At 34.5% G+C, this 57,519-nt stretch overlaps 9 protein-coding genes across 10 annotated transcripts; 6 read left to right on the plus strand and 3 right to left on the minus strand.

Annotated features, from left to right (window-relative positions):
• Positions 1–8,882: 8,882 nt before the first annotated feature.
• On the plus strand, positions 8,883–11,458 carry LOC107641676 (protein FLX-like 4). Its single transcript, XM_016345153.3, has 4 exons — positions 8,883–9,117; positions 9,516–10,122; positions 10,744–10,883; positions 10,978–11,458. Exons 2-4 carry the CDS (start codon positions 9,581–9,583, stop codon positions 11,073–11,075), a joined length of 780 nt encoding a protein of 259 aa, XP_016200639.1. The 5' UTR covers positions 8,883–9,117; positions 9,516–9,580; the 3' UTR covers positions 11,076–11,458.
• Positions 11,459–12,881: 1,423 nt separating this feature from the next.
• LOC107641687 (cytochrome c oxidase subunit 6b-3) lies at positions 12,882–15,988 on the plus strand. Its single transcript, XM_016345163.3, has 4 exons — positions 12,882–12,961; positions 13,800–13,888; positions 13,973–14,054; positions 15,783–15,988. Exons 1-4 carry the CDS (start codon positions 12,953–12,955, stop codon positions 15,834–15,836), a joined length of 234 nt encoding a protein of 77 aa, XP_016200649.1. The 5' UTR covers positions 12,882–12,952; the 3' UTR covers positions 15,837–15,988.
• A 796-nt stretch (positions 15,989–16,784) lies between these two features.
• On the plus strand, positions 16,785–18,225 carry LOC107615568 (tetraspanin-8-like). The gene is made up of 2 exons (XM_016317623.3): positions 16,785–17,419; positions 17,883–18,225. Exons 1-2 carry the CDS (start codon positions 16,907–16,909, stop codon positions 18,183–18,185), a joined length of 816 nt encoding a protein of 271 aa, XP_016173109.1. The 5' UTR covers positions 16,785–16,906; the 3' UTR covers positions 18,186–18,225.
• A 975-nt stretch (positions 18,226–19,200) lies between these two features.
• Positions 19,201–21,331, plus strand: LOC107641696 (tetraspanin-8). The gene is made up of 2 exons (XM_016345171.3): positions 19,201–20,029; positions 20,769–21,331. The coding sequence occupies exons 1-2, from the start codon at positions 19,523–19,525 to the stop codon at positions 21,063–21,065; spliced, it is 804 nt and encodes a 267-aa protein (XP_016200657.1). The 5' UTR covers positions 19,201–19,522; the 3' UTR covers positions 21,066–21,331.
• Positions 21,332–23,694: 2,363 nt separating this feature from the next.
• On the minus strand, positions 23,695–26,572 carry LOC107641706 (WAT1-related protein At4g28040). The gene is made up of 7 exons (XM_088502257.1): positions 25,999–26,572; positions 25,848–25,919; positions 25,484–25,600; positions 25,153–25,393; positions 24,906–25,064; positions 24,294–24,442; positions 23,695–24,202 (listed from the first exon to the last, which is right to left on the minus strand). Exons 1-7 carry the CDS (start codon positions 26,178–26,180, stop codon positions 23,995–23,997), a joined length of 1,128 nt encoding a protein of 375 aa, XP_088358383.1. The 5' UTR covers positions 26,181–26,572; the 3' UTR covers positions 23,695–23,994.
• Positions 26,573–34,779: 8,207 nt separating this feature from the next.
• Positions 34,780–36,509, minus strand: LOC148578880 (uncharacterized). The gene is made up of 2 exons (XM_088503248.1): positions 35,774–36,509; positions 34,780–35,705 (listed from the first exon to the last, which is right to left on the minus strand). The coding sequence occupies exons 1-2, from the start codon at positions 36,507–36,509 to the stop codon at positions 34,780–34,782; spliced, it is 1,662 nt and encodes a 553-aa protein (XP_088359374.1).
• A 1,482-nt stretch (positions 36,510–37,991) lies between these two features.
• LOC148578881 (uncharacterized) lies at positions 37,992–38,591 on the minus strand. Its single transcript, XM_088503249.1, has one exon. It carries the CDS (start codon positions 38,589–38,591, stop codon positions 37,992–37,994), a length of 600 nt encoding a protein of 199 aa, XP_088359375.1.
• Positions 38,592–49,010: 10,419 nt separating this feature from the next.
• On the plus strand, positions 49,011–53,902 carry CER3 (Fatty acid hydroxylase superfamily). 2 transcript variants are annotated; one of them, XM_088502258.1, is made up of 12 exons: positions 49,011–49,262; positions 49,655–49,850; positions 49,948–50,177; positions 50,285–50,520; positions 50,595–50,814; positions 51,593–51,720; positions 51,877–52,133; positions 52,213–52,320; positions 52,580–52,786; positions 52,869–52,979; positions 53,228–53,401; positions 53,493–53,902. In XM_088502258.1, exons 2-12 carry the CDS (start codon positions 49,791–49,793, stop codon positions 53,655–53,657), a joined length of 1,896 nt encoding a protein of 631 aa, XP_088358384.1. In that variant the 5' UTR covers positions 49,011–49,262; positions 49,655–49,790; the 3' UTR covers positions 53,658–53,902. The 2 variants fall into 2 exon arrangements, with proteins under 2 accessions (XP_088358384.1, XP_016200676.1); XM_016345190.3 differs by lacking the exon at positions 49,011–49,262 and having other exon boundaries at positions 49,471–49,850.
• Positions 53,903–54,487: 585 nt separating this feature from the next.
• LOC107620394 (uncharacterized) lies at positions 54,488–55,837 on the plus strand. The gene is made up of 4 exons (XM_016322562.3): positions 54,488–54,814; positions 54,888–55,004; positions 55,084–55,227; positions 55,577–55,837. The coding sequence occupies exons 1-4, from the start codon at positions 54,616–54,618 to the stop codon at positions 55,615–55,617; spliced, it is 501 nt and encodes a 166-aa protein (XP_016178048.1). The 5' UTR covers positions 54,488–54,615; the 3' UTR covers positions 55,618–55,837.
• The last annotated feature ends 1,682 nt before the right edge of the window (positions 55,838–57,519 follow it).

Here is a 57,519-nt window from a genome sequence, read left to right on the forward strand (position 1 = left end):
AATTTAAATTGTTGTCTCAATTTATATATTACGGCTATTTTTTTTGAATATGTTATTTTTAAATGTTTTAATATAAATTTTTTTTATATATTTACGTTTATTTTTTTCTTGAATATATGTATCACTTTTTTTTTTTTTTATATTTTAGATTAGTGATGCAATTCTTAATAAAAGTGTACTTAAAACAAAAAAGAAAAAAAAATTAAAATATCATTATTTAAAGAAAAAAGAAAATATACGTGAAAGAAAATAAAATAAAAAATTAAAATTGTTCTATTAAAAAAAATTGTATACAATTTACGTATGAATGGGGTTGAGATTGGAGGCTATATCTGGATATCAAAAATAAAAGCTTATTGCATATATTGTGGAATAATATTATATATATATATATATATATATATATATATATAAGAAACTAATTATAACAAAAATATTTAATATATGTGATTTAAATATTTTTATGTATAATTAATATATATGTATGTATAAATAAGGAAATATTTAAAATTATTTAACAAAATTAATATATACGTATACATAAATAAAGAAATTACTGTAATTTATGAAGATTACACATAAATTTTTTTTCTTTCAAATGAATTTATTCTAATTATATTATAATTAGTTCATGAATAATGTATAATTATATTATTTTAAAAAAATATTTTTATTATAATTATATCAAATCAATATTTAATGCATTATTAAACTAATTATCAATCATTAATATTTTTATTCATTCTAATTATATTAATTGATATAGTTCTAATTCTCATTCATGTGCAATAATTTTATTAGTAGATAGTTGTATTCACAATAATTCATGCTATAATTCTCACCCATAATAATAATAATAATAATATTGTATGGACACAAGATTAATTAGTTAATAAAATAAATTTTAATTATTATGTTTTATTTTTTACTCATATTTTTATTCATTAGTTATTTTACTTTTTATATTTACAGTAAATATTTAATGTAAAAAAAATAATATTGATTGTTATCTATTTTATTTATTTAGATTTATAATTAAATTTGATATAATTATAGCAAGTATTTATAATTAATAGTAACATGATACTATAACTTTAAGTTGTATAATATAATAAAAAAGAACGTAGCAATTTATATTTGTTTCCTACATAGCAATAATATTATATATATTTATATATCTCTTCTTTTAGCTCTTTCCTAACAATATTGGTACATAATTAATGTAGATATATAACATATATACCGAACAATTATCTCCATTGAATTAATCATAAAGATTAATAAAAGATAATAACATAATTTTTATTTAATTATAGCAAGTATCTCTATTAAAAATTAAAATCGCTCTATTAAAAAAAATTATATACAGTTTACGTATGAATGGGGCTAGGATTGGAGACTATATATATATATATATATATATATATATCGATATCAAACATAAAAATTTATTGCACGCATTGTAAAATAAAATATATATATATATAAAATAATTATAACAAAAAAACATTTAATATATGTGATTTAAATATTTTTATGTATAATTAATATATATGTATGTATAAATAAGAAAATATTTAGAATTATTTAAAAAAATTAATACATACGTATACATAAATAAAGAAATTACTGTAATTTATGAAGATTACACATGAATTTTTTTTAAAATGAATTTATTTTAATTATATTACAATTAGCTCATGAATAATGTATAATTATATTATTTTATGAATCAATATCTTTATTATAATTATATCAAATCAATATTTAATGTATTATTACAATTAGCTCATTCTAATAATGGTTCGTTAATTATATAGTTCTTTATCTTCTACTTTAATTAGTGGATGATAATAATAATAATAATAATAATAATAATAATAATAATAATAATAATAATAATAATAATAATAATAATAATAATAATAATAATAATAATAATATATGGACACAAGATTAATTAGTTAAAAATTAAATTTTAATTATTATGTTTTATTTTTTACTCATATTTTTATTCATTAGTTATTTTATTTTTTATATTTACAGTAAATATTGAATATAAAAAAACATAATATTGATTGTTATCTATTTTATTTATTTAGAGTTATAATTAATTTTGATATAATTGTAGCAAGTATCTATAATTAATAATAACATGATACTATAACTTTAAGTTATATAATATAATAAAAAAGAACGTAGCAATTTATATCTGTTTCTTATAGAGCAACAATATTATATATATTTATATATCTCTTTTTTTAGTTCTTTCTTAAAAATATTAGCACATAATTAATGTAGATAACATATATACTGAGCAAATATCTCCATTGAATTAATCATAAAGGTTAATAAAAGATAATGGCATAATTTTTACCTAATTGTAGCAAGTATCTCCATTAAAAATATTGGCTAATTATTACCGTGTACAATAAGTGTGTGTATATATATATATAAGGAGTAATAGTGAATTGTAACAATTATTTATCATCTAAAAAATTTGTACCTCAAACATAGTTCTTTTTCTGTTTATTATTTTTCATACTTAATGGCCTACGATTCTATCAACAGTATTACCTATGGTAGATTATGTAATGAAAAAGTTTGGAAAATAAAGGCAAGAGTAATATAACGAGTAAAGATGGTCTGCGAGTGCTGTTGCAAAATCACAGACACTTGAAAGTAGGGGTGTGCATGGTCCGGGCCAGCCCGGGCCCGTACACTTTAGGGGCTAATTTGGTGTGATTTCACCATATCTAGGGCCGGGTAAGGGTCTCAAAAATAGACTCGGTCATTATTTCGGGTCGAGTCCGGGCCATGCTCGGATCATCCGAACTCGGCCCAGTGGCCCGGTCATCATTCACAATTAATATTTTGTGTTATTAGTGATGGATGATGGCTATTCTTATGTGAAATTTAAGTATTGTAAACCTTAATATTTTGTGTTATTAGTTATTATAAGACTATAAGTTAATATTTTATATTTAAAATGCATAAGATTTTAGACTAATATATAATATTGTGTTATTTGTATTGATTTAAATATTTGGTGTTATTAGACAATATTAGTATTGATTATGGTTATGCTTTAATTTTAGAGAAGAGTTGGTTCTTGTTATATTTTTCTAAGTGAATTTTACTATGTCAAATAATGGTTGGAGTCTTGAAAATTTGGATATTTTCACATGCTAACTTATAAGAAGGTATCAAAGTAATGTAATGTTAACGGCCCGGTTTTCACCCGGTTTTCACCCGGTATAATAGTGGCCCGAAAGTGTATAGGTTTCATTGGGTTTAGGGTCGGGTTCGGGTCTAATAAATATATCCGGTATATATTTCGGGTTGGGTCTGTGTCACATCAAACTCGATTTATCCAACCCATGCACATCCCTACTTGAAAGATAACTGCATGATGAATGTGATATATAGAGAAGTTTTTTAGAGCTTATAATTAAAAGGTAATAACGAAATCTCTTAATTAATTTTATTAATTTATTAAAATTTATTATTATCAATTTAAAAAATTAACAAATTCTAGGTGCTAATGGGTAATGGATTCTTATTGTACATTTATAGTTTGAGAATATTAGAATTATCATAAAAATCCGTATTATTTTATTCTCCTGATAAACAATTTTATAATTACGTTAATCATATAATTTTGTATACTAATATTGATACAGTATTATTTCAGGTATATATTTTGTAGGCATCAAATAATAGTGTTGAATTGTTATTTAATAGGTTTAAATTATTTATTGTTTATTGGAGAACTTTTTGCATTAGAATTCTCTAATAATTTATTGTTCATTTTCACGCTGATTTTAATATGTTCTTACACATATAACAATTTATTGGTAAATTTAGGTATTACTAAATTATTTATGGTCACATTCAATATATATGTCTGATTTATTTAAAAAAATAAATTACTAAAATCGGTTAATAACTATTTTAGACTTAATATAATTAACACTAAATTAAAAAAAAATAATGCATAACTCATTACTTTTTTATTAGTCAAATTATTATAATTCAAATTAATTTTAACAAAACAACTTAAAATTATAATTTCAATTTTATCACGTACATGACACAAGTAATTACACTTGTTATCCATTAATAAAAACACACAGGTAATATATATAAACTGAAAATGTATTTTTTGAGGTTAATTAGTCAAATTTCTTCTTTAACTAGATTTATAAAGAAAGTGGCTTCCATTTGGTTTGGTTTATATCTAGCATTTTAACTTATATACTTACATGCATATCTTTATACTGGACATTTTGAATTCCATCTTAATACAACAGTTCTCTTTACACAAATTTTTACTAAAAATATATTATATGTATTATGTTTGTGTGCATTTTTTACTTTTTGTGAAATGTATACAATAAAAATATTACAGTAGAAAAATAATATAATCATTATTTATCTACTTTTATTATTATCCAACTTATCTTTATATATATATATATAGGCTCAAATATGTTTTGTGTAGCCTCCACCTTATTTAATCGATTTATTAGTCCATCACGGAATCTTATAATAGGCGAGGCCTCCTAGTGATATAGATTCTTATAAAAATCTCTGATACCAATCTTTATCCTGATTTGATTTCTCACTAATCTCCCATGAATCATTAAGGCGGCGTCAATCCAATTGCTTCTCCTTCTAGCCAAGGCTAAATTATGAAAATATATAATGTTTTTGTCCATTTTCTTTACATGTCGAATCGTAACATCTGCTTCCAATGTAACTCTTTTCTGACATACCATTTTTCACAAAAGCTTACTAGAATATTTTTTTTTTCTCGCTTCCATAATTCCATCATATACCCCATTGCTAACTATATCATCTACTTTCTTTATCTCCTCCTCAAACTTCTTAATCCTCATGTCCATGTCGCCAAAATTCTTCTTATGCCATTTATCCAATTGAATCGTCATACCCTTCAACTTGTCAGTGAATTGTACATCTCATAATCTCCTCTATTCCTCCTTTACCATCCTCAAGAAGCCCTCATGAGTGAACCAAGAATTCCAACTCCGAAATGATCTCGGCCCCTTCCCATCGTTGTGATATCTACAATCATTGGACAATGGTCTGACAATCCTCTTGGCCCTTCTCTTAGCCTTGTCTCTGAAACTTTTCTATCCACTCTAAGCTAACAAGAACTTCATCAATGCGACTACATAATTAGCCCCTGAACCATGTGAACATACGATTATTTAGTGCTAGGTTCACTAGATCTATATTCTGAATCCATGTTTTAAACTTTGTTGCAGACGCTGTCATTATAGTAGCTCATTTCCTTTCTTTCACTTGAATAACCTTGCTAACATCCCCCAGATAACAAAAAGGTACTTGACATACTCTAGATAAGAAGCTCAGTTCTTCCCACACAATAAACTTTTCTTCCCTTACATGTGCACCATACAGCAAATAGAAAGCACAACTAAATTTTTTTTATCAACACTCCATCAATGCACGATCATCTCTCCCTTTTATAAAGTTTCTCATCCTAAACATTGTTTCATCCCACATCAATAACAAACTACCAGAAACACCTTCTAATCCCACAAATTCCCAGCTTGCTGCTTTATTCCTCCAAAATTTACGCTACATCAAATTTAGTCACTACTTCCTTAAGGTTTCTATCAATTCTAACTTATTTAATTTATATTTTCTCATAAAATTATTCATCATACTCAATTTTCCAACTCCCCCCAATCCCCTAACATTCCAAGACCTACAAATCGTTTTAAATCATTATCACACACTTTTTTTTTTTCGATTTTTCGGTCAACTTCTTCTTGCCTTCTCCTTCTGTTTTACTTGACTTTTTTTTGTGCAATTTTTTCATTTTGTGCTTGAAGTATAACCATAATGTCATCTTTCTCGTTATATTGAATAGCTCCAGATTCCATTGCTAAATCCTAAGCCTCCCTATTTTCCTTCATGTCTTCATCATGTTTATTTTCCAAAGCTTCAGTTTTAGCTTCACTCACCTCATCTGTTCTTGCATCCCCACAGCTTCACCATGCTCCAACTTCGATGCTTCCAATAGCATTGGTACACCATTTGCATTTGAAACCTCTTCTTTTATTTCCTTTTCCATAGCACTTTTTCTCTTACAAAGCAACCTTCACAGGTTGCAGGTTGCTTTTGCATATCCATCAATCTTCATTGTATTGTTACTATCTCCTATACTAGTCCATTTTCAATTTAATCAAATTCTTATTTTGAATACCCATGCTTATTTCATCCTCCATCATGCCACCACCCCATTCTCCCACATTGCTAGCAACATCATCATCGTGGCCATCATACCCAGCAACATATCCTGCTCCATGTAGTTCTGCCACCATCACTCTGCCTACCCGCTTTGTTTGCGTCGCTCCAGAACAGCTTCCAAAACTCGCTCCTCCATCAGGTCTTTGTCCACAACACCACAGGAACGCACACGAGAACCAGTGTCCCTCGTTGTGTACGCTGCTATTCTTCCATTAGTGAGCACTGCAACGATCGATAATGAGCTTCGATAGCTGCCCATCGCCAACAGTGTCGTGGCTCGCATCATCTCCCTCACCCTTCTCAGTCGCATGTGCGTGCAGCCTCCATTCTTTATCGTTTGTATGTTGAAACCATCCCCCTCTCCGAGGTGTGGCTTCCTTTACTCGATCGGCCTCTACTATCAATAGTTATGCTTTCGCCGCCGTGGAGTTGCGCTCATCACTGCAAGTCCTCTCCCTTATCGCACAGCTTTGTGGTCTCACCATGTGATTCTGCCGCCCCATGGGTTTCCCAACATGCTCCACTTCAAGTCCAACATTAATTTCAGCATTTGAGCCTTTTGTTGTTGACCCAATAGACTCTCCTTAACTTTATTTATTTTAATATATATGACCATCAATACTATTGTTTTGCACAACTTCATTCGGCTACATAGCACCCAAACTCCTTTTATTGTTGCTTGTTACTTCTAACTCAGCTACCACATGATTTCTATCATAATTCCATGATAATGTTCTATCCAAATTAGCATTTGCGCTATTAGTAGGAGATCCCACTAAATCAGCCTTCTTTATAATTGAATTGATTGTCTAAATTGTCGTGTGTGCCGTTTTCTGATTTGAAAATTCTTTCCTCCATTCATTCAAATTTTCATGGTGAATTATAACTCTATCTTTCCATTGTTCTTCCTTCATAGCCGTCTGCACCACTATCTCAATCACTACATCCATCCCAATAACATCGGTTTGCTTCCATTATCACCATCTTCACTTTTATCTTGCCTAGTCGCATATCCTCCTCTTATCATGACCCCACTATTTCTTTCCATATCATCCATAATCACATAACACACTGAGCCATATACCTCGCTTCCAGCTTCTCACTATAGTGATGTGTATCCATTCGTTAATGATATTAAATACACATGTCTTTGTCCAACACTAAATAACATACATGATTTTGTTGTTTCGTCACACTTCACCACCTCACTTCACTGTCCACCAATCGTTCGAAATGTATATTCTGAAGTAAAACTCTAAGGTAACGTTTGTTTTGAGGTATTGAGACAGAGACTGAGAGATTGAGATTCAGTATCATGTTTGTTGGTTCAGAGACTGGTATTAAAATTTCTGTCTTTGTCCCCAAAATTTCAGTATTTCAGTACCGTCAAAAAGTGGAGACACAGGGGACTAAAATTTTTAAAGATAGATACTAAAACTTTAATAACATTTTATATCTAAAATACTTTTATTTCAATTAATTAATTTCAATTTTACCCTTTGTACAAGTTAAATTAGGATTTCATTCTTGTTTCAATTTCTGTTTCCTACTTTACACCAAATAGAATATTAAGATTTATTTCAATCTCTGTCTCTTAGTCTCTGTCTCTCCGTCTCAGTCTTTTTGTTTCTGTCTCTCCAACAAACACTACATAAATATCTTTGTTTTCTTAAAATGAAGAACACCAAAATATATTAATTTAATATTTTAAAATATAATATTTCTGTTAATATCTCAATTCTATTTTTTATAAAAAAAATTCTAATTTTTATATACAATCTCATGTATTAGATATTAATTTATTTGAATCCCCTAAAAAGTTTAGGAAATATTTGCTCTTGACTTAACTTGAAAAACTAAATTGAAATATTCATTTCCAATATAATGTACATAAAAAAGTAATCTTTAGAGTAAAAAAAAGATTAATTGAAAGGTAGCTTTTTCTCAATTATTTTAATCAAGATTTTATGGATTTTTTTAAAAATATTGTAAGAGTAAATGCCCTTTTCGATCCCTAACTATTTGTTCAATGGATTTTTCATCCCCTAAGAAATCTAAACACCCAAATCGGTCCCTATCTACTTTGATATATGTACGTTCTAGTCTCTGGTTAGGCATTTACTCAAAGTAGAAAGGAACTGGAACATACATATATCAAAGTAGATAGAGACCGATTTAGGTGTTGAAATTTCTTAGGAAATGGATCCTCTCCAGTTTTTTCAACACTTGACAAAATACAGTGTAATCTCTCACCTTTGATTTTAATAGTGGGACCAGAAATAAATAAGAGAGAGAATGTGGTGAATGGTTAGATTAAACACTGCACACCATCCAGTTTTTTATTCACCGGAGAGGATCCACTCCCAATTTCTTAGGGGTGAGAAGTCCATTGGATAAATGGTTAGAGACCGAAAAAGATATTTACTCATATTGTAATTATAATATTTATTTTATTTATTTAAAAAAATCCAGATTTTATCAACTTTAATTGGTTAATAAATAGAGAAAGAAAAGAGTATTTACTTACGGAAAACGGAAAAAATGAAGAGCATTTAATTAATAGTAATACTACATTGGTCTTTGCCAAAACGAAAATCTTATTGTATGAAATTCTGTGAATTGGGCGGAGACTTTTTTTTTTTTTTTTTTTTTTCACTTGTCGTGGTCGTCGCGGTCGCCGCCGTCGTTGCGGTCGCCGCCGTGTGAATGAATGAGATCTGAGAAGGGTCGCCGTTCGCCGCTACTGTTCCGCCTGATTGTTTTATTTGGCTTCATACATACTTCTCTCCTCCGCCCCCTAAGTTCCTCATATTATCGGTTTGTGTCTCTGATTCTCACATTCAATTTTCATTGCTAATTATTATTTATTATTATTCTGATGTGAAATTAAGCTCCACTTTATTTAATTCTGATATGTTTCTTCTATTAATTGAGGTCGTACTCCTATCTCACCATGAACCTTTCAGTATGATGCAAACTATTTGAAACATGTGATTTTTTACTTTTAAATGCTTAGCTTCAATAATATACTCTATCACTTGCACTTTGCCACTTGTTAAGCGATATCCATTATACCTTTTGATGTAATGCTTGCTCTGACATTTTCGGAAGTTGTCTCATTTGTGGGATTCATTCCTGGCTTTGGCAGTTTTGTTGTTAACAAGGATCATGACTTTTTGCATCTGTGTTAATTGGAGTCATGCATTTGATTGCAGGTATATTAGAGGTTTTTGTATTGATGTTTACTTGCTCAACAAGAAGTTTGTGATGTGTCTGATGAATGGCTGCTAGGGGCAAAAATCTGCCTGCGTTAGAGGGTGCGGTTCAGGCTTCTGGGATGATGCGGCACCGTCCATTTCCTGGTTTGAGTTTTGCTGCCGGCAGTGAGTCCCTGCCTTCTCCTCAATTGTTGGAGAATAAAATTGCTGCTCAGGAAGTAGAAATAGAGCGACTCATTGGGGACAACCGGAAATTGGCAAATACTCATTTGGCCTTAAGGGAGGCACTTGTGGCTGCTACTCAGGATCTGCAAAAGGTGAAGTCACATGTTAGAAGCATCCAGACGGAAAGTGACATACAGATCAGAGTTTTACTGGATAAGATTGCTAAAATGGAGGTAGATATTAGAGCTGGTGACAGCATAAAGAAGGAACTGCAGCAGGCCCATATTGATGCACAGAGCTTGGCAACTTCTAGGCAGGAATTGAGTGCCCGAATTCAACGCGCCACTGAGGAACTGAAGGAGGCTTGTAGCGATGTTCAGAGTACTTCAGATTTGCAGGCTGAACTGGACAGTTTAGTGCAAGAGCACCAAAGATTACGGTGAGTCTTGAAGTCTGTTAACTCTGTTGCATGCCTGTTTTCATATGTATGTAGATCGGAATTGATGCTTGATTCTTAAGGGTACTCAATTCATTGTTACACTGTGATTGAAAAGGCTTTCCTAAAACTTAGTTTTTAACAGAATACTTGGATGTCATTTGGTCGATGTAATTGACCACACTTAGTGGGTGGGAAGGGGAATGTTTTTTTCGTCTCTCCCCACTCAAATAAAAGAAGAGTTGAAAAGTTAAGGAATAATAAAATAAATTATTCATGTTGATGCTGGAGACAATGACTAAGCCCTTAAAGAAAACCATCTATCTTAAAAGATCCAACTGCATTCAAGACATGACATCTCATGTTAGAAGTGTGTATTGCGAGTGACAGGTTGATTCTCTTATCGATATTAAGATATACTACATGTATTATTGCCATTGGATTCAAGAATCATATAAATCGTTAAACGTTTGAAAAAGTGGTTTTATAATATCTATTAAATAATACATGCTTAATATCTTAAATAATTCTTTCTCGTCATGTTGCATACTTCCTTTTTTTTCTCTTCATTATTTATCTTTTTTCTGTTTAACTTCCCTGTTGATTCTGTAAATGTGTTAATAGTGCCACATTTGAGTATGAAAAGAACAACAACATAGAGCTAGTGGAGGAAATGAAAGCCAAGGAGAACAATCTAATATCAATGGCCAAAGAAGTTGAAGTGTTACGAGCTGAGATTTTGAATGTTGAGAAAAGAGTAAAAGGTAACTCTTTGGCTTTTGTATGTCATAGTGCTTTACTTTGATGTGGCCTTTCTATACAAATATTTTATCTGATGCACTCTTACTATGTAAATAGCTCCAAACCAGTTTGGAGCTGCTACGCCTATAGACAACAGTAGTGGTCCCTTTCTTGATGCTTATGGGAGAGATCATGGTCAGACGGCGTTTGCCTAAGTAGGAGAAAACGTTGTACCATGTGGAGATAACAATGGCATAGCATCTGGCAATAGTGCTGGTTGTGGCGGGGTGGTGCTGTATGGACAGGCTCAGTTGCTCGGAGATCAAGTTTAGTTAGTAATAGTCAATTAAATATTGCTCTGAGCTTATCCCATCTTGTTAATTAGCATGGCTGAATTGGTAACATTCTTTTTAATGAAAATTCATTATAGATAACGCGATCTCCTTTCCTGTTTTAATTGTAACTTAAAGCCGCAAATTCGAGCAAGGACTTCATTGTATAGATTTTGAAGAAGATAGAAATATTTTTCTCAAACTTTGTAACAGAATGAGTTGAATGTCTTTGCAAGAGTGGCCTATGTAATGAATCATGTTGCTTGTATGGTATTGTTGTTATTGCTTTTGGTTGTTTTGTATGTTCATAAACAACCACAATGATTTTAAAATATCACTGCTCTTAAGTTCAATCCTTGGAGATAATCATTAACCTATCAAAAATTGAATTCGGATAAGTAACAGAAAAGTATCTTTTGAATGATCTTATCAAAATTTGTTGAATGATACATGGATGTATGGTAGTTTATTATTAACCATATGCATGTCTTCTGGCTTTTATCCATTTCTAAAGTATTATTTTCAATAAGCAGTTATTAACTAAATTTATTATAGTGTACTCATTTAGAGAATGTTAAACCTTAAACTATGATTTTTTTTTTTTTCGGTGAAAATTTACATACAATTGTCTTTATACGAAATTGATAGTTGAAAATCATTAAATGACAATTTAGTTAAATATATTATATCATTTCACTTCTTTTAGACGTGAGGTTTGTATAGTTTTAACCATGTGATTTTAGACAGAATGATCCTATTTTTTAGGACACACAATACTAAAATTATCCAACATAAATTGATTGAAACCAGCAAAGTCAACTTAAATCTTCTATTCGAACTTCTAATATTGACAGTAAAAGACACAAATTTATTTTGTTTGGTGTTGTAGTTGCTCTTAAATATTAACACTTGGTCAAAACTCATCGCCGCTAAGTTCAATCCTCCAAGATTATCACTAACCTATCCAAAAAAATAAAATAAATAAAGAAAAATACATGGTAAACAATCTTGACAAAATTTTCAGGTTCATTATTCCTTTTAAGTTGTACATGTGAATGATTTTAATCTTAAAATTTAAGAATTAATCTTTTCTTTTTGCAAATTACAAACCTGAATCACATTAATCCTTGATTTCTTTTTTATTATTGTTTCATCAAGTTTTCATTAATAAGACATTCTAAATTATAGAAAAAAATATTTTTTAAATTGAAAAGCTTGCTAAGGTAAGAAATTGAAAGTCTATTTACCTTCGGATTTATATAGGTGTGTTGGCATGGATAAAAAGTGTTCAAATTAATTTCTAAACCCGAACCCAATATTCACCAATTTAAAAATTTTAGAAATATAAATATTTAATTTGTTAAAAAAAACTGAACTATATATAGTGGTACTCATTTATTTTTTTTAATTTAATTTGGTTTTTTTTTTTGTCAAGTACATGAATACACTATTAATATGGATTCTATATTCCTCACTGAGGATTCGAACCCGAGTGCAGCTCCTAGCGAGGCAGGTGATGCTGCCATTGAACCAAGGCCTCGGCTGCAATTTAATTTGGTTGGTACTCTACATCTAGATCAGGAATTTTTTTGAGAGCAAGCTATAGCGGAAATTATTTTCGCTGTGCAAAAATGTATAATTGGGCTTCATGTTGGCCCATAAAGTCTATTATTTATTAATTTAGTTGCGCTTTTTTCTTTCGTCATTTCTGAAAAACACAGAATTCTTCCAAAGCCATTGTTTTGATCCTAGTCTCACTCATGGCGGAGGTGTGCTTCTTCCTTCTTCCTCTCTGACTCTCTCTCATTCTCACGTTCCTACCAATTGTTCCTTTTCCCTATAATCTTACGCTATTTATTTCATTTGCTCATTAATGCGATTTATTTAAAATCTGTAACATTCCCCTAATGTTTGCAGATTCGTCTGTTATTAGAATTATATTCTTTTATTGATCTGTTGAATTGTTTAAACATTCGGTATTTCACCTTTCTGTAACAAAAAACATTGAGTTGCATTTTTTGTTTCTTTCAAAAACGTGAAGCGGGTAGGAAAATTTCGAAATTTTTTTATATCAACATTGTTGCTGGTTAAATTTGATCCGGTTCAACGATCCAAGGTGGTTGTTTTTGCCGAATGATTGATTTTTGTCAGGGAAAAAGTGAAAAGTGGGTGAGTGAGAGTGAGAAGAGAAAAATATTCAGAGTATATCGCTTTAATTGTGCTTCTTTGAATTCAAATAATGACATTTCGGATTTTCGGGTTAACTTTGTAAAGTTGGTTTCTATGAAATTGCACCATGCGTATCCATTGCCATATGATTGCTAATCAAGATGTGCTTTATTTCGTTTTAGAAATTCATACATATCATAATTCATTTGTGGTTGACGAGGATATGGACAATATGTTTTTAAGGCATGCTTGTATTCGTGTTTGAAGCTACAGAGCCTGATAGAATGTTTAACTCTAGCATTTAGTTGATGCATATGTTGTCATGTTTTGCATTTGAACTTTGATGTGACAGGTTCAGTATCATTCTGTCTGTGTTTTTTTGGTATTTCTTCTGATGTTTTTATTTTTGTTTTTTTTGGTTCTTTTGGTTACTGCTAGATTGAGCTAAAAACTGCACCTGCTGATTTTCGTTTCCCAACAACAAATCAAACCAGACACTGTTTCACTCGTTATGTAGAGTTCCATAGGTGGATTTTCTGACATTGCCTATCTTGTTCAGCAAAATTTTGTTTCTCTAGAATATTTTATTGAACCTGGACTCTTGATTACAGGTGCTTGGCAGCAAAGGGTGATGATTCAGCTGAATGTGAGAGATTTGCTAAATATTACCGCTCCCTTTGCCCTGGAGAATGGGTAAGCAACCTATTGCTTGTTTGCTTACATTTAAATTGTCTGCAAAATTACTTCAATTTAAACAATGTCATTTGTGAAGGAATGTGATCTGTGGTTTAGTCCTTAATATCAGGTTTCTTTACACAATTAGGAGTTAGAGCCTTATTTATGGTCATGGGTGGTAGTGGGTAGGAGTAGGGGTGTGCATGGCCCGGCCCGACCCGAAGACCCGGCCCGGTCCCGAACACTTTAGGGACTAATTTGGTGTGATTTCATCGGGTCTAGGGCCGGGTATGGGTCTCAAAAATAGACCCGGTCATAATTTCGGGTCGGGTCCGGGCCATAGCTCGGGTCACCCGAAATCGGCCCGGTGGCCCGGTCATCATATATAATTAATATTTTGTGTTATTAGTGATGGATGATGGCTATTATTATGTGAAATTTAAGTGTTGTAAACCTTAATATTTTGTGTTATTAGTCATTATATATAAGACTATAAGTTAATATTTTATATTTAAAATGCATAAGACTTTAGACTAATGCATAATCTTGTGTTATTTGTATTGATTTAAATATTTGGTGTTATTAGGCAATATTAGTATTGATTATGGTTATGCTTTAATTTTAGAGAAGAGTTGGTTCTTAGTATATATTTCTAAGTGAATTTTACCATGTCAAATAATGATTGGAGTCTTGGAAATTTGGATATTTTTACATGCTAATTTACAAGAAGGTATCAAGGTAATATAATGTTAACGGCCCGGTTTTCACCCGATTTTTACCCGGTATAATCGTGGCCCGAAAGTGTATAGGTTTCATTGGGTCTAGGGTCGGGTTCGGGTCTTAAAAATAGGCCCGGTATATATTTCGGGTCGGGTCTGGGTCACACCAAACCCGGTTTCACCCGGCCCATGCACACCCCTAGGTAGGAGCTTGTGGTGTTGAGTGAGGGCATGGTGAGTTTTTGACATAAGAAGATAATTGTGGAATTTTAGAACAACAAGAACAACAAAGCCTTATCTCACCGAATTTTAGAAAATAGTTTTCCCTAAAATCTATGATGGTTGTACTTGTCTCCTATAAAAGATTATGCTTTCCCCTTTAGATAATCTGCATTTGCACTCTACTTCCCTTACCGAATGTGTCACTGGAGACTAACAAGATAGTATGTGGATTCTTTCTTATATAGTCAAATAGACACTCTTTGTAGTTCACATGCTTGGAGGAAAGAGACAATCGTTGAAACGAGTTTAATGCATTATGAAGTCTGATGAACCAAATGTCATTTCAGAAATAATGAATATTATTTTGGTTAGAAGACATCATGAATATTAAGACATTCACAAATGCACAAGGGCAAAGGAAAAATGTTGTCTTACTGGTGTTATAACTGGGTAACATTCTATATAGCCATTGCATGAGCCAGGTTTATGCATCCATGCTTCTGAGGTATGATAAGCTTTGGCGGATCCGAAATGCTTTTTCTATATCTCTAGAATTCTCGTTTTCTACTTTCCTTCTCTCTTCAGTGGCCCTTTTCTTTAACATGTTAGATCTACTGAGTCAGTTAATTGACTTGTATTAGCATGATGATTTAGTTACTAGACAGAGATATTTTTCGACCACTTAGATCATCGCGAAGTCAAAGTATCAAACCATAAACATAAATTGCATTGATACATTATTTCTGACTCGCAAAACTTAGCATTTCTGTGTTTGAAAGCTTTTTGTTTGCTAAATTTGTGGCAGGTTGAAAAGTGGAATGAGCAGAGGGAGAATGGGACTTTCCCAGGACCTCTTTGAAATCATGTCTGTGCCTTGGACAACCTTTTGAGGCTTGAAAACACTTGAACTTTCTGTTGGTTTAATTTCTTCTGTTAATTTGATGATCTTTACCAAATCATGTTGGATCAATAAGGCAGTTTATGGGATATTCATTATTCAAAGTTCACAAATTGTTGCACCCTTTTTTTTTTTTGGTAACAGAATTTTGCCTTTTAAGTTGAAGTGGCGATTCTGACAATTATATTCTCTTCAATCAGAACTTTGTTTTAGATAAGCAATGCTACTAAAAAGTATAGTTTCTAAATCGAATTAAAAATACATAAACAGAGAAAATAAAATTAGTACTATAGAAAAAGCCAAAGAAAAAAAAAATTGCGTTTTTATTTGAGTGTACATATACATTTCAATATTTCATAGCTTACACAACTCGTATATTATTGCCAACAAAAAATTGTACGGGATGTTCTCAATGTAGTTATATGCAATTATGCAGAGTGTCCAAAATACACACATCCTAGCCCCTACACTCTACAGGAACTATATAATAGATATAAAAAAATTCTCAAAGTAATAAACAAATTATCTATATGAAGACCATTTTTTGAAGACCAGTTTTTAAAGTGGGAGTGAAATATGAAAGATATTGAACAGCTATTTCAATTAACAAATTTTGATATAAGAGAAACGGCGTTAAAGAGTGACGATATAAATGAAAATTTTACATCAGTTTACATTTTAACAACTTGGTAATATAAGAAAGGTGGATACTCTGGAACTCACCTCGTCCACAACAAAATAAACCGCTATAAATGTCTTTATTTAGAAAAACAGGTATAACTAACTAATTAACGTTTAATCCTCTAATATCAAAGTAACATTATACCGTGCAAAAATAAAAATCAATTGTATATTTTAAGGTGTTTATCTTCTTTGCAGTTTCTAATCTGTATTTGTTAAACAGTTTAAGCGAAAAAACAAAATCCACCCTTGTATATAGGCTATGAAAAACAAATATATAAACCTCAATAACATGATTCTTTGCTCTTCAATTAATCAATTACCAAATTAATTAAACTCTCCTTTACAAGATGGTTCGGTGCAGCAATATCGTGATCGGAATTCTAAACCTCTTCACCTTGATCCTCTCGATCCCAATCCTGCTGGCCGGCGTGGCCATGCAGAAGCAGGCGGCGACGGAGTGCGAGCGGTGGCTAGACTTTCCCTTCATGGTGGTTGGCATATTTCTGCTGGTTGTGTCACTTGCCGGACTCATTGGAGCATGTTGTCGCTCTACGTGCCTCTTATGGCTCTACCTCTTCGTCATGTTCCTCTTCATCATCTCCCTCTTCGTCTTCACCGTCTTCGCCTTCGTCGTCACCCATAAGAATGTCAGTGAAGCCATCTCCAATAAAGGGATCGATGACTATAAGCTCGGAGATTATTCCAAATGGCTCCAAAGGAAGGTCAACGACACAAAGACATGGAACAAAATTAAGAGCTGTTTGCAAACTGGGAAAGTTTGCTCAAATAATAACCGTCACAAGTTTCTTGACAACGCTTTCAAATCTGTCGTCGATGAAAAACACACATCAGCAGTTGAGGTAACATATTCATTAATCACATACAATCTCTTTAATTTCTTCTCTAGGGTTTTTCTCAAAGTTTCATCTTCCATTTTCTTCTTGTTACGTTGCATGCATGTGTTAATTAATTAATTAGGAAGTTGTGCACCTTATTATTTACTTGATTTTACTAAAATGTCCCTCATTAAAATTTGATTAGTATTTCGTGTACGCACTATTTTTGCACTTTTGAAATCAAACTATGGTAAAAACTTAGGTGAAGTTGGGTTCACGTGAAGTTGATACCTGAGGACCATTAGAGTCGTTAGATGAAAATTTAGTCAAATCAGTTAAATCATTCAACGATCCTCAGGTATCAACTTCACGTGAAGTCGACTGCACCTGAGTTTTTACCTCAAACTAATCCACCACAAGTTTTTATTCCTAGACACCAGCACTAGTATTGTGTAACTAATTTTAGATGATTGTTTATTTGTTGTAGCGTGGATGTTGTAAGCCACCAAATGAGTGTAATTTTGTGAGTGAAAGTCCGAATGTTTGGACGAAGCCAGAAAATGCAACTTATAACAATCCTGACTGTGATCGATGGAGTAATGAGGAAAACACTTTATGCTACGATTGTCAATCTTGCAAGGTTGGATTACTAGAAGATCTTAAATATGACTGGAAGAGATTAGCCATTGCCAACATGATACTCGTCCTCATCTTAACCTTTATCTACTCAATTGGTTGCTGTGCATTTAGAAATAACCGAAGAAACAATTATTATAGAAAATATCGCTAAATTTCCTATTACCATCAACCAAATCATGCATCTATATATAACATGCTTGAGGTAATATCCTTTTATGACGGTGTATTTGGTTGTAAGACAATATTACTTATATTCTATATAAGATTCTTCTTTCGTTATTTTTCTTTTTTCCTTTGCCCTAAAATTTTGGTTTAACTTGTATACATCTTTGCTTTGTATACTTATCTCCCCGTTAAATTATTTTATATGATTGATTTTTGAACTTTTATATGTCATGGGACTATTAAACTTTAAAGTCATAAGAAATACCATATTATTGTGCATGCATGTGTATTTTCCTAAAGCTTTGATTGCAAAATATTTATTTCTTTACTATATCATGCTCTTTATCTCTATTTAAATTTGATTTTAAACAATCCTAATAGTAAAATAGTCTATAAAAATTAAAAAGCATTTTTTAATTAGTATGTGGTACTTTAATTTTGTACTCTATCATTGCTATTGTCTTTGTTGCCTTTCCTGAATGATGCCGTGGTGAGGCATAGGAGTTGCTCACCTATTCTTACCATAAAGAACTTTCTAGGTCTTTGGGGTATTCAGAACTTTCCATTTCTACTACTCATTTCGATACAATAGTCAATAGGGAAGTAAAAACGCACAAAAGTTGAAAGCTATTGCCAAAAAGTCGTGGTCACTTATCACCTACGCAAGTTAAATAATTTGTACCCTTGTGATGATGAATTGATGATCATTGTTGAAAGCTAGTTGAATTTTAGAGGAGCAGACTCCTTGAAAACGTGTACGTAGATATAATTATTAATAGCTAATTAGCTAAATTTGTCCCAAACCTTACATGAAAACGCTAATTAATAGTCCAAACACCACCAAAACCAGACGCCTCAACCCCTTTGGCATTTTCAACAGCCGTGACCACCGCCAAATGCCATAATAGCTACTAGTTTTTTTTTTTTTTTTTTTTTTATGATATTTCTTAGACCGATATATCAATAGCTAATTCCTCACATATCTAAATTTTATTTAAAAATTTATTATTAATGAATAAATTATTACATACAAAAAAACAAAATTCGAACTAATCACATAAAAATCGTGCCGTCTCGTTATTACTCATCAACAAACGCGTATGGTACTCCACGTGTAACGTAAATGGCGTTTCAGAGTGTGAAAGAAAAATTGAAATGAAATTAAGCTAAGTTTTTGCCTTCTTGGCAATTTCCTCCATCTCATTGATTCAAAGAAAACCACTCTTTGTAATTCTATTTCTATATAAACAAAATAACGTTATTCTTATCACTATCCAGTATCCAGTATCCAGTATCCAGTTCTTGATATATCATCAGAAGAAGATGGTTCGGTTAAGCAACAACTTGATCGGCATTCTGAATTTCCTGACCCTGCTTCTCTCCATCCCAATCCTCGTCACGGGGGTCTGGCTCAGCAAGCAGGCAAACACCGACTGCGAGCGCTGGTTGGAACGCCCCGTCATCGCCCTCGGCGTCTTCCTCCTCCTCGTCTCCCTCGCGGGACTCATCGGTGCCTGTTGCCGCGTCACATGGCTCTTATGGCTCTACCTGCTCGTCATGTTCGTCCTCATTGTGCTCGTCTTCGCCTTCACCATCTTCGCCTTTGTGGTCACCAACAAGGGTGCCGGTCAGGTCGTTTCTGGAAGGGGCTATAAGGAGTACAAGCTCGGAGATTACTCCAATTGGTTGCAGAAGAGGGTTAACAACACTAAGACTTGGAACAAAATCAAGAGCTGCTTGCAATCTGGCAAACTCTGCTCTGATTTCAAATCACGCTTCTTGAACGACACTCTTCAACAGTTCTACTCTGAAAAGTTAACGGCGCTTCAGGTCAATTCTCTCTTTCATTTTTTCATTTCTCAATTTTAATTAGGGTTTGTCATGCATGTTGATTGTAGATCTGGTTTGGAATTACAATTCTATTCGCTTCAATTTCAATTTTAATTTATGGTTAAAGCTGAGTTTGGGGTTTGACTAGTATAATCCTAAGAGAGTCAAGGCGGAAGTGTCATGGATGAGAGTTCCTAAGTAGTCAAAGTTTCTTTTTCCAAAAAGATGCTCTCTTAACTCTTTATCTCCAATTGGCTTTCCTCTTCTGAAATGGAAAGGCTGTGTTATGCTCATTTTTCGATGCTTTTTGTGTCAGAACTTTTCAGGTCTCTTTTCTACTAATTTTTTTTGTGGGTAATGGATGCCAAAAAGTTAATTAACTTTTCTGTTTCTGCTGCCCATAAATCAATAAATAAACTTTGATTCAGAGTAGCATTGCTCATGTCTACTCCTCTTTTAATTTTCCTTTCCTTTTTTTTTTCATAGTATATATAGTTAGTAAATTGTAATTGAAATTTTTAATAAATTGGATTATGTTCTAAGATGAGTGATGAGTTCATAGTGAGATGAGATGGTTGCATGCCCCACTCCCACTTGATCTGAAAAGCATTATCACTTGATCAGTTCCTATCATGCATCCCCTTGAAAAATTCAATTATTTTCTTCTCAAATGAATGCAGCTTAACTCAATGCATAGATATCTTTAAGACTTTAATCTTATTATTATTACTATTTGCAGTCTGGATGTTGCAAGCCATCAGATGCATGCAACTTCACCTATCAAAGTCCTACTGAATGGAACAAACCACAAAATGCAACTTACACCGATCCTGACTGTGATGCTTGGAATAATGATCCAAGCGTTTTGTGCTTCAATTGCAATTCATGTAAAGCTGGATTATTGCAAAACATTAAGACTGATTGGAAGACAGTAGCTGTTGTCAACATTATATTCCTAATCATTCTCATCATTGTCTACTCCATTGGATGTTGTGCATTCAGGAACAACCGAAGGGATAATTGGAAGTCATATTAACCTCATCACTATATTCATTCTTATTAACTAATGCAGAGATGATGATCAAGTTGGACATTATTTGGTTTATGGTCTGGCTTTTATGCAGTTAAGTACAGTACAGTTTCATTGTAAATTGCCCTGCTCTTTATTGCACTTATTGCTTAGTACTCTACCTTTAGCTTCCTTTAATTTTGTAATTATCTGGATATTATTTTCATCTTGTTTTTCTATTCTCAGTTTGATCACTTGTGATTTAATGGATGTTTATCTATTAGATTAGATTATCTCTGGTTACAATTCTTTTTATCCTTCGTATATAACTTGCATCAACAGTCAGATCTACTTAAAGAATAATCATGAAATGGGCGACTATATGTATAGAGTCAATTATCAATTAATGGATACTCAAATAATTTCTTGTGAATTATTGATGCGCCTAGTCTAATGGCAATTGGTCAATAGTTAGATAAGGGAATAAGTAATGAGTGAGGTATGACTCGGTGATTGTCTCCTTCAACACCAGTTTTTACTTTAGAAGTAACTACAAACTCGGTGGCAAAAGAGTCAATTATCAATTAATGGATATATCAAATAATTTCTTCTTAATTATTGATGGTTAACAATTAACATCACTGTAACTGATCAATCTTTTAGATAAGAAAATAGTAGAGAGTTTGTGTATAGGGATACAAAGATATTTTAAGTTTTTAACCAAACCAAACCAAAGATATAAAAACGTGGGTTAACTCACTTTTTCTTTTTCCTTTATATATATATATATATATATATATATATATATATATATATAATGTGAATACCAAAAATATATATATAGTAATGCTAAAACCACCCTTATATAAGTTCACCACCAAATCACCAATCACTCTTCACAAATCACAGTTAGATAAGAGAAATCTATAATGAGCTAGTGTCCAGCCGTTAATGAGTGAAGCTAGGCTTAGTGGTTGTCTAACTTGTCATGGTCCTACAACATTTTCTTTTGTCTGCACATGCTCATTTGAAAGAGACATACATTACCCATCTTTTTTTAATTATTTATCTGTATGGCTTTTTGTTTTCTTCTTAGAAGAAATAATTAAGTAACCATTTTTAAAAAAAATATTATGTATATAGTAAAAAACAGTGATTAAATCAGTTATTATGTATTTATTATTATATATTTATGTTATCTCATATATTTTTAATCTATATTTTGTATTTAAATATATATATTTAAAGAGTGACTAATTTATATGTATAATCATAATTTTTTACATACTAAGGGACATGAATTTTGGATTAAATTTGAATAGGTAGGGGAACTATTGAGTGTATAAAGTCTGAAATCAAGAATCAAGAACAGTGCAATCAAAACTAGTCAGCGTAGTTAGAGTTGCTTTATGTCAAGTTAGTTAAAAGTGGTTACTGCTGAGTAGTAGCGCAGCATGACTTCAGCATTGTATAAATAGATTGGAGCTGCTACTCTTCATTTCAATTCGAACGTTCAATTCTATACACAATTACATTTTCTTCACATTGGTTCCTCTTCGTTTTCAGATTCACTTTAGGAACAATATGCACTCTTTTGTTTTGGAAAAAAGAACTCCTAAAGGTAGAAAGCATTTTACAAAAAATGTTAAGAACAAAGTAAAGTTAAAATAAAATTTGACACGAAATGTAGGATTAGAAAATTTTCTTATCTGTACATATAGCCCTTTGATAAAACAAAAACATTAAAATAAAAATTCCGTATACCTTATGTTCGTATCTTGGCCTAGAACAAAGTCAGGCCCAAAAAGAATAGGATTTCATCTGGTAAAGGAGGCATCTTCTACACCTACCCGACTTTTATGAGGTCGGGCATGACGAAGGAAGTCCAACCCTACTTATCTAAATAAATAGTTAACTCTCAAAAGATATCTCCCATATATCTATGTTAGAATATAATTAGGATCAATTAAGATCAATCAGCATTATTTAGTATATCTGAATATTTATTATAGGAGATTACGTCTTTATTATTACGATTCTCTTAGTATCTATAAATACCCTTTTATATTGTATCATTCTAGACAACTTGCATAGACAACTTGAATAGACAACTAGAATACACTCAATAATACACAAATCCTTTCTCCAGTTTAGTCTCTTGTTTCTAACAATCTAGAAAGGATATCTTGACAACTTCTCTATGACAAGCCTAGAAACCTGCTTAAATCTATTTAAGAGTTTGTTGTTGGCTAATGGATTGCTACATACACAAGGCGAGATTCAAACCTCTAACACTTACTTAAACGAATTAGTAAGCTAACTACTAGACTAACCCAACTTAATTAACTGGCACGATGTTACTGGGAAAAAAAAATAAAAATAAAAAACACCCTCTTCGGATCAGAGTGCAAGGTGTACACACATTCTAAGTTCTAATGGTTCGAAAAAAATTGACCAAAAATATAGCCCAAGCCCAAATCGGCGAAAACTAGATAGGCTTTTCTCTTTCCTAGTTCATTATTATGATAATAATTATTATTATCACAATCTCTTTTGGTGCTGACTCATTATTCATCATCACATTTTAATTAAAAATGTTCAAGTGATAATCTTGAATTTGTTTTCCGACCAAAATAATAATAATAAAATCTTGAATTTGTTTATCAAAGAAAATAGCTATTATTTCTATTATAAACCAAATAAATCATTGTTTATTTTTGCAAAAATTCCGATTTCTAAGAAGAAAAGAAGAATAGCTTTTATCTAATAATACATTACTGCTACTAATCTATAATATATAATAGTTACCATTTTTCAGGTAATAATCTTGATTTTTCTTTGGTGTCCAGATTCTCTCTGCCTTGGAAAATTTGATGAAAGGAAGTAGTTTCTGTTTAAGCTTCTCCAGATCAAAATTCATCATCAAAACTGTTACTGGATTAATCTTATATCATAATCACGGTTCTATCTTGCTTTCTGATTTATCTGACAGAAGTGGTTCTTCCAGATCTATCTTACTACTACAACTTCTTCTTATTACATTATCATCATCACCTTCCTCCAAACTTGAATCTGGTGTCTTCTGCTTCACCCTTTCATACTCTTTGGCTTTGCCCCATAACACAATATATAAACCAACAATCACTCCAATTGCTCCTATCAAGCTGAAACTCAAGTTTACCTTAGCTTCAATTATTGTGTTCTTAGAGAAATTTTATTCAAACAATAAGAGTTTTTAATGATATTAATACATACCTTCCAACATAAAGCTGTTCCTGTAAGAATGTAGTAGAAATGAAAGCTGTGATGACTGTTGCTAGAGGGTTGAACATTGCACAGTACAGAGGACCTCTTTCTGATATACACCATGTTTGAACCAAGAAGCTAACAGCTATTCCAATTCCCTACACATAAAAAATAATTTAGTTTGATTTAATTGGTAACGCATAAAGATGTTAGGTACCGTTTGTTTTGAGGTACTGAGAAAGAGACTGAGAGACTGAAACTCAGTATTATGTTTGTTGGTTCAGAGACTAGTACTAAAATTTCTGTCACTGTCCCTAAAATTTTAGTATTTCAGTACCTCCAAAAAGTAAGGACACATGGGACTAAAGTTTTTAAAGATGGAGACTGAAACTTTAATAACATTTTATACCTAAAATATCCTCGTTTCAACTAATTAATTCTAATTTTATTTTTTGTACAAATTAAATTAGAGTTTCATTCTTGTTTCAATTTCTGTCTCCCACTTTACACCAAACAGAATACTGAGATTTATTTCAATTTCTGTCTCTTAGTCTCTGTCTCTTAGTCTCAATTTTTCCGTTTCTGTCTCTTCACAAAACGCTACCTTAGGGTGTGACTTACCGCATATAGACAGCATGAAAATTCTAGGCCAGAATGCAAACTCCATGGTCTTAGATCATGTTCATAGACTAGTGCAAATATGGCTGATTGAACCGCCGCAAATAAACACATCCAAAAGGTTGATAACAAATGGTCTGGGCAGCTTGAAGAAATTGGTACCTGTTTGTTTGTGTTGGTTTCAAGCTATAATAATAAGTCCAATTTTCATTCATGTACAGTAATTAATAATGATTAGAGATTTTATTACCTGCATGATAATCCAAGAAGACCAGAAAACACTACTTGCTAAGAGCAATAGGCAGCCAAGAAGCCACGTGTCATCATCAGCAGCAGTGAGGATGTGTTTGGCAGCATTATGAGGAAAGTAGTCCATGTTTAAGAGCTTATGTCCTTTCACCAGAGCCATGGTTAATGCTCCACTCACGCAGCAAACTGTTCCTATTATTTTTGCACTACTTCTCATGCTTTTCAGATCAATTTTCTCAAATCTGACTCATCAATAAACAAAATATGCTCTTTGTTATTGCACTGAAGTGGTGCATGGTGGATAATAACTAGAGAAGATAAAGCAGTTATACCCAACAATTGTTGCTATGACAAAAGTTAAAGCAGGTATGAGATTACTCATTGCAGTTGCTGCTGTAGAAGAAGCATAGAATAGACCTTGAAAATATGCATTCTGATTAGCTGTTACTCTGCAAGTGCAAAAATCAACCTTTAAGACTTAAAGAGTTTATTATATATCATTATTCAATTAAGGTGGAAACTCAGGTGTAGTGGACTTCACGTGAAGTTGATAGTTGAAAACCGTTAGATTATTTGACTGATTTAACTAAATTTTCATCTAACACCTCTCAATTATCAACTTCACGTGAAGTCGACTGCACCTGAGTTTTCACCTTCAATTAAATAACCTAAACCAACAACATGATATATATATACCCAACAAGAGAGGTAGCAAACATCAAGAAGAAGCTCTTTGGTGATCTCAGTGAAGTTTTGAAAGATTGTATCCTGATACAAAGAACATGAGAAGAAGAGATCTAGCAATTAAGCTGAATATATATAATTATGAGTAGTTGTTACTTGTTACCGCTTAGGGGAGAAGATCATAGGAGCCAAAGCTAAGGTAGCAATGGCTTGTCTATAAACAACAAAGACGGTTGGACTCAAACCTTCTAACAGAGCAGCTCTGGTGAAAATTGCAAGCGCTGCATAATGAAACTGCAACCCCATCATAGCCAGTGCAGGAAGATTCTCATCCAAAACACCCATTTTTCTTTCAACACAGATTGTTCAGTTAGCACTTATAATGATTAATATATAAAGACGCTGAATTAGCTAGCTACACGGTAGGTGAATGAAAGATAAGGTAGGTTCTATGGTTCAAAGATATGCATGCGGAGATTCGAAATCATTGCCAGGACAAAACACCACCAATCAAGTTAAGAGTGTATGTAGAGGAAGGTTCTAGTGAGAAAGATAGGATCGTTACCTTAACTAAAAAATATTAGTAAAAAATGGCTAAAATTTATTACTTTTGACTTTATTTAATACACTTTATATCGGAATCATTATTATGTTCTTCATGCTGAATCATGTGTTTTCTATGGGCAAGTGACAAAACTTTATTAATGAGATATAGTACAAAAAAATGATAGGTGAATATTGCCAAAGAAAACCAATAAAAGTTTTAAATTTTTCATCAAGAAGACAGGATCTGCACGTCTGTGTCCACGTCATCATGGAGCCACAGGGTTAGGACACAACTCAACGATATAATCCAACCTCGTCATCTGTTACTTGGCATGTTGGAGGGTGTTATTAATTAATTAATTAGTATTATGTATTATGTATAAGCTAATGTCACTATATATACGGTGGCAGTTCTTAGCGTACAACAAAATGATTATTACTTCTATTTCATCTTTTCCTCAAGAAAGAAACAAAACAGGTAGGGTGCACCGTGACCACAAGGGTGACCATGAATGAACGCCACTTGGGTTAGTCTTGTCATTAATATTTTAGGATTTAGATTCTCTAAAATTTGAATTTTACTTTAAAGAATAAAATATGATCTCTCATTATTTATTTATATGTGAGACTAAAAATAAATATAAAAAAAAAATTATTTAAAAATAAAAGATTATACTTTATCCTTTAAAATACAAATTTAAAATTTAGAGAATTCAAATTTAATATTTTAAGACTATATAACTTCACCAACAATTAACGGAAGCAAAATTTTTCATTGGAAGATAGAGATCCAAACTTTTAGATCACTATGCATAAATTTTGGAATATCTATTTATTGAAAGTTAATTAACAATTAAAAAAATATAAGTAGACAATAATTTTTATAAATTATTTAAATAATAGATATATTAGATGTTTAATTTACTAGATGTGTAGATAATTATGTTAATATAAAAATTTAGGTAAATAATTTAAAAGTGTAATATATTTTTATTTTATTAAATTAATTTTAAAATTTATTATTCATATCATTCACAAAAATCATTATCTATCTAATAAATTCCTTACCAATTAACTTTTATTACCTGTTTGAATTTATTTTTCGGTGAGTAAAAAACTAGTGGTGCATACACGCCATTCTTAATTAAGGAAATAAGGATTACAAATCCATATATCTTTAGTATTTATTCAAATTTTGAATATAAAAAAAATTATTTTATTTTTGAGTAATTTTATTATTATTATAAAAACATGAAATTTCACCTTAACAACAAGACTTATTATTATTTGTCATATGTCTTCAGAAATTTAGAGTTATTTTATTCAATTTTATCAATTAATACAATATTTAAATTTTCAATTTGAATATAAGATTTTTTAATATAGTATTCATTATATTATAATAATAGATTTCTTTTGTATAATACTAATTGATAGGATCTTATTGGTAAGTGTTTGTCTTGTTCAAATTTTATCTTTTCGCTTTCTCTATAAAAAAAAATATACTTAACAAGTTAGGACAAAAAAAAAAAAAAAGAAAGAGAGGGATGAAATTTTTTTCGCTTTTGGTATAGGGGTCTTAGCGAGAAGTCCAAATGACGGGTTATTAATTTAGTCACTCTACATAGTCACTAATAATTTAGAAATTAAAGAAAAAATATTTTTATCATGTATTTACCTAAATCATTAGAATATTACAAACTTTTATAGTACTCATAACATCTTTTAAGCCATTTTTTAAAATTATTTTGTATAGAATAAAATATATTTTTTAATTATTTTGTATGGAATAAAATATTTTCTTTCATTTCTAAATTATTATTGACTATGTAGAGTATTTTATTTAAAATTTGAGTACATGCATGTATTTACCTAAGTTATTATAACATTATAAATTTTTATAGTATTCCTAACATTTTTTAAGCCATTTTTTTAAATTGTTTTGCATAGGATAAAATATTTTTTGTAGTATAATTTAAAAAAATTTATTAAAAAATATTCATGAACTATTAAAAATTGACAGAAAAGTATTGTATGTAATTCGAATTGATAGCTCATTAATATTTTAAAGAAGTCTCGTAATTAAATATTTTGTTAGCTTTTTTTTAACGAATTAAATAAAAATATATATTTTTTTAATTTTTAAATTATTAATTTTTTAACAGCATAATTCAAATTATACCATGAATTACTGTGTGTAATTCGAACCAAGCTGGTTCGAATTAGTGTGTGCGTGTGTTTGTGTGTAATTCGAACCAAGCGGGTTCGAATTATGTGTGTGCATGTGTTTGTGTATAATTCGAACTAAGCTGGTTCGAATTATGTAGAAATAGAATTCAAACTAAGCTGGTTCGAACTACATATAAATATGCATTAATAAATTCATAAAGCAATTTTTATTTTGACTTATTCACGTAAATTATTTTCTCCCTTAACTTATTTCTATTTTTTGCCCACGTTAATATGGATGGAAAGTGGGGCGAGATCATTGAAGATGTGTGGTCATGTTCATTTCACATTACATGTCAGACAAAGACAACTGGACCAGTGTGTATTTAGTTCACGAGCCACCTTTATCTTATTAGCATACCCTGTCTAAATACAATATTGCACATGCCTACAGCGTTAAATTGTATATATACTAGTACTAGAAGTTTCTACTCATAACAAGTGTTTGTGTTTTGATTAGTTATCCACATTTTTTAATTTGTCTTTGCTATTTCTAATTCATTGGATGTTATCTATCTATCTTGTACGTATTTTTTATTTGAAAGGTGAACAATAGATTATGAAGAAGATCATGATTTAGCACGAGCTAACAGAGATGTCTGGTTTAAACCGAAAAATATTAAAAAATTATTAAAATTTATTATTTTTAGTTATTATTTAATCATTAATTTGTTTGTTTCTTTTAATAATTTAATAATATTTTATTTTATATTTTTAAATATTAATAATAAAAAAATAATAATTCTGATTAGTCTCTAACATTTTTCGATTTAAATCAAACATGACTTTTTGCCTACCTGTCACAACTTGCACAATTTTAAAGAGGTTTAGGCATCTCCGCAGGTAAACCATTTCACACACTTAATTTTCTTATTAATTAAATACATGCATGAGATCATGTTTATATATAAAAAAAATATAAGTAGACAATGAAAATACTAAATAATGTGAATAATGAATATGTTGGATGTTTAATTTAATAGATATGTAGATAATTATGTTCATTATTTTTAATTAAATTGTTATTTTTTTTATCCGATTTACTAATATACAATTAACAATAATTAGATGTTCAATTCATTATGTGTGCAGATTATTATCTTAATAGTATTAAGATTTAGAAAATAATTTAAAAATAAAGTATTTTTTTAATCTATTAAATCAATTTTAAAATTTATTGTTCATATTATTTACAAAAATCATTATTTACTTAACAAAACCTGTTATATATTATATCAAACAATGATCACACAGTCGGCCAATATTTATCGTTAAACTTATACAAATACCAATAATTCCGAATACTTATCATACATAATAAACTAAAAAAATATAAGTAAAAAAATTCTTAACCAAATAATTTTAAATAATTATAATTCATAATTATTAATTTATATTTAAAAAAATAAAATTTAAATAATTATTAATTAATAATAATTAAAAAATAAAATTATTACTTAATAAGATACAAGTTAACTGATAGTTGATTGATTGATTATTGATTACTTATCAAAATTTATAAATAAATAATATATAAACTATCATATCGAACTCTTGATCTTTTGGATTTAACATTCTAATACTATGTCATGATACTATTCATTTCAAAAACTTCAACTGATAGAAAAATGTAATACTAATGATTATATCTCTAATACTCTCTAAACTTTCATTGTACACATTGTATAAATATTCTATTGGCGGATCGTGGTAATCGCCACTAATCTATATTTTCTTCAGCGAGACTTCAACGCTTCAACGTCTCCATCTGTTAATCCTATTGTTAAGCATCTCGTTATTACGGATAATACTAAGCTTAATAAAGCTTAAACTGATTTTGGAGTTTACCAAGGCTCGAACTCTTAATCTTTCGGATCTAGCGCTCTAATACCATGTATGATACTACTCATCCTAAAAGTTTCAACTGATGAAAAAAGGTAACACTAATGATTATATCTCTAATACTCTCTAAATTTCCATTGTACACATTGTATAAATATTTCATTGGCTTCTCATACTTTTCCATAAAGTACAGACATATAGATGGTATAATTCTTAGAATCAAAACGAATATGCGAGTCGTTTTTACGTGATTAATTGAATGGAGCTGAGCACGGTCCCCATTATTAGTTCCTGCAAGCTCTATAGACTTTGCATGCAGGTCAGTATCTATAATCGATATAAACGATAGGAAAATTTTTAAGTGTACCGTGATACCAGTGTTTTAGTCATTTTTAATCGTTGATTTTAATTATAAAAAATATATATAATATATATAATTAAGATCAATAGTTAAAAATCACTGATATACCGGTATGACGGTACACTTGAAAATTTTCTTAAACGATAACACAACTAAATATTGGGGACAAACATCGTACCACGCGTGTTATATATTGGGGACGATTCCTTTTTCTTTGTCTTTTATTTTCTTTTAGAATTTGATGATTCACCCTTAGAAGATCATTTTGTTAGTGATTTTAATTGGGCCGAATCCCAACATTCATTATTCTTTAATCAGATATTGCTTTTCTCTTGGATGATTTGTTGATATCTTAAAAAAACTAAGAAACAAACTATTGTTACTCGTTCTTCAATTAAAGTTGAGTACTATACGTTTTTGCCAGCTTGTGAACTCATATGGATTCTAAACATGTGTCCAAGTTTTTTTATACCTCTTGTGCTCGTCCATGACCCACCAGTTTTGTTGTGTGACAATCAAAATCTGCAAATTCTATTTCTATAAGCGCACTAAATATTTGCAGGTTGATTAAATAAATGTACATGAATTCATATAGTTTATTTGGTTGTCAAAAAATTAATAAGTGTACAGGATATCTCCGATACGGGTTGAAGGGTGGATTGGGAACATGCGGGCAAGGCTGGAGCCGGATTGCTTGACTGGAGCGATGGGGGGTGGTACCTGCAAAGACACTCCGACGTTCAAGTTAGAATGGATCTAAGAGGTAGAAAGTGTGAGGAATGAATAAATACCTGGAGGGACTTGGGTCTTCTTATTTATAGATGATGGGTGTTCTTATCTTATCTTATCTGATCAAGATAAGACGGACGTGTGAATTCAAAAGTTGGTTAGGGCCGGTTTTTTGGGCCTTTCGGAGTTGGACCCGGGAAGCCGGGTAAGGTGCAGTCCCGGGTTTGGGATCCGTGGTCCGGATCCGTAACAGTTGCCCCCGCAGCGGGAGAGCGAGCGAGATCGGTCTGTCGTTGGGAGACGTTTGTTTTTCGTTTGTGGGCTCAATTTTTCTCGGGTGCCCGTCTGGTTCTTTCGAGATGAGGTCGGTGTCTTGGTTTCGTGTCGTGGAAGATTCGTCTGACCGTTTAGGCCTGATGTGACTCTTCCGTATCAGTCGCGTCTGTTGCGTTCTTCGAGGCGTTACTTTTTTCGATGGGGGGTATTTATTGCGAGCCGTGTTTTTTTTCGTCATTTTACTTTTTCAAAACCGTTTTGGTTTTCCTTCTTCAGTTCCCTCGTTTTGCTTTTACTTCTCTATTGCTTCTTTTTCCAATCAGAGCATTTTCCATTCTCCATTTCTCTTTCTGTGGTTTCGACTGATCTTCTTCTGCGGCACTTTTTCTTCGGGTTTACTTCCTTTGGTTTATCAGGTTGGTATTTCTCTGTTTCTTTTTGCTTCTTCTGCTCTGTCTTCTGCTGCATTTTTGTTTTGCTTCTGCTAAGTGTAGTTTTAGAGTAGTTTTGTGGTAGATAGTTCTGTTGTGTTCCGTAAGGGGGGGGGTCGAGTGCCACCGTACAATTTGGTGGTGTGCGGTGGTGGTGTTTGTTTTTGATTTTCCTCCGCCGTTTTCTGCCGTGAGGTTTGGCTGACGGTGGTGCTCGTCGATATTTTAGGTATGGCTCGCCGAAGGACGGAGGGTGTGAGGGCTCCGGTGACCCCGGCGGGGGGTGTCCCTGGTCTTTTTTCTTGGGTCACTAGTGACGCTTGGGGGACGCCGTCGCGGATGACGAAGGCGGACCTCCAACGGCTCCGCGATGAAGGGGCTGTCTGTGGGGGTGGCAATGCTGAACGCCACTATGAGCTTTCCCTTCCTGGGGTTGACGAGAGGGTTTGTTATACCAATCTCGACTCCCCGACTGTGCCGGATTGGATGTGGGTGTATGAGGCGATGTTTACCCGGCTTGGTGTTCGGCTTCCCTTTTCTCCATTTGTCCAGCAGTTATTGAACCGGTGCTCCGTGGCGCCGTCCCAGCTACATCCGAATAGCTGGGCGGCGATACGGTCTTTCGAACTTGTTTGTGATTTTTTAGAGCTACCTGCCTCAGTAAATGTTTTCCTTTTCCTCTTCTTGTGTACTCTTCCGACTAAGGAGGGGAAGCACAAGAAGGGGTATGTGTCTTTCAGAGCTCAGCCCCATCGTCCTGTTTTCGGTTTGTATGAAGATTCCTTTCACGGTTTTAAGAGTGGTTATTTTAAGGTTAGTCCCACGGGGGGATATCATCCTTTTTGGTTGACGTTGGAGGGTGAACGTCGGTTTCCCACTTACTGGAATTTTAAGGCGGGCCCGTCGATGTTTACTTGGGTTTCGAAGGAGTTCCTGTCCCCGGAGGAGCGGGATATTGCTCTCGTTCTGTGGCAGTTATTTGGGGAGCGTCCTCTTAATCCTCGGGACGTGATGGGTGATCCGGTTGCTTGCCAGTCGTATGTTGGTGTGTGTCTGTTCTTTTTTTGGTTTTTATGTTTTGTTTCCCGTTTTCGTAACTTGGGATTTTTGTATTTTTTGCAGTTGAGATGGCTGGTGGCTTGACATCGTTGGCTCGTTTGAAGGCGGCGATGGCCCAGGAGGAGGGGTCGTCGTCCCCGGCTACTCCTGCTTCTAACCCCGTTGCGGGGTCGCGGGCCGCTTCTCAGGAGGTAATTTCCTCGGGCGCGCGGGTCGGCTCCCAGGTTTCTCCTGGCCCTGTGAACTCGCCTGAGGTTGTCGTGGTGACGGCCGCTGAGGCTTCTCGGAAGAGACAAAGGCATGGGGAGCCGAGCAGCGAGACCTTTGAGGAAGAGGGTCTCGTGCCTAGTGTGATGGATCGGCGTTTTGATGCCCCGGGATTCATTGATGAACACTTGATGCCTGGTACGGAGCCGTTCTTTGATGGCTGTGATGTCTCTTTCCAGACCAAGTCGGTGTATCGTGCCCTCCTCCGGTCAGCCGTTGTTGTTCGGAAGGCTGAGCCTGTGATGGCACAGGTTGGTTTGCTGGATAAGAAGCTGCGTCATTCTCAGGCCGAGGTGGCTAAGTCGAAGGAGGAGCTTGAGGCTGCCGAGGCTGCGAAGGAGAAGGCTTTGAAGTCTTCAGAGGAGGCTGGGGCGGAGATTCTCCGACTTTCTGAGGTTGAGACTTCGCTTCTTTCCCAATTGGCAGAGGAGTGGCAGCGGGCTTCAGATGCGGGTTCTCAAGCTGCCGTGCTTCTCGCCGAGTTGGAGGCTCTGAAGGCCGAGGTCGCTGCCTTGAGGAGGGAGAAGACGGAGTTGCTAGCTGATGCAAAGGATGCAATTGCAGCTACCGAGGAAACGATGAGGGCTCAAGCTTCAGTGCTGGTTCCTGGTGCGGATGTGTCCGTGATGGGGGCCTTCAAGACTGTTCGTGATGGCCAGATCTTTGACCTCGAGTAGCTTTTATCTTTATCTCTTTGGATTTTTCTTTAAACTGTGTTTTGGATATTTTTGGATGGCCAAGGGCCGTGTATTTTGAGATTTCGGAACACTTTACTTTCGTTTTAATAGTGTTTATTGGCCGTCCGGGCCTTTTTGTATGTTCCGTTGTTACATTGTTTTTGGGCCGTTCGGTCCTATCGTACATTCCGTTTTAGGCTATTTCGTGTGTATTTTGTTTGTTTCCTCGAACCGTTGTTTGGTCGGGTTCTTTTGTGGATATCCGCGTGTTTGGGCCTGGGGGGTGATCAGTCCCCCAGTTGTGGCCGTGTTTTTGTTCCGTCTTTGGGACACTTAGGAAAATAGAAATAGCTGTTTTAATGGAATTTTTATTGATGGTTGGGCCTCGTTAAAACCCTCCGTTGATGGCGGGAAAGAGTACCCGAGTTTAAAACTTAAAAAAAAACTTTAGAAATCGTAAACTGGTAGGAGAAGTACTAAAAACAAAAACAGAAATGAGGACAAAGGTGCGACCTTTTTAGGTTGGTCTAGGCGTAGTATCGTCGCAAGTTGGCGGCGTTCCATGTCCTCGGGACTTCGTTGCCGTTGAGCCGTTCGAATTTGTACGCTCCTTTTCCGATTACAGCCTTGATTCTGTATGGTCCTTCCCAGTTGGGGGTGAGCTTCCCTTCTCCTGGGGTCGGAGGACCGATATCGTTTCGTCGTAGGACGAGGTCGTCGGCCGCGAATTCTCGCCGGATGACTCCGTGATTGTATCTTAGGCTGATTCTCTGTTTTAGGGCTAGCTCCCTGAGATGGGTTATGCTCCTTGTTTCGTCAATGAGGTCTCGTTCTGCTTCCTCGTCGTTACCTCTGACCGTTTTTCTGGGGCTTGGGTCTCCGATCTCTACCGGGATGACCGCCTCAACACCGTATGTTAATCGGAAAGGTGTTTCTCCCGTGGTCGTCTGAGGTGTCGTTCGGTATGACCATAAGACTGATCCGAGTTCGTCGGCCCATAGTCCTTTGGCTTCGTCAAGCCGCTTTTTGAGTCCTTTGACGATTATTTTATTCGCAGATTCTACCTGTCCGTTTGTCTGAGGGTGTTCTACCGAGCTGAAACGGTGAGATACACGTAGCCCCTCTAAAAATTCTCTGAATTTTTTGTCGGTGAATTGGGTTCCGTTGTCCAAGATAATGATCTCGGGGATCCCGAATCGGGTGATGATCTGTCGCCAGAGGAATTTTCGGCATTGGGTTGCCGTTATGGAGGATAGGGGTTCGGCTTCGATCCATTTAGTGTAGTAGTCTATGGCGACGATGAGGTATTTAAGCTGGCCGGGTGCCGTAGGGAAGGGTCCGACGAGGTCGATGCCCCAGGTGCCGAACGGCCGTTCTGCCGATATGATGCTGAGCTGGTGCGGCGCGGCTTGGTGGATATTGGCGTGCCTTTGGCATTTGTCGCAGTTTTTAACTATTTGTATGGAGTCCCGAATAACCGTGGGCCAGAAGTAGCTCGCTCTGATGACTTTTTGGGCTAACGTTTTGCCTCCGACGTGGTGGCCGCAGCAGCCTTCGTGGATTTCACGGAGTATGTACTCCGTGTTCTCGGGTTTGATGCATTTGAGCAGGGGTTGCGAGAATCCGTGTTTGTATAGCTGTCCTGCGACAATGGTATAGTTGGCGACTTCCTTTTTATTCGTTTTTCCTCTTTGGGGTCTGGTGGCAGTGTTCCATCGAGGAGGTATTGCAGGATAGGGTAGGTCCAAGATCCCTGGTTTAAGATTGTCAGGTGAGCGTTGGTCGTTGTTGACACGGAGGGTGTCTTAACGACTTCCTGGATTAGCGATTTGTTACCGTGTCCGGGTTTGGTACTGGCTAGCTTGGAGAGTAGGTCTGCCCTGGCATTTCGTTCCCTAGGAACGTGCTGTATGGTGACGTGTTCGAATCCTTCCTTTAGTTTGTTTACCTTGGCGAGGTATTGTTGGAGTAGGGGATCTCGTGTCTGGTAGTCTCCGTTAATTTGGGAACTGACTACCTGTGAATCGGTATTTACTTCTAGGACCTTTGCTCCGACTTCCCGGGCTAAGGATAGGCCTGCCAAGAGGGCCTCGTATTCTGCTTGGTTGTTCGACACTGGAAATTCGTATCGTACCGACTGTTCGATCGTGATCCCGTCTTGGTTTTCGAGTATGACTCCGGCGCCTCCGTAGGTGGAGTTTGACGAGCCGTCGACGTGTAGTTTCCATGATTCGGGGGCGAGCTTTCCCGGAGTCATCTAGGCGATGAAGTCGGCCATGGCTTGTGTTTTGATCGCATTTCGGGGTTCGAATTTGATCTGGTATTGAGATAGTTCGATGGACCACGCTAGCATTCTTCCCGCTAGGTCGGGTTTTTGCAGAACCTGCTTGACCGCCTGGTCGGTTCGAACCGTCATGGGATGAGCTTGGAAGTATTGTCGTAGGCGCCGGGAGGCTGTAAGGAGTGCGAAAGCTAGCTTTTCTAAGCGTGAGTAGCGAGCTTCCGCATCCTGTAGGACTTTGCTTATGAAGTATACGGGTTTTTGCTCCTTTTTCTCGTTTTCACGGACGAGCGCTGCTGCGAGTGCCTCTTCCGTTATGGAGAGGTACAGGTAAAGTGTTTCCCCTGTTTGGGGTTTGGCGAGGATTGGTGGTTCCGCTAGGACCCTCTTGAAGTGTTGGAATGCTTCTTCACATTCCGTCTCCTATTTAAAAGGGGCTCCTTTTTTCATTAGTTTGAAGAAAGTGGTCGCTTTTTGAGCTGATGCTCCGAGGAAGCGCGATAATGCCGTCAGTCGGCCGGTAAGCTTTTGGATGTCTTTAAGGTTTTTGGGGCTTGTCATCTCGAGGACGGCGCGATATTTCTCCGGGTTTGCTTCAACTCCGCGTTGCGTAATCATGAAGCCGAGGAACTTCCCTGCCTCCATTCCGAAGGCACATTTTGCCGGGTTGAGTCGCATTTGGTGCTTTCGTAGGGTGTTCATTATGACCTTGAGGTCGTCGGTTAGTTGTTCGCCGGATTCGGTCTTGGCGAGCATGTCGTCTATGTAGACTTCTAATTTGTTTCCGGACAGGTCTCGAAATATCTTGTTAACAAGTCTTTGGTAGGTGGCTTCGGCATTTTTCAAGCCGAAGGGCATTACAGTGTAGCAGTACGTCCCGTCCGGGGTGATGAACGCTGTTTTCTCTTCGTCTGGTCGGTGCATCAGAATCTGATTGTAGCCGGAATATGCGTCCATGAAGTTGAGGTATCGGTGACCGGATGCAGCGTCTACCAATCCGTCGATGTTTGGTAGGGGAAAGGCGTCCTTCGGACAAGCTTTGTTGAGGTCCGTGTAGTCGACGCACATTCGCCATTTCCTGTTAGATTTTTTCACTAGTACGACGTTGGCTAGCCAGGTCGTGTAGGGGAGTTCCCGGATGAAGTTGGCCTCGAGTAGGGCTTTAACTTGTTTTTTTATTTCGGTGGCTCGGTCTGCTGACATTTTTCTTCTCCTTTGTGCCACTGGTTTAGCTTTGGGGTCCACGGCTAGATGGTGGGACATTAGGTCGGGGTTTATTCCCGGCATATCGGCTGGTGTAAATGCGAACAAGTCTCTGTTCTGTTTCAGGAGTTGGGAGAGTTCTTCTTTAAGATCGTATGGGAGGTTCCTATTAATGAAGGTGTATTCTTCCTTGGTTGGCCCTATTTGTAGCTTTTCCATGTCTCCTTTTGGTTCTGGCCTGGGTTGGCCGTCTTGTCACGCATCTAGGTCGGCTAGGAATACTCCGGCTACGTCTCGAGATTTTTTCCTTAGGGCTAGGCTGGTGTTGTCGCATTCGGCTGCGACCTCTCGGTCCCCGTGGATGGAACCGACTGAGCCGTCGTCGGTTCTGAACTTCATGAGGAGGTATTTGGTAAAGATAACTGCAGAGAAATCGTTGATTGTTTTTCTTCCGAGAATCACGTTATAGGCTGTGGAGTCTTTTAGGACTACGAATTCGGATAGGATTGTCTTTTTCTGGTTGCTTGTTCCTATGGTGATGGGGAGGGTGATTGAGCCATCTGGTTTGAGAAAGTTGTCCCCAAGTCCCGTGACGCCGTGGCGGTGTGTTTGGAGGTTGTCGTTGTGGAGTCCGAGTTTATCGAAGGCTCCTCGGAAGAGGATGTTCGAATCTGCCCCGGTGTCTACCAGTATCCTTCGTACTAGGCCTGTTCCAATTCTAGCTGAGATGACGAAGGGTGCATCTTCGGCTGAGGTGCTATGTTGGCAGTCCTCTGGTAAGAACGTTATCGTATTGTCGGCTGCGGAGATTGGGGCTTGGTTTCTTACAGCCATTACCTTGAGGTCTTTCTTCATTGTTAGTTTTGACTTGCTCGGTACGTCCTTGCCTGTGATGACGTTTACTATGATGGTCGGATCTCCCTCTGGGCTTTCCCTGGGGGGTTGCTTTTGGGTTCTCGGGTTACGCCCTTCTCTCTCCGACGACCTGTCTCTCTCCTGGCGTCTCGGTTTTCTGATGATTTTGGCAAATTCTGAGAGTTTGCCGTCCCGTATGGCTTGTTCCAGGGCGTCTTTAAAGTCGAAACAATCTTGTGTTTTGTGACCGTAACCTCGGTGGTATTCGCAGTAGAGGGTTTTGTTGCCTCCTGTCCTTTCTTTGAGTTGTCGGGCCTTCGGAATGATGCCTCGATCTGCTATTTGGTGGTATATCTCGGTAATTGGTGCTGTCAGGGGCATGTAATTAGAGAATTTGCCTATTCTCGGTGGTCGGCTGGTCGGCCTGGGGTGGTCCCGTTGATTCTCTTTGGGTGTTGGGTTATGGTGGTCCCGTTAATTCTCTTTGGGTGTTGCCGTGCTGCCGCTTGTTGGCCGCGACGACCTGGCTGACTTCTTCATCGTTGATGTAGTCTTTGGCGACGTTCTGGATCTCATGCATGGTCCATACCGGTCTGGTGGTGAGGTGTTTGCGAAAATCTTCGTTCATTAGCCCATTGGTCAGGCAAAGGCTTGCGACGGAATCCGTGAGTCCGTCGACCGTTAGGCATTTGTCATTGAAGCGGTCGAGGTATTTTCTTGTGGATTCCTCTTGTTTTTGTGTGACCCCTAGTAAGCTTATGGGGTGTTTGGCTTTAGTGATCCTAGTAGTGAACTGGGCCATGAACTTTCGCGTTATATCGTGGAAACTGGCTATGGATCCGTTTGGGAGGGCGTTGAACCATTTGATCGCTGGCCCGGCGAGGGTTACCGGGAAGGCTCTGCATCGGACCGAGTCGGCCGCTCCTTCTAGGTTCATTCTGGCTTCAAAAGCCGTTAGATGTTCTTGGGGATCCTTAGTTCCATCGTACTTCATATCGGTCGGTTTGTCGAAGCCTTTGGGGAGTTTTGCTCTTAGGATTCTTTATGTAAAGGGTGTAGCTCCCATTATTATATGGTCGTTTCTCGTGCGTTTGGTGTTTCGGTCCCTCCGATCTTCGTCTGAGTAGTGTTGATAACTCAGATCTCGGGAGGCGCTGCGGTTATGTTTCTTGTTGTATCGCCGTTCTGGCGATTTCTCGTGTCTGTGGTCGCGTGAGGCGCTGCGACCGTCTCTTCTGTCGTGTCGTCGGGTTGGCGACCTACCGCGGCGAGACCTTGATCTGGAGGTTGCATGGCTTCCGTGTTCGTTGTTGTGTTTTTCTTTATTGGTTATCTTGCCTTCGAGTTCCTGGACCCGAAGGCAGAGATCCTGGATGATCTGCGCCGCTTTGTCCCTGGCTTTCTCAGGATGTCGTCGGTCCGTGACGTCGTGGTCGTTCGTGTGTTGGACAGTACTTGTTATTCTCGCTTGGTTTGTGACCTCCCGGTGCTCAGGGGTTGGGTTAAGTGGTTGAGAGTCATCTTGGCTTGAGGGGGTTCCTTCTAGGATGTCCCCCATCCGGCTTTGCTTGGCGCAGGGTCCCCACAGACGGCGCCAATGTACAGGATATCTCCGATACGGGTTGAAGGGTGGATCGGGAACCCGCGGGCAAGGCTGGAGCCGGATTGCTTGACTGGAGCGATGGGGGTGGTACCTGCAAAGACACTCCGACGCTCAAGTCAGAATGGATCTAAGAGGTAGAAAGTGTGAGGAATGAATGAATACCTAGAGGGACTTGGGTCCTCTTATTTATAGATGATGGGTGTTCTTATCTTATCTTATCTGATCAAGATAAGACGGACGTGTGAATTCAAAAGTTGGTTAGGGCCGGTTTTTTGGGCCTTTTGGAGTTGGACCCGGGAAGCCGGGTAAGGTGCAGTCCCGGGTTTGGGATCCGTGGCCCGGATCCGTAACAATAAGGAAACAAAAATAGTTTTGTTATTAAAAATTAATTTAATTTCTAATAAAATAAAAATTGTTCGTGATGAAGATAATAAAGATAGAAAATAAAAGTTTTAATATTTTAGAAAAAAATTAATAAAAATTTGCATTTCATTAACTATATACTTTTTTAAAAATTACTAAATATTTATTTTATGTGTCATTATATATGAATAAGTTTTTCTAACTTGTGTGGATACGGGATACGCGGATATGTAAATTTAAAATTTTTATAAGATACGGAGATACGGCATATATATATATTTAATACTTTTAATATTTTTTTAATTATATTTTTAAGGAACTACTTTTATTTTTAATACTTATCACCGTAAATTTTGTAACCACTTGCAATACATTGAGTTTTTGCAAATCAAACCATAAAACTTTGTAACAACTTTTCGTGTACTAATTTTTAAAAAATTAGTGAAGTTTTCAAAATCAATTAAACTCACTTCAATTATTTTTTTTTATTCGAAATATTCAAAACTCATGTAAAAAACACATCTAAAATTAAATAAACAACATAAACACATTTAAAATTATGTATTAACACATCTAAATTATTGTCACTGTAGTTCTAAATTACGTATTGAATACAAAAAAAATTAAACTCAAATACACATCTAAAATTATAAGAATATAATCTAAATATCTTATTAACACATCTAAAATTAATGTAAAAAAAATTATATATATATATATATATATATATATATATATATATATATATATATATATATATATATATATATATAGAATAATAAGAAAAGCAATAGCGCAAAGAAAAACTCTATGAACAGAGATCCATCCAAACTTTAGGTTCGTTTTCGACGTGGACGAACGGCGACATGACTGGAATGAAAACCTTTTGAGGAAGAGATAGTGAGATCAGGTGTGAAGATTTGTTGCATGGAATGAGAGGAGACATAGAGAGAAGGGTAGTAGAGAAAAATGGAAGAATCAGAGGATTTGATGATGTAAGGATGACTATATTCTTCTATATTGCCATCGTTGTGGACGAAGTTCTGGAAGAATGAGTTTGTAGGCAAAGGAGAAGAGAGAAGGTTTTCATAGAAGAATTTTGAAGGGTCAGGGAGCACGTTGGAGTTTGCTAGTGGGAAGTGAAAAGGATGTTCATCGTCTAACTATGTTGTGTTTGCCATTATCGCATGCATGCAGTGACTTTGAGTGGTGTTGATGTCAAGTGGTTTTATAGATGGAAAATGCTATTGGTAATATATTAATAATTAAATATATTAAATTTAAAATAGAAATTAAAAATTTAAATTTAAATTTTAAATTTCAGTTTTATTTAGTTTGTATTTTGAATGTGTATTTAATTTTAAAAGACATTAAATCTATTTATAATTTTTAAATGTATTTGTTTTATTTTTTTTTTAAATTATTGTAATAAAAGGCTAAATATTGTACATATTTTAAAGGATACCTAGTTGAATTGTTTAAAGAATTAAGTTTCAAAGTGGTCTCTAAAGTTATATTCAAGTCTTAAAGTACTTTTTGAAGTTAATAGTTATTCAATTTTATCCTTAAACTTGCGCTCCAAGACTTATACTAGTCCCTAGGACGGTTTCCGTTCATCAAAACCTTGAAAACGACATCATTTTATATTTATAAAAAAAAAACCTCCCCATTCCCTTTTCCTTTCCCTTCTCCTTTCCCAACTCGAGGTTCTTCTCCTTCTCCTTTTTCTTTTCCTAGAAGTTCTTTTCCTTCCTCTCTCCCTTTTTCTTTTCCTTCTCCTTCCCCCTTTTCCAACCTGCGACCCTTCTCCTTCTCCTTCTCTCACAGCAACAAAGATGAATAAAAATCAGAACTTAAAAAGCACGGTAACAGATCTAACCCCCCAAAAAAACATAACAACAAAAAAACATTTGCGAATTTGATGAAAAAGATTTCATCTTGACTTCAATGAACAAGAATCTGGTGTAGTCAAACTACTGTCTCTGCATCTTTTTTTTTGTAGTCGATCACTGTTTTTGCATCTTTTTTTTTTTGGTGAGCTCGGAGAGAGAGGTTAGGGGAACGTGTTGTATGAGTGATGATGAGGACGAAGGAAAGAGGCAGGCCAGTGGCGCAGGATGGTGGTAGCGGTGGCTGGTCTTGTGCGAAGGAGAGGAGAAAAACAAGGAGAAGAAGAATAGGAGGAGGAGGGAAGAAGAAGGGATCGTGGGGTGGTCTCTGGGATTGCTAGCGGTTGGCGGCTGGCGGTTGATGGCTTGGGAAGGAACGACAGAAGGAGAAGCTGCAGCGGTCTACGTTCAATAGCGACGCTAGGGAGGTGGCAGCCGGCAGCAAACTTGTGGATAAAAGGAGCTAGTTTCGGTGGTCCTGCGAGAATAGAGAAGCCAAGGAATATAGAATAAGGAGGAAAGAAGAAAAAGAGGAAGGGGAAGGGGGAGGCTCTGTTTTTTTTTTGTTTTTTTTTATATAAAACGACGTCGTTTTAGTGTTCCGATGAAGGGAAAGTGTCTTAAGGACTATCTAGTATAAATTCTGGAGTGCAAGTTCAAGGATGAAATTGGGTAATTATTAATTTTAGAGACCACTTTAAAGCTCAAGTGTAACTTCAGGGACCACTTTGAGACTTAACTCATATTTTAAATAGATTTAGGCATCTCGGCTGGTAAATACTAAATAGAGGTGGCAATGAGACAGACAGAGGGGAGTTGTTGCCCTATCCGATTCTGCTCCACCCTACAATTACCCGCATCGAACTCACTCCATTTTTACCTACAGGTAGTAAAAAGTTAAACCATAATCCACTCCTGCGGATACCCGTGCCCACCTTTATCCATCTCCTATAATTATTAAAATCACAAATAAAATTAAATTTTAAAATTTATATTATTATATAATTATCATTATATAATAACATAAATTAAAATAAAAATTTAAATATGATACAATATTATTAATTATTTTATTAATTATTATATATATTATACCGAGATGGGTAGGAACGGATTTAACCTAAACCCGACTCCATTCTATTCTGCCCAAAAATTTACTCCGTTAAAAAATTGTTCTAGTGCAAAATAAATAATTAACCACTCCGTATGAATAGAGATAAAATCGGTATCCACAAATTTAAATATTATTGCTATCTCTACAGTTAAACTATTTCACACCCTTAATTATCTTATTAGTTGAAAACATGAGATCATGTTTTATATATTATATGAAACAATGATCACGTAGGTAAACTATTTCACACTCTTAATTATCTTATTAATTGAATACATGAGATCATGTTTTAAATATTATATGAAACAATGATGACGCAGTCGGCTAATATTTATCGTCAAACTCATACAAACACCAATAATTTCAAATACTTATCATACATAATAAATTTTAAAAAAAATATAAATAAAAAATTTTTAATCAATTAACTTTAAACAATTATAATTAATAATTATTAATTTTATATTTTAAATAATTATCAATTGATAATTACCTGATTGATTATTGATTACCTAATAAAATTAATAAATAAATAATATATAATACGCCAGTACGGTCAAACGGAAGATAGCAGCGGATCGTGGTAATCGCCATTAATCTATATTTTCTTCAGCGATCTTAATCCTATTTTTGTGTTACCACTTGCCAAATAAAAGGAAGGATTTTGATACATATATCTTATTATTATTGTTAAGCATTTTGTTATTGAAAGATTTTCAAGTGTATCGTCATACTGGTGTATCAGTGATTTTTAACCGTTGATCTTAATTATATATATTTTTTATAATTAAGATCGACGGTTAAAAATAACTGAAACATCGGTACGACGGTATACTTGAAAATTTTTCTTCGTTATTATGTATAATGATACGGCCGTTACAAATCCAATGTCATAATTCGGCATTATATACAATAACTCGGCATACTTTACGTTATAACTCGGCGTTATACGTTACAATCAGACTTGATATGATCGTTATTTACAAGCTATAACTCGGCGTCATCCGTTATAGCTCGTCCATTTATGAGCTATAACTCGACTAGATAAATGCTTCTATCATAACCGACGATCAAACGGCACACAACTCGGATACGTTATCCACCATTTTTAAGACCGACCTTAATGCCAAAAGCGTAACAGACGAAAGGTCCATCATATAAAGCAAGGTAAAGTATTTTCTTCAGTAAGTTCGAATAATACAGAATACTGACTTAAGCTTCGGAGTGCCTTTGCAGGTACACTCCCCCTGTTTCTTGCTCAAAGCTCTATGCGATTGGATATCCTCTTGGAGTAAAGCTCGGATTACCACAAAGCTCAAAGGTCGGCACCAAAAATAACAATTCAGCGTCGATTCCCAGAGACCGAGCTCTCCCTCCAAGTATCCATACAAGAACATATAACACTAAGCTTAATAAAGTACAGACATATAGATTGTATAATTCTTAGAATCAAAACGAATATGCGAGTCGTTTTTTCGTGATTGATTGAATGGAGCTGAGCACGGTCCCCATTAGTTCTTGCAAGCTCTATACACTTTGCATGCATGTCAGTATCTATAATCGATATAGACGATAACACAACCAAATATTGGGGACAAACATCGTACCAAACGGGTTATATATTGTGCGTTTTTATTTAGGATTTTAGAACAAAGAATATATTTATTGGACAAGTCATTATTTTTGGCCTAAGACAAAAATAGCTCAAATTATATTAAGTTTAAATAAGATATGACATTCTTCTTCCTTTTCTATTCTACCCCATGTTTCTTTTATTTTCTTCTAGGATTTAATGACTCGCCATTAGAAGATCATTATGTTAGTTTAAGAATATTTCCAGAGATTTAATAGATTTAGAAAGATACGATAAACTGTACATATTTTTCATTTCTTTTCTCTCTATATATACATGTAATTACTGTTCATTCAAGTAATAATTAAGGAAGATTCACACAATACAAACTTCCTATTCTAATGTCACTCTCCAAAATATTTGTATATATATATACATGGATTCATATAGTTTATTTGGTTTTCGAAAAATTAATAAGGAAACAAAAATAGTTTTGTTATTGAAAATTAATTTTATTTCTAATAAAATAAAAATTGTTCGTTATGAAGATAATAAAGATAGAAAATAAAAGTTTTAATATTTTACAAAAAAAATTGTAATAAAGTAATTTATTTTATGTGTCATTATATATGAATAAGTTTTTCTAACTTTTGTTTTTCGCTACATAATGTACGGACACTGCTACTATGGATACAGGATATGGGATACGTGGATACGCGAATTTAAAATTCTTATAAAATACGGAGACACGGCATATATATAAAATATTTTTTAGATAAATTATAATAATATTTTAATATTTTATTAATGTTAAAATATAAATTAATTTTTTTAATTATTTTTAGTGTCTTTTTTTAATTATATAAAAGAAAAATTTAGGGGGCAGTAACTTTTATATTTTCTGGTCAGCACTTAACCATCAAAACAAAAGTGAGTGATCTTTCACTATTAAATGTAATCTCACACCATTAAAAATACTATTGATGGCCAATTAATGGTTACAAAACACTAAAATTGTTAGCCCCTTAGCATTCCTCTTATATAAAATATTTAAACTAACTTTTTTTAATAATTAATAATATATATTATTTCTAAATTTATTTTAAAAATATATATTAAAAATAAATTTGAACACGCTAATACCTAATTATATTTAGGTATACATAAATGTATCTAAAATTTTTTTTATATTTTATTAAAACACACTTAAATACAAAAAATATGCGTATCAAATAAATATTGATGAATATTTTATCTAAAATATATCTAATACACTGATATGACAAATCAAAAAATGTGAGTGCTTCATATATTTGACTTTCACTAAACAAACAAAAACAAACACATGTAATCATGTTCATTTGTCAAACAGATATAGACATCAGCTAATTAAAAATAGCCTATATATATACCTACCTAACTAGCTAGCCAGCTAAGATCAAAGTGATGGTTGTAAGTAATGTTCATATCGATCAGTTCAAATTATGATTCAAGAGCATAGAGCTGAATACTCTTCAGTCTTCTCCGACTTCTGAGATTTGTAGATCAATTAAAAGTTATAGGTGGCAAAACAAGCATTAATTTGTTTTATATGCATAATATTTTGACTTGGAATGCGTCTATATATTGTAGTATGCAGTGCAATAAGTCGTGGTATATGTGTTGTATGTGGACCCAAGCACCCACCAGTTCCTTTTTTTTTTTTGGTCATCCAAGCACCCATTCTCTGATTTTTTGTTTTCATCTTGTATCTGGGCTATGAAACCCTACATGTTTCCCAGGCCTAAAATGACGGAAGAAACTTTATTCATATCTCTCTTCAGGCTTTGTCTTTAATGGTTTAGAGGAAATATTTCCTTTCACGGATTAGTCCTTAGCTTGTTGGATTGGGGGATATCGTGGACAACTAAAAAAGAATATTCTTCGGCTCTCTATTTAAAATATGATTTATAAAAATTCATAAATTATAATTTGAATAAAAATTAATTTGTAATATAATAAAAATTCATGTATAATTATCTTTAAATGAAGTTAATAATAAAAAATTATTAAATAATTTAATATATTTAATTAAATTATTATTTAACAATTTTTAATTATTAATTATTTTTATATAAAAATAATTTCATGAGTTTTTTATATTTTATCTAACTTTTACTTATAGGACATTAAAATCTTTTAAATAATTTACTCCATTAAAGAAGCTGTCCTCCTTCAATTCATATGTCAGGCCCCCAAAATAAATGAGCATTGTCATAGATACCGTTAAATGTCAAAGTGACGTATATTTATATATATTGAAACTCTAAAATGATAGCTATACAAAAAAAAAAAAAACTATAATTAAAAATACAGTTATTAATTCATAAGTAAACAAAGCACTATAAAACATTAAAACCCGAACACTTTTAGTATTCTAATAATTTAAAAGCGAATGATTTCAACTGAAAACAAAAAGGGTTAGGAAAAAGTAAAAAACACCACGAAAGATCAATGTAATAATAATGAAAATCAATGAAGAGTTGGATTAGGAAGCTGAAGTCATCACAAATTCACAACACACCCCACATGTAGAGTTTGATGATCATATTATTCATACTACCACATCATTCAATGAAGAGTCTCATATATATATATTTAAACTGAATTGATTAAATAACATTCCTGCTGCTACGTCACTCATTCATAATGGCAATATAATGTTGCGTGCATACATAAATGATAAAATTCAATATATCCCTAACTTGCTTGTTGATTAGTATTAATTAGGCGGCTCCAAAAGTCCAAATAAATGTGTAAATGTGTAAAGAACTCCTACCACACTTTCTGGTTTCATTAGTTAGAAGAAAAAGGCAGATCAGAAACCACCACCATTATTATTTGTACGTTGCTACGATGCACGGACACTGACATTGACATGGACACGGGACACGACACGATACGGAACAAATCGACACGCGAATTTTAAAATCTTACATGATACGGGGACACGCATACATATAAAATATAAAGTATTTTTTAGATAAACCGTAATGATATTTTAATAAATAATAATATATACTATATCTAAATTTATTTTAAAAATATATATTAAGAATAAGACCGGATACGTTAACACGTGATGGTATTTAGGTGTGTCCAAGTGTATCTAAAGAAGAATTTTTTTATTTTTATTGAGACACATTTTGGACACAACAGAGACACGCGTGTCGGACGAATATCGGTGAGTATCGTGTCTGAAATGTGTCCGATAAACAGACACAGCAACTCAGCAAAGCGTCCGTGCGTACTTTATAGGAACGTTGCAATTTCTTTGAATAATCCTTCTCCACCCAACTCACTCATACATATCTTTTTCAGTTTTGATCAAATCCCATTAATTTTCTATTCCTACTTGCCAGAGAAAGGCCCAATTTTACTGCACAAAACTCATAATCTAGTAATACATATAACTTACCACTATCAATGCCATAATTGTGTTGTTCAATCTACAGTACAAGTTTAATGAATATTATTGTCCTTTCTTTCAAAGAACATATATGCTCGTATAATAGTGAATATTGTACTATTGTATCCAGTAACACAAGGTCACATTTTAGTTTAGATAAAATTATAAAACATTACTAAGTTTAGACCTTGAAAATTAGGCTCTTAATTTATCTTCACTAATGAAATGTATGTACTATATCAGGCAAAGCCGTATACTTAGTAATTAATTATCAAAATAAATGATCTTTCTAAGCAACATTGCTACGAAGAAGACGTATGATAATTATGCACTACTAACTATTATTGAAAACCACATATTGAACAGACCCCTAACCTACCCTTATGAATAATAATACTACTAATACTATGAGATTGGAGAGAGAGAATTAAACACTATTACTGTCTCATCTTCCAACCATATGGTGCATTAACTTCTCTCCAGCTGTGCCAAGAACGCGTGGATTAGTGATTAGTGAACCACTAATACTGTATCCTGTCATGTATGAACTAATCAATAATCATACTTATAATAATTAATACAAGTGCAACTAACTGGCTACTAGCAGCTAGCAAGAATCTCTGGTTCAAATTATGTTCTGGGATTAATGGACATACACTAGTGGTATTATTAACATGCATGGCAAGTGTAATACATATATATACCTCTTTATTTTATGAATTCTTTCTTATTTTTAATGATAATATAGAATTAAGAAATTGGTATGAATGATGAGAAAGAGACATGTATGAGGAGGGGGCCAGGGCCCAGGGGGCATTGAACTAACTTGATACACACATACACTAGTTTCATCTGCCTTTATAAATAGGTGATGTAGGAATAAATGCTTCTAGTTGTAGCTCAAACGTGGTGATTGTAAGAGATCCCCAATTGAAACAAAAAACAATTTGGTTCTTTGCAGAAACAAATTAAACCTCTTCAGCTCTCTAACACTTTGGTGTTCCCTTCTTTTTTGTTTTCTTTCCTTCTTCTCTGATACTATCATTATTGTTTGTTTTTGGGATCTTTTCCAGTTTCTGCTCGTTGGCTGCCATAGTTTTTTGGGGCTCTATTGAGCTTTAGGAGAATACAGAAAGAAAAGAAAGATACCATACATACATTTAACAAGGTTTGTAAATATCTTAAACTAGCAGAACCTAGTGCAGTGAAATGGGTAGTACTAGTGCTCCTTTATCAAGCTGGCCATGGGAGAATTTTGGATTATTCAAGGTATATTATATTATATATATATATATTTATGTGATGCATCTGTTATGTATATAGAATAAGTCTAACTACTTGTGTGTTTTCAATTTCATAAATATAGTATGTGTTATATGGTCCATTGGTGGGGAAGGTTGTGTATGAATGGTTGAATGGGGTGGAATTCTACTCCATGATCAGCTGCTGGAGCCTTCACTTGATCATACTATGGATTCTAAGAGGAGGAGTTCATGTTCTGTGGAGTTCTTATAGTCATATGCTTTTTCTCAATCGAAATCGAAGGATCCTTCAACAAGGTGTGGATTTCAAGCAGATTGATCTAGAATGGGACTGGTACATATATATACAATCATTATTGTTGCTACACACTACTACTTAAACATTTATTGATGATAAAAGTTATTAGTGTTTGTGTTTGTGTTTTCCTAATTGTGGAATAGGGACAACTTCTTGATTCTTCAAGCACTAGTTGGGTCCATGGCTTGCTATGTGTTTCCATTTCTTCAAGATCTTCCATTATGGAATATGAAAGGTGTTGTTGCTGCTATGATTCTGCACGTGGGAGTCTCAGAGCCACTTTACTATTGGATGCATAGAAAGTTTCATGAACATCACTTTCTTTTCACTCATTACCATTCACTTCATCATTCTTCTCCTGTTCCGGGGCCATTTACTGGTGAGAAAATTAACTCATTAATAATTATTAAACAAGTGCAAATAAATAATCTTGGAATAATGATGATGATGCAGCTGGAAATGCAACACTATTGGAGCACCTTGTTTTGACGGTGGTGATAGGAATCCCTGTTTTAGGGGCATCCATAATGGGATATGGATCAGCAAGCTTGGTGTATGGTTATGTTTTGACTTTTGACTTTCTGAGGTGCTTGGGTCATTGCAATGTTGAAGTGGTCCCACATGAGACTTTTGAAAGGTTTCCTCTCCTTAGATACTTGATTTTCACACCAACGTAAGTCATTCTTAACACAAGTAACAATTAAATAATAATTTATCCAAGATACAAAAACCAAAGTACATGTAGATATCTCACTGCCATCGCATTGATTTATGTCTGTTGTTTTGGTGATACAAAAGAAATGCATTTACTGCATGCATGGCCAAAACATTAAAGAGATGTGAACATGCATACTAGAATAGGTGTTGCTTTATGGTACAGTTGGAGGTTGGGACTTGGGATTTTAATTTGGGTCAGAATTTAACACAAATTAATTAAGACCTGTGATGAGAAGGAAAGAAAATGATGGATTGGCAATAATCAATAAAGATCAGTAAAGTATGGATAACATGTCAATTTAGGACTTAGGATTTCAACTTAGTTTCTTTTATTTTATCATTTTAATCTTTTTGTTAACATCAAATTATTGTTGTAAATATATATCTTTCTTGCAGGTTTTGGGACATGACTATTAAATTATGTGTTTCCAATGTATTAAATATTTGACATATATATAACACTAAATTACTTTTTCACCTGAAGTTTATTTAGATTTGTGAGACTTACATATAAATATCTATTGTTGTTTTTTCTTCAGTTCCCTTTTCTGTTATTGTTGGATGTTTCAACTACCAGGGCAGTGGCATTAAGAAATGGAGATAAACGTGTGTGCATGTAGTGGTCCAGAAATAAGTCCAATACATATTATTCGAAGCAAAACTTGTTTTTTCCAACCATCATTTACCCCATAGTTATTTATATACATTCATTTAATTTACATGTTCTGATGCAGATACCATAGCCTGCACCACACTGATAAGAACACCAATTTCTGCCTCTTCATGCCCCTCTTTGATGCACTAGGCAATACCCTTCACTCCAATTCATGGCAATTACACAAAAGATTAAGCTCAGGTTCAGGTAATAATATAATAATTAAGTTCTTAATGACTTTCATGCAAATAAACAATTCAGGAGGAGGGGAGTAATACTTTCTCACTTTGACTTCAGTGTTAGATGTTAGATAGCTACTCAATATAAATGCATGCATTATCTAACTATCTTTTTTAAATGCAGGGAACAATTGTAGGGTACCGGATTTTGTTTTCTTGGCCCACATAGTTGATGTGAGTTCTTGTATGCACATTCAGTTCTATCTTCGATCCTTTGCTTCGTTGCCATACAGAACAAGATTCTTCTTGGTCCCAAGTTGGCCATTCGCCTTGTTAGTTTTGCTAGCAATGTGGGTTTGGTCCAAAACCTTTGTAGTTTCCTTCTACTACCACAGAGATCGCTTGCACCAAACATGGGTTGTACCTAGATGTGGCTTCATGGTTAGTGTGTGTGTCCTCATCATCATTTTATTTTGTTGAAAACTAATAATAACTAAATGCATTTTCTTCGTTTTAATAGTATTTCATACCCTATGCTACTGAGGGAATCAATAAGCAGATTGAGGAAGCAATCCTGAGGGCAGATAGGATTGGGGTCAAGGTCATTAGCCTTGCTGCATTGAATAAGGTTTGGCCTACCTAACTAACTTATAAATTAGTTGAAAGGAACGTGCATGATTGATTATAAATAACTGATGTTTAATAACTTGTATGGGCATAGTTGTTGAGGGTCTTAACTCTTAATGCTCTTCTTGTTGTGTGGTAGATATCACATAAATAAAATTAAATTGCCTCATAGGTTTTTCACTTTTTTGCAACATAAATAAATTAGAAATGCCAGGCATCAACTGCTATATGTAATTGATTAATTATTAATTATAACACAGAATGAATCACTAAATGGCGGTGGAAAGCTTTTCGTGGATAAGCATCGAAAGCTAAGAGTTCGAGTTGTTCATGGAAACACATTAACTGCTGCTGTGATCCTCCACGAAATTCCACAGCATGTGGATGAGGTGTTCCTCACTGGAGCCACTTCCAAGCTTGGAAGAGCAATCGCACTCTACCTTTGCCGAAAGAAAGTCAGAGTTCTCGTAAGTAGAATAATAATATTCTTGTACTTAAGATTCCATGAATGAAAGAAACTTTGATTTGACTCTATACGTTTGTGTGCAGATGTTGACTCTGTCAACGGATAGATTTCACAAGATTCAAAGGGAAGCACCTCTTGAATATCAAAGTTACCTTGTCCAAGTCACAAAATACCAAGCGGCACAACACTGCAAGGTAATTAATTCATTCTTCTCTCTCTTAATTTGATTATGAAGAATGTTAGGAGCTAGTAATTTTGGTTTTTTATAATCATCTATTGATTATTAATAGTATTTTTAATAGTATGAAATTACATCTAATGATAAAAAATCACTCACTTTTATTTTAATAGTTAAGTGCTGACAAAAAAATACAAAAATTGCTGGTCTTCTAGAATTTTCCTTTGATTATAGAATCTTGAACAATGCAATTTGCAATGACAGACGTGGATTGTTGGCAAGTGGATAACGCCAAGAGAGCAAAGCTGGGCGCCACGTGGCACCCACTTTCATCAATTTGTGGTGCCACCAATCTTGTCGTTTAGAAGAGATTGCACTTACGGTGATCTTGCAGCTATGAGATTACCACAAGACGTGCAAGGCCTAGGCTCCTGTGAGGTACTTACTACTAACATTATTATTATTATTATAATTAATCTTAATTAATGTATAATTTGTTTGTGATGAATGGATGATTTGTTACATGCAGTACACCATGGAAAGGGGAGTAGTGCACGCATGCCATGCAGGAGGAGTGGTGCATAGTCTTGAAGGATGGACTCATCATGAGGTTGGCGCCATTGATGTTCACAGAATCGATCTTGTGTGGGAAGCTGCCCTCAAACATGGACTACGCCCAGTATCATCACTCTAATCATCCATCTCATTTCTTTCTTATTTATCACGTCTTACACCTAAGAGTGGCCATTTAAATGTGATTAATTAAGTCCATTCAAGTAGGACCCCTCTTAATGTATCTTTCTTACGTCATAGCTTACTTTAATATTCCAAACATATTTAAACAATGTTAGACACATATTAACTTTCTCTCAAAGTTTAATTATCAAAATTACGTGCTATAATAATCTTTCTTCTTACATAATATATCTCTGTCTCCTACAGTCCTACTCTATAATTGTATTTTCCGAAATTTTCATTCGAAGTGCGACTACATATCTTTTAAAAATTGTCCATCATTTAGTCTTTAAAAAAAACCTAAAAAATAAGTAACTTTTAATAAAAAATAAATAACTTTCTATAAAAGTGAATATTTAAATTAATTAAATAATATTATTTAAATCAAAAGACCGGCTAAAAATTAAAAATTTAAAAGACAAGTAGTATTTTTCTTTTATGCGGTAGCTATTGTTTTGGTTGATGATGGATATATAGCAGGGAGAAAACAAAATAATTACATTTTTATTTAACAAATATAGTAAGATTCGCAATTTTTGGTCAATGGGTTATAGGTCAAATGATATAGTCTTCTCATATTCACCTAAGAGGTTGCGGATTCGCGTCTCTCTATCCTCGCTAAAAAAATTCGAAATTTTTGTTTTCTTGTTGATAATGGGCCAGGGTCCACAAGCAGAGCCGACCCAACAACAAACACTAAAAAAAAGAAGCGAAATGGGCTTCAGGCCCAGGCCCAATTAACTGGACCAAAACCCTGAATAGAATGAGGTTGCGGCAATTTCTAGAAAGATGACACGTAACAGTAGCGGTTACTGGAAGCCAAACACGTGTGGCGTTGTGAAACTTTGTAAACCGCCATGAACGTAACAAATCGATGATGATTGTTGTTTGGGTTTCTCTGTTTCTAGTTTCGAACGATGCAAAGAAGAATAGTGGAAAAGAGCGGGCAGGTGATGAGGCTGAGGGTTAGAAAGAAGAGGAAAAGTGGGAGCGGAAGAAAAGCGGCGGTTCTGAAGAAGTTAGCGACATACCTGCAGTGCGATACTTTCATGTACGCTCCCCTCGTATCAGATTTTCCCGACCCTGCTCTTCCTCTCTTTCCTTCCCCTGCTAAAGGTTCCTTCTCCATCTCCTTTTATCTTCTCTCATCTTCTCCTGCATCTTTTTATGACGTATTTATTTGATTCAGTGGTTGAACTCAAAAAACCTAGAAAAGAGAAGCAGCGTTTTGTAGATCAACTTGTAGAATACCTCAAATCCGATGTCTATATGTATGCTCCCCTCCTTCGTTCATCTTCAGGTTCAGGTATAAGTGCACGTGCATGCATGATTTGGTGACGGTTGTAGCAGGATCAAGTAATGATTGCATATTGTCCTCATTGCAGGAACTTCACAGCAGTCACCAACAAAGTTCACAAGCGGAAATGTGAATCCTCAAACAGACCTCTCTCAACAGCATCATGCTTCGGTGCAAAATGAAACTATAAAGCACACTTTGTATCAAATGCGTCGCTCCGTTTCTGCCTCAAGTAACCTTCCTTTACTGCATAAAATGCTTACTTTATCACCTTAAATCAATCAAGTAGTACTAGTCATTGTATTGTCAGTCAATAATTGATGAAAGGTAAAAACTCAGGGTAAGTTGACTTCACGTGAAATTGATACCTGAGGGCGTGGGATGAAAATTTAGTGAAATCAGTTGTATCAACTTTACGTGAAGTCACCTGCACGTGAGTTTTCACCTTGATGAAAATGATATACAATTCAAAGCGGGATACCATGTGTATTTATAACATTGCACGAGGAGTTGTGAATATATATGAGTCAAAATTGGTTTTGGAACTCTTGTTTATAACTCTGCTTATGTTTATGCTGCAGGAAATGTATCTGTCAAGTCGCAGCTGAGAACTCATAGTTGATTGAAACTGTTGGACATATAAACACCTATATCTATATTATATGGACAGTTCTTTTAGGTGTACATACATGTAATGAATGTAATCTAGAATTTTACTAGTAACCGTTCTTCTTTTTTATGGAAAAAAGATAATGCCATTGTTTGTATTGTAACTTCATTTTATCAACTTTTCATGTAATGTTGGACTTGTTTCAGACTTGGAGTGGAGTTTTAACTTTTAACTACTTATCTGGTAATTGTAAGCATATGAAGATCGCTTGTTTCTTTTAAACTTATCTTTGGCAACCACGAAATTCTACTGTTCTAGATTACGTTTTTACGAACTTGACATGACCAATGAAAGTTGGATTTGCCTTTTTTCTTATATGCATAATCGGACAAATTTGCAACATGACTCTCTTTCAATATTTAATTTGCATGTGACAATCATAGCTGCTAAAAGATATAAAGCATTTAATTAGGCAACACACCCAGAGAGGTTGTTATCACCAGCTTAGCTGGTATCTAATAATTAGTCCTGATTTCTTTCCACATTTCCTGTGTCTGAATCAATGAAAATGATCAAATTGAGTTGTAGCTTCTAAGTTGAGTAAATAGTGTTGTGATTGTTATTGATATGTCAAAGACTTAACTATTTGAAGATGCTTTATTTACTCTCTGAATTAGGATAAAGTTGATTAGTTTACTGCATTGTGAATTGGTTTTTATTTACTTAAAACTTGGTTGGATTTAAGCATTGAGCATATATGATCTGTGATCATGTATGTAGCACTTTTAGGAGGCAAGTGGTGAAGCTGTCCGTAATATTTGCTATTTTTACGTTTATTGCTGTTGAGATATTTCTGCATAACGTGGGAATCCTCTGTTGTGTCACTCTCATGACAATTATCAATGATATGACAGAGCATTTGCAAAATCCCAAGTAATTAGAAGGCTAATTTGGGGTATAATCATTTCTTGGATTTTCCCAAATCAAAATTTTGAATTCTGATATGGAAATGGAAGTAGTAGTGTTTTCTTTCTGGCCTACTACTCAATGATGTATCCTTGTCCTTCACCTTAGTTGTTAAAACCATTAAATCCTAGCCCCCAGTTTTGACCTAGGAAGTAGTACAGGATAATATATATATACAGCAAGTACTATACCAAGCCGTTTCTTATGGACATTAGTGATTAAATTGGTTAGAGTTACGAAATTGATTGATTGCATATTAGAATAATGATATCTATAAACAATTCCGGTAAGGACTAGATGGAGTTGCATTTGTAGTTGAGGTGAATGAATGTACCAAAAAGAGGCAAACATGATAAATGCAATATGCAATAAAGAAAATTGATTCCAAATTAAGTAGGATTGGTCCTAACTACTCCTAACCTTTTCCTTTTTGTGCTTTGTAGTATTGATGTTAATAAGAATGAAGACGAACATGACCCGGTTCAAAGTCCTTTAATTGATGCCCAATTGACAAAGTTACAGTAAATGATAACAACTTTAATTTGTTATAAGTACAACCCCCGAGGATCTCGTAGTGGCAACGTTATACCATATCTACTGGTCTGCCACTCTCCATTGCTAATATTATTCTCCTCTTCACTTACAATGCATGCATGGTTTAATACGAGGATTTGTTATAATTAATTGGCTAATAACAAGGAAGAAAAGCAATTTTGCATTTGAGTTTGTGAATGCTGGGACCTGAAAGGCAGAAAATCCGGATCGGAGAGCACATGCATGTAATGAAAAAGACTAGTCTTAGGAAAGTCCATATGTATGATTATAATATAGGAAACATTTCAGGTGCACCGAGAGTACCGGTACTCCAATTGTTTTAACCGTTGATCTGAATTATAAAAAATATATATAATATATATTAATTAAAATCAACGGTTAAAACAATTGGTG

The sequence above is a fragment of the Arachis ipaensis genome, chromosome B1 (genome assembly GCF_059453495.1).
Source record: "Arachis ipaensis isolate K30076 ecotype BB chromosome B1, ASM5945349v1, whole genome shotgun sequence".
Classification (NCBI taxonomy): Eukaryota; Viridiplantae; Streptophyta; class Magnoliopsida; order Fabales; family Fabaceae; genus Arachis; species Arachis ipaensis.

Coding starts and splice junctions, on each gene's coding strand:
- CER3 (XM_088502258.1), top strand. CDS start 49,791: ATGGGTAGTACTAGTGCTCCTTTATCAAGCTGGCCATGGGAGAATTTT. Junction 50,178..50,284: donor ATTGATCTAGAATGGGACTG/GTACATATATAT, acceptor ATTGTGGAATAG/GGACAACTTCTTGATTCTTC. Junction 50,815..51,592: donor TACTTGATTTTCACACCAAC/GTAAGTCATTCT, acceptor GTTCTGATGCAG/ATACCATAGCCTGCACCACA.
- LOC107615568 (XM_016317623.3), top strand. CDS start 16,907: ATGGTTCGGTGCAGCAATATCGTGATCGGAATTCTAAACCTCTTCACC. Junction 17,420..17,882: donor AACACACATCAGCAGTTGAG/GTAACATATTCA, acceptor TATTTGTTGTAG/CGTGGATGTTGTAAGCCACC.
- LOC107641706 (XM_088502257.1), bottom strand. CDS start 26,180: ATGGGTGTTTTGGATGAGAATCTTCCTGCACTGGCTATGATGGGGTTG. Junction 24,443..24,905: donor TTTCATGCTGTCTATATGCG/GTAAGTCACACC, acceptor TTTTATGTGTAG/GGAATTGGAATAGCTGTTAG. Junction 24,203..24,293: donor GAACAGCTTTATGTTGGAAG/GTATGTATTAAT, acceptor CTTGAGTTTCAG/CTTGATAGGAGCAATTGGAG.
- LOC107641687 (XM_016345163.3), top strand. Junction 13,889..13,972: donor CGTTATGTAGAGTTCCATAG/GTGGATTTTCTG, acceptor TCTTGATTACAG/GTGCTTGGCAGCAAAGGGTG. Junction 14,055..15,782: donor CCCTTTGCCCTGGAGAATGG/GTAAGCAACCTA, acceptor AATTTGTGGCAG/GTTGAAAAGTGGAATGAGCA.
- LOC148578881 (XM_088503249.1), bottom strand. CDS start 38,591: ATGAAGAAAGACCTCAAGGTAATGGCTGTAAGAAACCAAGCCCCAATC.
- LOC107620394 (XM_016322562.3), top strand. CDS start 54,616: ATGCAAAGAAGAATAGTGGAAAAGAGCGGGCAGGTGATGAGGCTGAGG. Junction 54,815..54,887: donor CTTTCCTTCCCCTGCTAAAG/GTTCCTTCTCCA, acceptor TATTTGATTCAG/TGGTTGAACTCAAAAAACCT. Junction 55,228..55,576: donor TCGCTCCGTTTCTGCCTCAA/GTAACCTTCCTT, acceptor TTTATGCTGCAG/GAAATGTATCTGTCAAGTCG.
- LOC148578880 (XM_088503248.1), bottom strand. CDS start 36,509: ATGACTCCGGGAAAGCTCGCCCCCGAATCATGGAAACTACACGTCGAC. Junction 35,706..35,773: donor CACCACGTCGGAGGCAAAAC/GTTAGCCCAAAA, acceptor CCATACAAATAG/TTAAAAACTGCGACAAATGC.
- LOC107641696 (XM_016345171.3), top strand. CDS start 19,523: ATGGTTCGGTTAAGCAACAACTTGATCGGCATTCTGAATTTCCTGACC. Junction 20,030..20,768: donor AAAAGTTAACGGCGCTTCAG/GTCAATTCTCTC, acceptor TACTATTTGCAG/TCTGGATGTTGCAAGCCATC.
- LOC107641676 (XM_016345153.3), top strand. CDS start 9,581: ATGGCTGCTAGGGGCAAAAATCTGCCTGCGTTAGAGGGTGCGGTTCAG. Junction 10,123..10,743: donor CAAGAGCACCAAAGATTACG/GTGAGTCTTGAA, acceptor ATGTGTTAATAG/TGCCACATTTGAGTATGAAA. Junction 10,884..10,977: donor TGTTGAGAAAAGAGTAAAAG/GTAACTCTTTGG, acceptor CTATGTAAATAG/CTCCAAACCAGTTTGGAGCT.